Source organism: Cannabis sativa, chromosome 4 (genome assembly GCF_029168945.1).
Source record: "Cannabis sativa cultivar Pink pepper isolate KNU-18-1 chromosome 4, ASM2916894v1, whole genome shotgun sequence".
In the NCBI taxonomy this organism is placed as follows: Eukaryota; Viridiplantae; Streptophyta; class Magnoliopsida; order Rosales; family Cannabaceae; genus Cannabis; species Cannabis sativa.
The window spans coordinates 41,357,629-41,429,717 of NC_083604.1; the positions used below are offsets into that span (position 1 = coordinate 41,357,629).

The 72,089-nt window shown below is 34.2% G+C and overlaps 6 protein-coding genes and 1 non-coding gene across 8 annotated transcripts; 2 read left to right on the top strand and 5 right to left on the bottom strand.

The window, feature by feature from the left end:
* Positions 1-10,246: 10,246 nt before the first annotated feature.
* On the top strand, positions 10,247-16,671 carry LOC115713495 (developmentally-regulated G-protein 3). Its single transcript, XM_030641979.2, has 10 exons — positions 10,247-10,495; positions 11,065-11,118; positions 11,295-11,468; positions 12,473-12,544; positions 13,133-13,192; positions 13,736-13,845; positions 14,236-14,535; positions 15,202-15,393; positions 16,016-16,067; positions 16,199-16,671. Exons 1-10 carry the CDS (start codon positions 10,454-10,456, stop codon positions 16,247-16,249), a joined length of 1,107 nt encoding a protein of 368 aa, XP_030497839.1. The 5' UTR covers positions 10,247-10,453; the 3' UTR covers positions 16,250-16,671.
* A 13,486-nt stretch (positions 16,672-30,157) lies between these two features.
* Positions 30,158-30,625, bottom strand: LOC133036931 (uncharacterized). The gene has a single exon (XM_061113709.1). The coding sequence runs from the start codon at positions 30,623-30,625 to the stop codon at positions 30,158-30,160; it is 468 nt and encodes a 155-aa protein (XP_060969692.1).
* Positions 30,626-32,270: 1,645 nt separating this feature from the next.
* On the bottom strand, positions 32,271-33,374 carry LOC133036932 (uncharacterized). The gene has a single exon (XM_061113710.1). The coding sequence runs from the start codon at positions 33,372-33,374 to the stop codon at positions 32,271-32,273; it is 1,104 nt and encodes a 367-aa protein (XP_060969693.1).
* A 60-nt stretch (positions 33,375-33,434) lies between these two features.
* Positions 33,435-33,752, bottom strand: LOC115713461 (uncharacterized). Its single transcript, XM_030641944.1, has one exon. The coding sequence runs from the start codon at positions 33,750-33,752 to the stop codon at positions 33,435-33,437; it is 318 nt and encodes a 105-aa protein (XP_030497804.1).
* Positions 33,753-33,783: 31 nt separating this feature from the next.
* LOC115713460 (uncharacterized) lies at positions 33,784-35,532 on the bottom strand. The gene has a single exon (XM_030641943.2). It carries the CDS (start codon positions 35,530-35,532, stop codon positions 33,784-33,786), a length of 1,749 nt encoding a protein of 582 aa, XP_030497803.2.
* Positions 34,883-34,989, top strand: LOC115708460 (small nucleolar RNA R71). Its single transcript, XR_004009959.2, has one exon. It is a non-coding gene; the product is annotated as a small nucleolar RNA R71 (small nucleolar RNA).
* A 7,165-nt stretch (positions 35,533-42,697) lies between the features above and the next one.
* LOC115713041 (uncharacterized) lies at positions 42,698-46,432 on the bottom strand. Of its 2 annotated transcripts, XM_030641515.2 has the most exons (3): positions 46,094-46,432; positions 44,431-44,676; positions 42,698-43,072 (listed from the first exon to the last, which is right to left on the bottom strand). In XM_030641515.2, exons 1-3 carry the CDS (start codon positions 46,109-46,111, stop codon positions 43,025-43,027), a joined length of 312 nt encoding a protein of 103 aa, XP_030497375.1. In that variant the 5' UTR covers positions 46,112-46,432; the 3' UTR covers positions 42,698-43,024. The 2 variants fall into 2 exon arrangements, with proteins under 2 accessions (XP_030497375.1, XP_060970077.1); XM_061114094.1 differs by having other exon boundaries at positions 42,698-44,676; positions 46,094-46,288.
* Positions 46,433-72,089: the final 25,657 nt, after the last annotated feature.

Here is a 72,089-nt window from a genome sequence, read left to right on the forward strand (position 1 = left end):
CCGGCCACTTATAAGGCTTTTTCAAATTATTATTTTCATTATTTTAATGCCAAATAATTCTAAACTTAAACCTAGTAAGTTGCCTATAAATAGAAAGTGATGGCTCAGTCAAAAATAAGTTTTTAATAAGCCTTTCGGACAGAAATTTCTCTCTTCAGAAAACTGAGCCTTCCTCACTCTCTACCTTGGCCGAAATCTCTCTCTCTCTTTTCCCTTCATCTTTTTCGTGACCCTAGTGAAAGAGTAAGTGCCCACACACAGCAAGCAGTAACTCAATCATAGATTGGAAGACTGTGAAGGATCAAAGCTTGAAGAAGAAGGAGATTCAGGCTCAGATCTTGATTATACTCTGCTACAGAAAGGAATCAAGGGTTAGAGATCTGAGTGGAAGGAGACATTTATTCCGCTGCATCAATGTAAGGTTTTCTTAACTTTATATGTGTTTATTTTATCGTTTTAGAAAGTTCATATTTAGGATGTTAATAAACATACTTGTGAGTAGATCTAAGATCCTGGTAAAATAATTCCCAACAACTGGCCTCAGAGCCATGGTAATTGATTTACTTGCATGTAATTTGGACTTTAAAACGATTGTTTGTATGTTCTTTGGATGGTATCATGTTGTATTGAGTGTTATTTGATGATTGATTGATGATTATGAAATTTTCGTGAAAAATAATTGTTATTTCGGTTCTGGAATTATTTTTATTGGATAGTATGAAAAAAATTAAGCAAGTTAGCCTTTTACAGAACTCAATTTGGATTTTATTTGAATTAGTTATGATTTTTTGAAGATTTGACAAAATCGGGGCTGTGCTGATAGTTTCCTGCGATCGTAGAACTGTCCGTACAGTTTCGAATTTTTTCAATTTTCTTCAATTTTTCATACTTTTTCATAGAATTAACTTCCAATTTTTTGTATGGTTTTATATATATATATATACTATTACTATTCCTAATTCAATTCTAATTATCATTTTGAATTAATTTAATTTTTTTTTTAATTTAATTCAAGATATTAGTGTAATTTGAATTTGAATAGAAATAGTATTTATCTTTTTGCTTAAAAATCTATCTTATTTTTAAATTTGATTATATTTTTTTTAAATTTAAGGTCAGATTTTTTTTTAGATATTTAAAATATCTTTTAAAGATATTTATAATATCTTTTAAGATATTTAAAAATATCCTATCTTTTAAGATATTTTAAAAATATCTTATCTATTAAGATTTTTTAAATCTTTTTATATATTTTGACCTTATTTAAATTTAAAATAAGATATTTATAATCATGTAATTTTAAATAGATATAAGATATTTTGCTAATTTTTTAAATTTTGTTATTTTATTTATTTAAATTAAATTTAAAATCTGAAAAGATATTTTATTTATCTTTTCTAATTTTTATTTAATTTTTATTTTTAAAATAACATTTAATTTTTAAAAGTAGTTAGCAAATTTTGAAATGATATTTAGGTTGGTTGAAACCTAATTTTTCAAATAGTAGGTTTAATTTTAAATATTTATTTTTTAAAAAAAAAATAATTTCGAAATTTTAAATTTATTTTATTTTCGAGATTAATTAAATTTTTTTTATTTTTCGAAATTAATTAAAATATTTTTTTAATTATTTATTTTTTTCGAAATTATTTATTTAAAATTAAATAAATCCTACTTCCAACTATCCAGCTAACCTTGTTGCAGGAGTATGTGTTTTTAGCTTGTATGTAAGTTTTAAAAACCTATTATTACTTGATTGCAAATAGCCATGGTTACTTTTTGCCAGATCTAATGATCTGATGGCTCCCTTGGTCAAGTAAATAATTTGTAACAGGTAAATTTTACAATCTTCTTTCATCTGTGTATGACCTAGCAACATGATAGGATCCATCCAAAGTGTGCCTGTGTGAGCCTATATGTTTATTTTATTATATAGATGCATATAGGTTGTTGCTAAATAAAATGTCACACCATGATAGATTTTATTTAGGTCCATTTAGTTATTGGACCTATTCAATTAATAACAGTTATTCATTTTAAGGTTAAATTCCTCTCTTTTGGGCCTTGTGTGAGAGTTGGGTGCCATAGAAGTGGGTACGACATACTGAACCCAGCACCCCCTCACATGAACTACCCCAATTGTGAAGGCCCATTTGCCTGATTTGAATAACTGTACTAGGTTAATTATATTAGTTTGACCTAATAAAATTGAATTAGCAACATAATTAACTTTTAAAATATATGAAATTTTTTTCATTTTAATATTTTAAAGTTAATTTTAAGAAAAACACTTTTAGTTTTAGATATTATTTCTAGACAAACTATTTGTATTTTTCTTGTATTTAATTAAATATAGAATTTTAACTAACTAGATTCTTTCTGAGCTTATTTAATTAAATATTCCTATTTAAGTTATAAATTAGTTGTATCAACTGATTTTTCTTAACTAACTTAAATTTGAATATTTGATTTAAATTTTAAATCAAGTTGAGGAATCTTAGGCATTAGTTATTAAAGATTCTTAAGATATTTTTTAAGTTAATATCTTTTCAAATATTAACTTGAAATGGAATATCTTAGATATTTTTTTGTTAATATCTTTTCAAATATTAACTTTAAAAGATATCTTCAAATTAAGTGGTTACAACTTAATTTGTGATATTTAATTAAATCTAGATTTGAAATTATTTAAGTTTTAGATATTTTTCAAATTTTGAAAAGATACTTAGTCAAATAAGATATTTTCTAGATAGTAATTTCTAGACTACTTATTATTTCTAATACTTATAGGAAAATATTATACTTTTGTGAAATTAATTATTTAAATAATTAATTTTGGTACAATTTTATTAAGTATATTTTTCCTAGTATTAAATAGAAATTAATAATTCAGGCTTCTCTACACTTAATTATTTATTTCTTGAATTTAATACAATTAATTAACTTGAAAAATCTAAATATCTAAGTTGATTTTCACCATGATACTTAAATATTTATTGATTTTTCATGACACTTAATTAAATAGAAAATTATTTTTAGGTTGAAATTTAATTTTTCAACTTAAATTTAAATAATTTTCAATATATATATTTTTCTTTATTTTATTAATCAATTTCGAAATTTGCATTTTAATTATGCAATATTTTCAAATTTTTTGAAAAATAGATTGAGTTGTAAATTAATTATTTATTTTAATTAATTCTTGGACCAACTCAAGTCAATGATTTTTTCATTTAATTGATTAATTTAAAATAAGTGAATTTAAAATATATATATTATTAGAAATTGAATTAACTAGTCAAAAGAATATCTAGATAGGTGATATTTTTGCTTGAAGTATTTCTTTTCTATTTTTTATTATTTTCGAAAATTGTATTTTTATATACTTTAATTTTTCGAAACCCAATAAATATATTCTCAAAGGAAAATTTTTAAGTTGCTAATTATTTATTTAATTCATCTTAAATTAATTTCCTTAATATTTATATTTAAGATTATTACTAAGATGGAAATAATTAATTTTATTTCAATCACCATCTAGTATAATTTTATAAATATTATATTAAATTCTTATTTTTGAATTTTAATTCTTAAATAGAATTTAATGAGATTTATTTATTAGAATAATAAGAAAATACATTTTAAACAATGAGCTTTATTATTATTAAGATATTCGATCTCCATTGTGGGTTTTACACCGCGTTTGTTTTAGTGAGTAATCCTCCCTAATGGAGGAACGTTCATTAGCAATTTCGCACCGTTTAATCTCGCATGATAAGTGGTTTGTAAGTGTTTTATATGGTATAGATCACCCTAATGGTGGCGACCATATTTGACTTGCAAATTGCGAAACAATGGTAGAAGCTCATAAGATAGAATAGCCTTGACTCTCGCCTAAACGGGACAACGCTGGATTCTGATCTTGATCGAATAAAAGGTTGCTAGAATGTTTAACATTTTAGATGAGCTGACAACTCTATTCAATGGATGATAGCTTTGACTCTCGCCTAAACGGGACACTGATATCAGTTTGTTGAAAACCTTGGAAATTATTTAGGATTGATTTTTTTTTTAAGTATTTTCTCATATCATTCCTACTTGCTATGTGCTTATAATTTCTGAATTGATTTTGTGTGTTAAACCATTATTAATTTCTATTTGTTGATTTCTATTATTTTGTAGTATCCTGTTTTGTCAAAATGAATCCCATGTTATCACTGTTGACTGAAAATAAGCTGAATGGATCTAACTTTAATAAATGGAATGAGAACATTAATATTGCTCTCATAGGAGAAAGTGCCTTGTTTGTTTTAACCGAGCCGTCACCCGAAGTGCACAGGGATAATGCATCCAAAGCTGTGAAAGAAAAGTATGAGCGTTGGCAGAAGGCAAATGACAAAGCTCTATACTTTATGCTTTCTAGCATGGTTGACACCCTCAAAACTCGGTTTTCTAAAACTGAGAAGGCTGCTGAAGTTATGACGAAGTTAAATGAGCTATTCGGTAAGGCATCACTTCAGTCACACTTTGACGCGACTAAGAAGTACATTAACGCACGGATGGAACCTCATCAAAACGTGCGTGATCATGTTCTCCTCATGTCCAGTTATTTCCAAGAAGCCCAGGATCATGGTGCTGAAATGGACAGTGCTACTCAAGTAAGTCTTATCTTGAACAGCCTGACTCCAGCATTTCTACCATACACATCAAATTATGTCATGAATAAGAAGGAAATTGACTTTCATGAATTAGTCAATGACCTTCAAACTTATGAAAATTTGATTGGAGGACCCAAGAAGAAAGGGAGTAAACCTCATCCTGGTAATGGTAATGGGACGATAAAACCTGAAGCAAATGTCGCCTCTGCTTCAAAGCCCAAATCGAAGAAGAAGTGGAAGAACACCAAGAAGCGAACAAAAGCCAATAAAAAGGCTGCTCCTTCTGGTGATGCTACACTTAAAGGAAAGTGTTTCTACTGCAATGAGAAAGTCATTGGAAACTCCAGTGTCCTAAACTTCTTGCAATGAAACAAGGTATTTCCATTAATAAACTTTAAGAGTTTAGTGAATTATTATCCAATTGGATTTATGATTCTGGACTAAACTTTGTTTATTTGTTTTCTTCTTCTTAAAGGCCAAGCTACTTGAACTCAAATGAGTTCGATCAGAAAGCTGGACCAAAGGGTAAAATCGTCCAGATGAAGATGAAGCTCTTCAATTTGAATTAATTGTTTTAGTTTAAAGACAATTTGGATTTCAAATTTTAATTAGGGATATTTATCCCTGTTTTTCTCATATTGTTGCAATATTTTTTTTATTTTATTATTAATAAAGTTTTATTTTTTTTCGAAATTCCCTATTGCAATTTATGAGATTGAGCTTCATTTAATTTTATCTTCATCAATTATTACCACATTATATTTATATGTTTGTATGTGTAAGTGTTTTTATTATTGATGCAAATTCTATAATATTTACAACTCTTCATAGAGTTATATTATATAAACACTAGAAATTATTTATATGTTTATCAATAATTGTTAATTCTCATACAATTATTAAGAATTTGTTTAATAAAAGGATCTTATGATCTGATAGGGGTGGAGAAAAGTTAAGAAAACTATGCAGTTCAACGATCTTTTATATCTAATGAACTCTGGATAGTATTCAACTCCACATAAACTCTATCACACTTAGAGAATCATGATCTTTACAACCTTTAGGGGTGGATCATAATCTCTATATACTTAGGGGTGGAGGTTATCCATAGTACCCTATATGTATATTCTTAGGGGTGGAGTCTATTCCACAATTCCCTATGAAACACATATCTTGTTTAAACATAGAAGTAATATAATGAGTCAGCTATTGTCAATATAAATTCTTGATCTTGATTGTATGTTCCATTTCGATTTTACTGTTGTAAGTAAAAGTTTGATACCTCCGAAAGTTCTTTGTTAAAGTTTCACACTACCTTAATTGAGTGGGAGAATTTTAAAGTTCTATACCCATCTTCATTAGGTTGATAATTGTGATAGGTACTTAAGAACACTACTGAAAAGCAAATCTAACCATTCACATGGATAGATATAGCTTATCAGAATTATGAGAATAAGATAAAGAACTCTAGTTCAGTCCATTCGAATGACTTGAACCAAGAATTCTTAATCCTCATAAAATTTTATGGTATCTTAATTTTGATTACTTTTATCTCTGGCATGTATTTTTCACTTCAAATACTAGTCTGCTATGTTGATGACTTAGTCTTGACTTAAAGTTTCAGACTAATACAAAAGTCACAACTAGGTAACTCTCTAAACAATCAGAGGTTAAAAGTATTATTTAACCAGACATCTGCTATTGAGTGGGAGCTATCTGAGATGTAATCAAATAGGGAACATTAGAAGATATTCAAGAAGGATTTATGAAAGTGATCTATATGTCAGATATTAAGGAACTGTGTATCAGTTGTCTTTGTATCACACCATCTAATTTCGAAATTCTTAAGATGGTGCTTACTTTGGGGGTGGAGGAATTATTGTATAATAATTCAAGCTCTACTAGAGAAGAACTATAACTTGGTCTATTCGAAAATACCAGAAAGTTATATCACTGAAGAAAAGTCTACACTGTATTATCTCAATTACATATTTTAAAATATGAGAGATATGTCCTCTGTTAATTCAGATGTACTTTTAAAACAGTAAAGATTTCGGTATCCCTTGATGAGTAAAGCATATAGTAAAGGATGTTTCATAAGAGTATTTATGAACTAGTTTCCAGAAGTTTGGGTGGATTCAAATATACTACACTTGATCTGAAGATCAAGACATCAGATTGACCTATTTGCGCAGTTTGTTTTATATTAGTGCAAGTGGGAGTTTGTTAGGTTTTATGCCCTAAATAAAACTCTTTACAATCTGATTAGTTATCAATATAAGAAATTTGAAGTGATTGATGTTTGCATGAATTTTACATGCTAATGGTTTAATATGTTTAATATGTTTATTACATTCATACACACAAAATCTGTTAAATCCAAATCATATGTTTATTCACAATTACAGTATCGTCAACACAGTGGAATGTGATTGTGATCATATGAATCAAAAGTTTTGGTCCCTGTTTCATCAGTGTTATTGGATTTACACTAATGTGATAATCAGCGATGATGTGTACTTACACTTGGAGTAAGTGTTATGTTCTTTCCAGGACATTAGTAAAGTATACTAGTTTCGAATGTATGGAGTATACATTGGGCTGGACCGATATTGCAACTAAGTTAAGATATTACAAACTTACCGTTATACATATCTTTCCAAGTCAATATCAGTAGTTGATCTTAAGATTGAAAAGAATCTAAATCCCGATATGCTTGGGCTCAACTCGGAGTGCTATTCATGTTCTTTGATTTATTAGTTAAGCCTACTTTTGGGTCGTGGTGATACGTATATTTTGGGAACATGATAGTATGATTGAGTGGGAGTGCCGAACATAAATATGGAATCTATAGCTTCTTTGGTGTATAGAAGTTAAGCGATGATTCCCTTCGAGCTTAGCAAATAGAAGTAAATGGATGAGCTCTTGTTTAACTGACTAATTATTAGATCACTAAACACCATTTACAGGTAGCTAAGTGTTTTAAGGGGCAAAATACATTGAGGGGTGAGAACGGTAAAGAAATCCCATCTCGATGTAAATCATCTATATAGAGGATCTTTAAATCACAATAAGATTATAACAATGGTTAAATGAGATAGTATATTGGTATCGTGAAACATACAATATGCTCTATATAAGTACGAGAGTGCAATTCTAAGTTCTAAGAGTGGATTCAACGAAGAATTAATAAGTAGGAATTTACTTGGTAAATTTGGTTCACTTATTGGAAGCTCAGCATATAGATCCATGGTCCCCATTCTAGTTGAGAACATTCTGCTTGTAAGACTCATTAATTGATTCGTGATTGATCAATTATAATTCTAAAGTTAGACTATGTCTGATTTTATGAATTTTCACTAAGCAGGGGTGAAATTGTAAGGAAAAGAGTTTTCTAGGTTTATTTATTTATTAATAGACTTTATATGTCTAATTAATAATTAAATTAAATGACAATATTATTTAATAATGTATTTTAATTATTAAATAATTAGTTTTGGCATTTAAAAGGTTAGAATTGGAAAATTGGCATTTTTGAGAAAATAGAGATAAAATTTGATAAAATTGCAAAATTAAGTGGGGCCCATTACAACACCTATGGCCGGCCACTTATAAGGCTTTTTCAAATTATTATTTTCATTATTTTAATGCCAAATAATTCTAAACTTAAACCTAGTAAGTTGCCTATAAATAGAAAGTGATGGCTCAGTCAAAAATAAGTTTTTAATAAGCCTTTCGGACAGAAATTTCTCTCTTCAGAAAACTGAGCCTTCCTCACTCTCTACCTTGGCCGAAATCTCTCTCTCTCTTTTCCCTTCATCTTTTTCGTGACCCTAGTGAAAGAGTAAGTGCCCACACACAGCAAGCAGTAACTCAATCATAGATTGGAAGACTATGAAGGATCAAAGCTTGAAGAAGAAGGAGATTCGGGCTCAGATCTTGATTATACTCTGCTACAGAAAGGAATCAAGGGTTAGAGATCTGAGTGGAAGGAGACATTTATTCCGCTGCATCAATGTAAGGTTTTCTTAACTTTATATGTGTTTATTTTATCGTTTTAGAAAGTTCATATTTAGGATGTTAATAAACATACTTGTGAGTAGATCTAAGATCCTGGTAAAATAATTCCCAACAGTGAAATGACAGTCTTATCAGTTTGCTTCCTTAGCTTCAAAAGCTTCTTGAAATACCAGCTCATTTCTTGCTTGATAGGAATATCCCACAGACATCGATCCTTGATATAAATAGAATTGACCCATCTCACCCATAAAATATCTTGTTTGCTAGCGATAGCCAAAAGGTATTTGGCCATTAAAGTCATATTCCATTTTCTCCCTTCACAAAATCCAACACCACCAAGCTTTTTTGGAAGACAAATTTTCTCCCAAGAAGGGAGGTGAAGTTTACTCTTATTGGCAACTTTTCTCCATAAAAAGTCACGACAACTCTTATCAATAGCAGTAGTAACTTTGTGAGGTAAGATAAACAGGCTCATTCAAAAGTTTCTGATGCCTAAGAGGACTGAATGAATCAATTGAGCTCTACCAGCAAAAGACAGATTTCTACTATATAGCCCAACAGTTAAGTTTACTACTGAGCTTATCTAAAATCACACCACAGTCCGATAATTTCCATCTTGTCAGTCTCAAAAAAACACCAAGATATTTAAGAGGGAATTTACCTTCAGCCATATGGACCTTCTCGAGGATATTAGCTTTGCAATCATCATTGATTCCTCCAAAGTATATATGGGACTTCGAGTTGTTTGCAGACAGACCCGTGGTATCATAAAATCTTTGGAAAGCATCAAACATAAAATTCACAGATGTCATATTACCCTTGCAAAATATAAGAAGGTCATCTACAAAACATAAATTCATCAGTCTGAGATTCTTACACATCAAATGAAATCTGAACCCCTTATTATTAGAACTTTGAGCCAATTTCCTGGTGAGGTATTCCATGATCAGCACAAAGAGTATAAATAGGGGTTCACCCCGTTGTAATAAATAACTAAGAAATTCTCATTCACTTTCTCTTTCTCTCTTCTTCTTCTTCTTCTTTCTTCTCATTTATTTTATATTATTTTATAACACTATAAAAATATTAAAAATACTGTAAATTTGTATTTTATAAATTTATGAAATAATACCTTTTAGATTTAATGCCATATTTTTGTAAGACTAAGTTTTTTTTTTTTTTGAGATAATTTTGTAAGACTATGTTAAGAGAGCTAAAATTTTATAAAATGAATAATTATATAATGAACTATTTTTATAATTTTTATTAAAATATTTTACGGTATTTTATAAAAAGAAATACAAAAATAATAAGAAAATTATATAAATTAATAAGAAAATAACATCTAAACAACAACAAAAAATAAATACAAATAATAAAAAAATTAACAACAAATTAATAAGAGTGGAACATAAAAAATATATCAAAAGACATTATTTTCTATAAATAAAATTATAAAATCGCTGTATTTTTGTAATTTTTTGTGTTATTTTTGTATAATTGTGAAATCCCTCAAGAAAAATACCCGAACCCTTAATAAAGCCCAATTTATTCACTGGGCCAGTGGTCCGTTATATAAATAAAGCTCTCCCGATTATAACAAGGAACGCCTCCAATGCTGCTTCTGGTAGCTTCTTCTTCCTCCTTCTACTCCTAAATCGCATTGAGAACACTCTACTGTTCAGTTCCTTCCAGGTCCAATCATCGCAGCTATTGCACACTCAAACTGATCTGATACTTCCTCTGTTCCGAGCTCTCTACTTCAATCTTCAACAATGGCGACCGTGATGCAGAAGATCAAGGATATCGAAGATGAGGTGTGTTTTCTTATTCAATTGAAATTTTGAACCCAGAGTGATTAGATGAAATCAAAATCAAAATTTCAAAAATTTATCCATATTATGTTCTCACAGTAATGTGAACTTTTTATTTATTTATTTATTTTATCTATAGGTTTCTAAGTGGTGGTTTACCTTTAATTCTTTGTTTCTGTAAATTTGTTCATGGGGAAAAGACTACTCTTATTATTATTTTTTTCTAGTTTCTATTATTGTATGTATTGGCTTAAAGCTTCTATTAGTCTATGCTGTTTGTAGTTTGTAAGTCCATACGAAATTATTGGAAAGAAATAGCTTCACTTGTTTTTTCTCCAATTCTAAGATTGTATGATGGTTTGGGCTTTTCTAGAATGATGGGTTTTAGATAAATAATGGGCAAAAGTTTATGTCTGGTTCGTGTTGCCATTTAGTGCCTACTCTGTTTCATACTAAAAGAAATGTATCTATAAGTTTTCGGTGCTGAATTTTAGCTGGATGTATTTAACTGAGAGAGATTCTGATGATTTGAAATTTTGAGCTAATAATATATAATTCCCTTGTTTATGCAGATGGCAAGGACTCAAAAGAATAAAGCAACTGCTCATCACTTGGGTTTGCTCAAGGTAATTTTTGTTTTTGTTTTGAACTAAAGAGAACGTCAAAGTTTCTTCTTAATTTCATTTTATTTGATCAGTTGTATGTGTTATTCTTTCACTTGTGTTGATTTTTGTGAAAATTTGTTGTATTGCTTTGTCCAAATGAGTTACTGTCCTGTATATTGTTGTCCGTTATTTGATAGGCTAAACTTGCCAAGTTAAGGAGAGATCTCCTTACACCTACGACGAAAGGAGCTGGTGGTGCTGGTGAAGGATTTGATGTTACCAAAAGTGGAGATGCAAGAGTTGGCTTGGTGGGTTTTCCATCAGTTGGGAAATCTACTCTATTGAATAAATTAACAGGGACCTTTTCAGAGGTATGCAACTCTCTTCTCTTGTTTCTCTCTGAGTGCAACTGCAAATTAAATTAAGTCTCAAGTATATTATCATGTTCTTGCATGGAAATAGGTGCTATAGTTATATTTTCTAGTTTGAAATTTTGGTAATTGTTTAAAGATACACCATATTTGATCAAAAGTTTATTAATAAAAAATTAAGAAATGTTAGTTTTAGGGTGCATACACGAAAAACAAAAAGATTGAGAATTAGTTTGCAAAATAATTAAATAAAAGGAGGGAGATCAAGCTGTCAAACATTGTAAAAGTTGGGGATGAAGTAATTATTTTTGGTCTATTTTTACCACACTACTCTTTTAAATTTTGAATTTTGGTTAGGATAATTAATAACAAAAGCCTCCCTTCGCTAAACAAAACAATCATTTTCTCAAATCTTCACAAGTTTTATATATGAAAACTAGATTTGATTTTTGACTTAGGGTTTTTTCATTGTTTTCTGTTTTAATGTTGACTAGAATTGATGTTCTGTAAACATTAAGTTAGGGGAAGAATTTTTGCTATTTTCAAAATACAAGAATGGATCAACTAATTTTAGCCAGACTTAGAGAATATTTTGTTTTTAGCCCTATTGGTAATAATGTTTCCTGTTTTGTTTAGAAAAATAAGCATTTCAGGATTAAATTTATCAAGTTCCCAAAGTTTTATGCTGAGTTTCATGAACACATTTCCTCTCTGACATTAATAATAAATTTAAAAGAATCTCAACTTGAATTTTGTTGAAATTTTAAGCAGGTAGAACGTACACATAAAAAATAAATAAATAAATAAAAAAGGAAGAAAAATTAAAGATGTGACTGTTCTGTTAAGACTAAACTCCAAATTTGGTTATTGTTTACCGGACTTTCTAGGAATCTAATAAGTTATTTACTGTGAAATTAATTTATTATTTTCAGTATTCTTTGTATGTTCATGTGTGTTCAGTCTTTGATGTATCTTCAAAGTTTCATGATACTTTATGTTTACAGGTTGCTTCCTATGAATTCACTACCTTAACTTGCATCCCAGGTGTGATTGGGTACCGAGGTGCTAAAATTCAGGTAGTGGGCTTTTTGCATTTTTACTCATTTAGTTTAGAGCCACTTAGCTGTTCCGGTTTTCTTTTCGTATATTCCCTGGAACTTTTAGCTGCTATGAATGTGATTAAAGTATGTTCTAGAATATGAAATTAATTTACTTACATATTAAAAAGAGCATAGTAACTAAAATGGGCTAACTTATCTACAAACTGCCAGCTGTGTTGATGTAATTTTTGTAAGTGCCATTGTGATTTGTCTGGTAGAAATGCTAGGATCAATGCTTTAGTTTCGGACTCACTTCTTTTCTTTCTTTGTGTTTCTTTTCCTTTTATTCCCTGGAACTTTTAGCTGCTGGGATTAAAATTTGTTCTAGAATATGAAATTAATTTATTGTATGTATTAAAAAAGAGCATAGTAACTGAAATGGGCTAACTTACCAACAAACTGGTCGCTGTGTTTATGTATTTTTCTTTTAAGTGCCATTGTGGCTTGTCTGGTGGAATGCTAGGATCAATGCTTTAATTTTTTACTCGCTTATTTCTTTCTTTGTATAGTTCTTTGTTCTTTTTCCAACATTTTATCATTTAACTCTTGTGCTTTAATGGGCAGCTTTTGGATCTTCCGGGAATTATTGAGGGTGCAAAGGATGGAAAGGGTAGAGGAAGGCAGGTAAACATGATTTTTTTTTCTCCCTACAATTTGCTTATTGGCAAGAATTGTTTCACAGCTTATCATTGTTTCTGTTTTTGTTAATAGTAATTTGATGTCTAATGTTCAGTTTATTGGATATTAATTTGTTTTTATTCATATGGAACTGATGCTGAATGAATAAGGACATTATATCTAATTCACTTCACTTGTATAAAATGGTTGTTTGTGTCGTGAGACTGGTAATATTTTTGTAAATTGTGATAGAGGTTTAACTGGGAGGCACAATCAAGGATTTTTTTCTTCTTCTAAATGTATTACTTTATACATTAGAATCAATAAAAAGTATGTGCTGGTCGAGATTCATCTTCCTTCCTGTTTTGGTGCCTTTAATTTTTTCATTCCGCTACAGTGGAACTGGCAAAAAAAAAAAAAAGTATATGGTGTTGGTTGAGTGTCAAGAGTCTTGATTTGGTGCATATACATGTCTACTGAGTGGTCTACAAATGTTCATTCATCATTCATGAAGTCACTTATTAATTGATACACCTCTGTCTATTCCAGGTTATAAGCACTGCTAGGACTTGCAATTGCATTTTAATTGTTCTTGATGCAATAAAGCCAATAACTCATAAGCGCCTGATAGAGAAAGAGCTTGAGGGATTTGGCATAAGGTATGACTTATCTGGTTGATGCTCTTTCCCTTGTTGTGTTTACATGTCTGGTTATTCTTCTTACAAAGGAAATTTATTATGCAGAAGTACTGTATGTTAATCTTTTCTTATTGAAGATTTCATAAATAACTTTTCTTAAACAATGTATGTTTTGATTATTTTTGATGACCGGAAAGTTTTATTTTCAGTGTATGTCATTAAGGTTGAGAATTAAAGTGAAAACAAAAAGATAATGTTAGATGGATGTGGGTAGGAATGGCTACTTGAAGCAATAGGCATTCTCAGTACAAAAACCATGTTTTTCGGTTGCAACTTGGCTCCTTTTATCCATTTGTCCCTTTTCAATAATTTTTTTTCCTCAAACGATCCTTTTTTATTTTTTGAGAGCAGGTTGAACAAAGAACCACCTAATCTAACGTTCAGAAAGAAAGACAAAGGTGGAATTAATTTTACCTCAACAGTTACTAACACACATCTGGACCTTGATACAGTGAAGGCAATTTGTAGTGAATACAGGATTCACAATGCTGATATCACTCTTAGGTTTGACGCAACTGCTGATGATCTCATAGACGTAATTGAGGGAAGTAGGATATACATGCCTTGCATCTATGTTGTGAACAAGATCGATCAGATTACTCTTGAAGAGTTGGAAATTTTGGATAAACTTCCACATTATTGTCCAATTAGGTATGGTATTTCTTTTATCTCCAAAGTGTCATTTTCTCTGTGAATTTGTAGTAAATAATTGTTGCAGGGACTGAATTATACGATTGACTTATCTTAAATTCTTTAAACTTCTGTTAAAGATCTATTTTGATTTTAATTCAGTGATTAGCTTATTCTGTTGAATACTCCACTAACTTGAGTTGATCTTATAAGAAATCTGCTTATGCCATTCATAGTCTTCAGAAATGGGCAGAAGGTTTTCTGTTCTTGAGTTGTCTAAAATGTATCAATGATTGTCCCTCCTTTTGTGTTTTAACATAAACCTACTATGTAAAAATGAAATAACTGGAAATACTTGAAAAGAGGAATGATCGCTTGTATATTTCAACGCTATTACTGGGCATATTGACAGTGGTCGGTTCATTTATTATTTAGTTAAGGGTGGATTGAATAACACCATCTTTTATACTTGTTTTCTTGTAGTAATAGTATTCTGAATAACACCATCTTTTGTATTTGTTTTCTTCTAGTAGTAGTATTCTGTTTCCACTGCTTGTTTTAACAAACAAAGTAGGAAAATGTTTTTTTTTATGGTTTATATTGTTGGCTCACATATGGTAGATTTCTAACCAAAATTTTTATCAATGTTAATTGTCTAATATGTAATCCACTATGATTATTATGCAGTGCTCACTTGGAGTGGAACCTCGATGGTTTGCTTGATAAAGTATGGGAGTATCTTAATTTAACTCGAATTTACACAAAACCTAAAGGGATGAATCCTGATTACGAAGACCCTGTAATTCTATCATCCAAGAGGAGAACAGTTGAGGATTTCTGTGAGCGAATTCACAAGGACATGCTTAAACAGTTTAAATAGTAAGTAGCCTCACCTATAATCTTCATGGCCTGATTACATATAATTGGCAATTATTCTGTCAAACATGTGAATGCTGAAAAGGTTGTTTAGAAAGAATTTAACTGTGCCATGATACGGCTGCATCTAGGACAGTTAACATGACAACTATTGTGATAATACTTTATTATGGTTTTGGCTTATTTGCATTGGTTGTCTAATCCGGCTGTAGCTTGTTTACTTTGTCGAATAGCTGTTTATTTTCCCCTCTTTTTTCTTTGGCTTCAGAACAATCACTTGTAAAACTGGTCACTTCACACATGGTTTTGCTTTGTGTGTTTTAACTTATTACTTCTACCTTGGTAACTATGGATTTTCTCTTCGTAAGTGAGGCTCCCTAATTTATTTGGGAGAAGGTCAGGCTGAGACATTTTCCCCCTTTGCATCTTTTTCAAAATGTGGGTCACTACACACCTCTATAAGTTTCTAATGTATTTAGGTGTAGTAGATATTCTTCTCATCTGACAACTATTTTGAATTTCAGTTTCTCGTTCTGTTCCTCTTCATGTTGACTCTGTCTATTCTATTTCTTTAATTTAATGTTACATTGCAAGTGAAAGTTACCTCTGACCAATGTTGTTGCAGTGCTCTGGTTTGGGGGTCTAGTGCGAAACACAAGCCCCAGAGAGTTGGCAAGGTTTGTAATATATCCTCATTCTCTATGCTATTTTCTCTCTCCCTCTTCCCTATCTGTTCTGTTATCATGAATCATTACTTTTTATATTCTGTAAAGTAGTATCACATACTTGAAGCTTTTGAAAATGGCAGGAGCACGAGTTGGAAGATGAAGATGTTGTCCAGATCATAAAAAAGGTGTGAAATTGGCAAATCAGATGACCTGTTTGCCTTTTCACATTCATGATCAGAAACCGGTTGCAAGTGTTGTCCTAAGAATAGTTAAGATTTGAAATATCAGAGCAGGCCGCACTATTCCTACTCATTTTTGTTTTTTGTTTTCAATTATTCATTCTAGTTGAACTACCACAATATGGAGACTGCTTGATATGTAAATTTATTAGTTTTATGGTCAAGCAAATCTTCTAGAAAGTGTAACCATTTTGACTGACTGTATTTGATGATGTAATGAAGATTGAATGAACTACATGGATGATGATGATGAGCTTTCCAAACACAACTCGGTAGCTAGGGATTCAAATTCGGATGTTATTAGCCCTCTTATTAAATTTTCTGAATCCTTGCAAATCGTTTCAAGAGTAATGTATTATATATTGAACTGACTACCAGACAGTAATTTTTAGTTTTCATGTATTTCGTTTGCTTGATTTACGACCTTCAACAAATTCAGGTATATTCATCGTTCTATACAATCAGAAAAGAAATTTTCTTTTAATATCCCTATAATAACTTCCACATGTCAGTAGTTGCTATATGTTACCCTTCAGAAAGGGTAACTTATTACCTTACTGTTGTTTAAAAGCGTAGCTTTAAACCATTAAAATTTGAAAGGCTCTTCGAGTCTTTTCTCATGGAATCTGTTAAACTTAAGATTATGTTCCTAAATACTTGCCTTAGCATGAATCTTAGCAATAAAATCTGAATTGCTTTTAAAGAGAAAGAAGACTGTAGAGAAGGAAAGATTATAGTAGGTCTCCCTTTACTCTATTTCCTGATGTAGTTGTCATTCTCACCTGGAATGTTTGGTGTGTCATATTCATTTATAGCAAACTTAAAGCAAAATAAATGAAAACAGTAATTTTTTTCTCACATCTACACAGCTATTGTAACAATGTTACATAATACAGATTAGTTCAATGATATTATTTAACAAATATGATATGCCTACTTCGGCAAGAATTATAACTCTTTTCAACAACAATTAAATATAAAGGCCTTTTACAAAAATATTTAATTTTGGGTAAAATTTTTTAATTTTACTGCCACACGGTAGATATTATATTTATACTTTTTTTTTTTCTTTTATACTGTAAACACAAATAATAATAATAATAATAATAATAATAATAATAATAATAATAATAATAATAATAATAATAATAATAATAATAATAATAAAAACTCTCCATCTTCCACACCCATGGACACAACCCCTACAGCAAGACCAGGATAGACAGAAAACAACCATTAATTTTGGGAGATTGAGAAAAAAATAGTGAAATCAATGTCAAAAATTATTCATGGCAAAAGAATTGTAAAACAACACTAAAACAAATCAAACAAAAGAAAAGGAAAAAATAATTAAAAAAAACTAACAATCTTCTGTACAGCCTCAACACCAGACGCAATAGCAGCTATATTTGCAAGTCCAATCCTAGAAAATCAAAATAAAAACTTACTAAAACAAAACTAAAGTAACACAAAAATAAATGTAAAACAATAAGCAAATATAACCACTTAGAAAAACATAAAAGAACCACACACTTTAAAATCTTTTTTCTAGTCAGCTCGTCAAATGTATTTATAAAAGAACCAGAATAAAAAAAAAACCAAAAAACAACCATAGAGAAGGAAGAAGAAATGTATTTTATAGTCTTCATTTTCCACACCCACGGATAGAACCACCACAACAACACGAGAATGACAACTACATCATGTGTGATATCCTTAACCAAAGCAGCAAGGGTGATATCCTTAACCAAAGCAGCAAGGGTGTCGAATTCGGCCCTACACACACCATGTGTGGGGATGTGTGTATCAACTCGCCACTTCCTATTGATGTTGTTATGCAGGCTCTTTCGTATTCCAAGTCGATCAAAGGCATTGATTGACATATGCCTTGTAATTGTTTCTTGGTCGTGTGGCCTTGCTAGCAATTATGGAGATTTATCCCGTATGATGATAGATTCATCTCTCGAGCGTTTGCTTCATGAGCAGTTGCTCGCAGTACTATACTGACTATTTTTTTTTTCAAAATAGTCTTCTTTAGATTGACATGTATGGAGGGAGTTGAACTGATTGCTCAAGTTCAACACGTCTCCAAGCACCCATGGGAAGTATTCGTACTGTTGGTCGTCAGGACCTTGGGCAAAGTACCTACACCAAGAACCCCGTTCATCATGGAAGTAATTCTGATTGTGGAGTAGTTCATTGATCTTCACCCTATGAAACTCATACTCTTCACTTTCGTGGTAGAGCTTTTGAGTTTTTCCCCTATGTCTGACTGCAGGCCCCTTTCCCTTTGCAGGATCACGGGGTGGTATAAACTCATTATACTTGTGAAGAGAATCCCACGGAAGATATTAGTTCCCCACATTGTTCGAATTGCTTTGAGAAAATTGTGGTTGGTCCTATCAACTGCGTGTGGTGGACTTGTAGGACTGCGATCTTGAGTCTGAATACTTTTGGACGCTAGCTCATTGCTCATTTCCCTAACAGGCGACTGTTCCATATCGAGCAGAGATCCCATAGATCCACATTCCCGAGTTCAAGTCCTTTCAAACGCTCAGTTGCAGTTTGCTTCCTTATGGAGAATCTTAGTGCATGCTGCTTGCTGAGTAGTAGCCTGACTACCAAAAGTGGTAGTGTTACTTTGTGTGTTCATGGATGATCACTTGCTTGAACTTATGTATTCCTTTCAAAACAAAGCTCTGAGCAAAGAAATCAAAATGTAGTTGGGGAACTCGAGCTATGGATCTCAATGAAAGTACCAATATCTTAACGTTGAAAAGTGGCCAACACCAACTCGCTAGATTGACAACATGAAAATTGAATGTAAGTATATAATTTAGAGAGACACAAAATTTATAGTAGTTCACTCCCCATGTAGTGATGGTAATGGAGTTACGTCTACTTCGAGTTTTTATTTATCAAGAGAATTATAAGAAAATTAGCTTAGTGTGAAATTTCTAATTTCTAGAGGGAGATGCTCTGACTTTATGGGTACTTTTCTGAATGTGAAAAATGAGCTAGTGGAGCTCTCCTTTTATAAGTGAAGGAGGTCCTTGAAAGTAAGAATAAAAAAATGAAAAAAATTCAAGTTGGCTATTTTTGACTGTAGATGATGAACTAACAGTGAAAATTAACTTCTGAGATTGATTGTCAACTTTCAGAGTCCGGGTTACGACGGCGGACCCGCTCTAGGTAAGTTGTAGCTTAAATTTGTAGCTCTCTTAAGGTAAAATTTGGAGCCGATCTTTAGAATTGCAATTGAAATGTGAGACATGACTTGATAGAGCATTAAAATAGTTTCAAAATACAAGTTGAATCGTGTCAATTAGATCAAAATTGAGTGAGTTATGACCATTTTACTAAAGGTTGTTCTAGGGCCAACGCCCAGGTTGACATATGACGTCAACCTGGACGCTGGGTGAGTGGGAAATCATCCTGAGGATGTATTTTTTGATGCCTAAGTGATATTTTAGTATCACTTAGTCCATTTTATGTTCTGGCAAAGCTAGTCACCATTTCTTAAAGATGTTGTTGTTCTACGAAAATGGAAGACTCGAAACTCCCCATTTCCGAGTAGTTTACCATGTTAGAAATAAGAAATGCGAAGATATGAATTTGATTTTTTTTTGAATTCATGGCTTTCGATTGTGAAAACTAGACGAACGGTCGAGACAGAATCAGAATCGGATAAGAAAAACCCAACGCACCAGGACATTTGTCAACTTGGGCTTTGGGTGCTTATTTTGGAGCTTCCATGATGTCTTTTTGATACTTCCAAGGTTCTAGAGCTTGAGGACGAGGTCTCCTACCCTATTTATGACCATTCCAGAGAGAATGCCCAAAGCAGAATTGACATTTGAGTGATCAAAACTAGCGCACCAGGTTGATTGTTAACCTGGGCGCTGGGCCCAACACCAGGTCAACCGGGATGCTGGGCTAAGTTTCCAAGCCCTCTAATTTGTGGTTTTCTTCTCGAGTTTCTTGTATCTTCGTTATTTCTAGTGATGGAAAAAATATCCAAACAATTTTTTGAAAAATTGGTTGTTAAGGACTCAAGTTGACAATATGTCAACTTGGGCGCTAGGTCCAGTTTTAGGCCATCTGAAAGTTCTGTTTGGTCCCCAAAAATAGATGAACCTTAATCTTTGTTGAAACGAAGAATATGCCCAGAAAACTTCTCGAAAAAAATCCTCAGAATTGGCCCAAGTTGACAAAATGTCAACCTGTGCACTGGGCCTTGATTCTGGCACCCAGGATGTGTTGTATCTTACCCGAAAGCACTCATGTCCTCATTTTTGATGAAGAACAAGATGATGTTGGAATTATTTTACCAGGATCTTAGATCTACTCACAAGTATGTTGATTAACAACCTAAATATGAACTTCTAAAACGAATATAAATAAACACATATAAAGTATGAGAAACCTTACATTGAGTGCAGCGGAATAATATGTCTCCTTCCACTCAGATCTCTAACCCTTGATTCCTTTCTGTTGCAGAGTATTATCAAGATCTGAGCCCGAATGTCCTTCTTTGTTGAATCTGAATTCTTCACAGTCTTCCTCACTATGATTGAGGTACTACTTGCTGTGTGTGGGCACTACTCTATCACTTAGAGGTTTCGAAACAGAGAAGAAGAAAGAGAGAGAGAGAGAAAGTGGCGGCTCAGGAAAATTTCTGTGAAAGAATAAAAAAAGCAATTGTGATGTGTGTTTTCCTGAAGCCTTTACCTTCTATTTATAGAATACCACACAGGGTTAGGGTTGAATTACTTGGCATTAAAAAATGAAAAATTAAATGATAAAGGGCAACTCTAGTGGCCGGCCATAGCAATATGGAAACAAGCCTTCACTTTTGCAACTTTCCTATTTTATCATTTATGTTTCCCATTTTCTCAAAAAAGGCCAATTTTTACATTCAACCATATAAATGTCAATTCTAACTATTTAATAACTATAATTAATTATTAAATAATATTGTCATTTATTATATTTATTAATTAGACTAACCAAAGTCTCTTAACTAATAAATATACCCTATAAACTCTTTCTTTACAGTTTCGTCATCAATAAGTGATAAATTCTCAAATAGACATAATCTAACTTGAGAATTATAATTGATTAATTAAAACCAATTAAATGAGTCTTACAAGTAATATTGTCTCAACTAGTGTGGGGACCATGGGTCTATATATCTGAGCTTCTAATAAGTAGATCAAGAATTTACATCTTAAATTCACTGACTTATTAATTCTTCGTTGAATCCACGCATAGAACTTAGAATTGCACTCTCAGCTATACAGAACGCTCTATATGTTCCACCATATAGACACGTCATTAATTATCCATTGTTATAATCCTAATTTGATCAATGATCCTCTATATAGATGATCTACACTGTAAAGGGATTAAATTACCGCAACACCCTACAATGTATTTTATCCTTAAAACACTTAACCCCGTATAAATGATATTTCAGCTTAGTGAAATGAGTACTCCACCATTTATCTTCGTTTGGTTAAGCTCGAAGGAAATCATCCTTTACTTTCTATTCGCCAGATAGAAGCTATAGATTCCATATTTATATTAGCGCTCCCACTCAATATCGCACTACCGTGTTCCCAAAATGTACGTATCACCCTGACCCAAAAGTAGGCTTAACTAACAAATCAATGAACACGAATAACACTCTTGAGATTGAACCTAATCATATCAGGATTAAGATCATTTGATCTAGGATCAACTAAGTGATATTGAATTGAATAGACATTACGGTAAGTTTAATAAATCTATATCAAAGTTCAATATCGGTCCATTCCGATGCATACTCCATGCATCCAACACAAGCTTTACTTTAACCAATGCTCTAGAAAGAACATAGCATTTCTCCAAATGCAAGTAAACTCTGTTGTAGATTTTCATATCAATAAAACCCCAGTGTTCTGATAAATCTAGGAATCTTTAATCACATAGTCATGTTTACTTTCCACTGTGTTGACAACACAATAAACATGATCAAGTATGTGAAAAGGGTTTGGATGAATTTATAAATCAAATAGACAAATAATTGAAAAGGTGAACCAAAACATACACAAATGAATGAAAAATACTTCTGTTTCTTTATTGATATTGAATAATCTGGATTACATTGAAATGGAGTTTTATTTAGGGCATAAAACCCAACAGATGCACGGTTGGATTTTTCAGTATAATACTTGGAAGTGGCCCAGATTGACAAATTGTCAGCCTAGGCGTTGGGTGCCCGAGTATCGGGTGCTCCAAGTGCTCAAAAATGAACTTTCTCTGAATCTGATTCTAATGCCTCAAATATGTCTCTGGTATGTCTAGGTCATGTCCCAATAAAAAATTTTACTCATTTGAACTAAGACAGTTGTTGTGAAAATTATATACGCAAGTATACGCAGTCAAACAAGTAATAAAGTGATAAGTAAGATCGTCTCCACAGGGATTGCAAACAAAAATATCTTGTAAAACTAACTAATTACAACTTAAAGTAAAAGCAAATAATATGCAAATGGTTGAGTAATGATTCAAAATTAAAATTGACATGAATTAAACTTGCTAGAATTAAACTACTGCTGCTAAGAAAAATTGGCTGCAAGATAACAAGTGTAATATGGCAAAAAATGGCTTGAATAACTAATTCCTTCTAGTCAGGTTTTTTTTTCAGTCAGTACAGCATCGATTCAACATTACTCTAGCATTCTGCACAGAGATAACAAAAAAGTCCTCTAGGCTTGTGAGAATTTTCCAACACTCACAACTTTAATTCTACCATTTAGCTCAATATATTCCTACATCAAACCAGCAAGCAGAACACTATTCAAACATTAATTTGGTAAGTTATGCAAGGTAAATGAAATATTCCTATCCCACTTACAAAGAAAAGCCTAAATCTAGGTTTTCACTTGCTTCATTCAAGTTGAACTACTAGATCTAGCCCTTCCGGTACAAGATCTAGCTTAGCAAATTGTTATTCATGGCCAAGAAACAACAATCAATTAAAATGAAACTCACTTGAATGAACAAAGGCAAACAAATGCTAAAGTAAGCTTAAAATTTAATCATACCCAACTTAGAAGTTCATAGCAATTCAAGCCTCAAAAGTTTAGCTCATATTCAAGTAAGAAGATAAAATCCAAGCTAAAAACAATTCATCCATGGCTGCTGCCCAAATTTACAATCTTAAGAAGTTTTCGATACTAAGTACAAACGACAATAAAAGATGAAAATAAAGAAGACTATTAAGAAAACGTAAAAGAAAAGTCAAACACTAGGCTTGGTCCCCTCTTCTTTCTTCATTGTTGTACTTCCTGCTGCAATTAAAGCTCCTCCAGAAAAAATGCAGCTGCTCAAGTACGAGATGATGAGGATGATAATCGTGTACTTGGTTTTTTTCTCTTCTTTAGATGTTGGGTTTTTTAGGGTACCAACCTCCTACCCCAAAATAGAAGCCCAAACTTTTCCACTTTGGCCCACTAGGGTTAGACCCATTTCTTCCACGTCAGCTGGCTGGTGTAATTTGAGTGACTAGACCGAAGTTGCTGAGGTGGATAAGTGAAATTCATGTTTCCACGTCACTGCCAGGATGCTGAATTCACTTCAGCATTGCTTCAGCAATCAACCCAATTTCAGCTTGTCCTCCTTTTCTTCCTTGCTTCCTTTTCTTTTTCCTATCAATTTAATTCCTCCTTTTTCAACACAATAAGCACAGTTAATTGGAAAAACACACCCAACAATATCAATATTTACAAGACTTAAAGGTTAGATTACTAAATAGAAAATAACACTAAAACTAATTAAAATGAAGCAAATAAACACAATTTCACTACTCTCCTCACAATACTTTAGTTTAAAAGCATAAAAATTAACTCTATACCATAGAGTTATCACACCCCAAACTTAGAATATTGCTCGTCCTCGAGTAATGAAAAACAAAAAGAACTAAACAATAAAAACAGAGAATGACAGCGACACTAAGATGCTTGCAGCAGAGAAAATCTTGCTCTTTCACACTTGGTTTAGGGACAAAATTTGCTCTCAGAATTAGATGAAATGGAAGTGTAATTGGCAGTAGTGAATATGCCTTGAACTTGTGTGTGTCAACAGAATTTTGCATGCTATCTATGTCCTTAAAACTTACCAAGAGTAATTCGACCAAATAAGTGTGCAAATACTTCCCACCAACACTTTGAATTTCTATCACAACTACCCCTCGATCCTCAAGTTTAAAAAGTTTGCTTCCGTAAGTTGAACTAGTGTAATCCTCTCCACTAATGTAGCTTAGCTTTACAACTTAGATCAAAAGGACTTGACTAGGCTTGAAATGTTAGGCTTGGGTTAGGGTATGGTAAGGGATGTATTTAAGCTAGCTCAACACCTAACCACTTCGCTTGTCAAAAACCGAGCCTCTTCCTTAAGATTTTTTATTTTCTCTTGACCCTCTTCCCTAATTCAATACTCACAAGTACTTGATATTAAAATTGACTTCTCTTGCTATATTTATTCTTTTTTTTTTGAACTAAAATGGGTGGAACACCCCAAACTTAATTGCAAGCACATGTATTTTTTTTTTCTTTTCTTTCATTGCTGATTTTTTTTTTTTTCATATATTAGAAAGACATTTATTACTATATTATACTTATATAATAAATAGCAAGAGAATGTTAATTGAAAGTTCATACTCATATACTTTGTGAGCTAATTCCCCCACCCCAAACTTACAACCCAACATTGTCCCCAATGTGGCTAAAAGTATAACCTTGAATTAGCTCGTCACAAGTTACACTCACCGCACTCACCCCAAACTTAATGTGAAACTTGGCTCTTGACAAGTGAGAAATTAAGTTAGGATATATGTGAAAATGCAAATTAGGATTGGCGTTAGATGTATGATTGGGCTGCACAACAAGAATAGGCTAAACGGCTCAAACTTGGGTAACTAGGGAAAAATTGATTTTATAGGGAAGGTTAGAAAGGCTCAAACGTCCAAAGATGGCCTAAATCATTTCTAAGTCATAAAGCTCGCTAGGATTTCGCCTCAAGGATTACACTAACTAATTCTAGATGCTTAAACTCTCTCAAAGTGTTAGCTATTCTAAAACTCAAGGTATGGTGGGATAACACAAGCACACAATTGTTGAAAGCATTCCTCATAGGCTAGAATTTAGACAAAAATAACACTTAAAATTAGCATTTTCAACACACAAACCATGGCACTCCACAAATGGAGGAAAATGAATACTTTTCATCATCGAGCGCTACCCTAAACCAAGCTAAAAACGCAAGCAGTATTTTTTTCATTTGCAAGCTAAAACAGAACGTAACAAACACGACAAAGCAACCTAACTAACACATATAATGCTTACTACACACAATTCTAAAGTCAACAACAACAGTAAACACATAACAAACACAAACAGTAACAACACTTAAACTAGCACACTTATTTCAACAACACAACACAAAACAGTCAAACTAAGCTAATTAATTAAGGATAACATAAATACTCCCTCAACAATCCGACTCTCCACCACCGGAGTCCCTCTCTTCATTATCAACGAAGCCCCAAGGCGCAAGGATTTCCTCCGGGAAAGCGGGAAATGCAGCGGCTGTTTTAGACTGGTTGCGACGAAGATCTTGCATCATCCATGCATCTCGCTCCCTTTCATAGTTCCAGTGAGTCTGCAGCCGCTCACATATATGTTGTTGTAGAGCCTCATGCTTGGACAGCCGCTCGTCCATTGGATCCCTTAAAGTCGAAGCTGTGGCAGTGGATGGAGTGGTACGTTTTGGGGCACGATCAGGCCCGAAACTAACTACTCCTTTTCTTGGAACCGGATCTTCGTCATTCAACATCGGTACATTGGCGCATCTACAAATTTCAGTGATGAGGCATGGGAAAAATAATTTCCCTTTTACCCGGTGTGCACATTCGAAGATCTCTTTCGCTATCACCTTGCCAACATTAATCTTCTTGCCTTTCACGATGCAATAGAGCATCCACATTCTTTCTCGACTCACTGTGGAGTCATGTGACGTAGGCAGCAGAGTGGATTGCACGAAATTATATAGGCACTTGATATCATGCTTCAGATCAGTCCGTTTGAAACGGAACACACCACGCCTATCTATTTCCCACTCTGCTTTTGGAGTTGCCAATTCGGGCACAATCTTGTGCATTAGCTCATCAGTGAGCTTACCAACATCTTTAGAGAACTCACAAGTCACATTTTTGAGCAAGTAGTAATGATTGATGTCTCTGTCGGAAAATTTCACTTTAACCTCTCGCACCGTAATCTCAGCTGGCAATTCATGTGCCAGAAAATTTGCATAGAATTCCGTTACCACTTGACAAACTGCAGAAGCCGGATCTTCGCACAATTGTAACCAATTCCTCTTCTTTATGTTCTCTATTAGCCATGGCGGCATGCTGCCGAAGTCCTCATCCCCTACTTGTTCAAAGTTATTTTACCAGGAACTTAGATCTACTCACAAATATGTTGATTTAACAACCTAAATATGAACTTCTAAAACGATGGAAAATTAAACACATAAAAGTATCAGAAATCTTACATTGGGTGTAGCGGAATATATGTCTCCTCCCACTCAGATCTCTAACCCTTGATTCCTTTCTGTAGCAGAGTATAATCAAGATATGAGCCCGATAGTCCTTCTTTGTTGTTTCTGAATTCTACACAGCCTTCCTCACTATTGTTGAGGTATTACTTGATGTGTGTGGGCACTACTCTAACACTTATAGATTTCGAAACAGTGAAGGAATAGAGAGAGAGAGGGTGGCGGCTCAGAGAGAATTTTCAGAGAGAAAATTCTGTCAGAATAATGTTGTGAATGTGTTATGAAAACTGAAGCCTTTGCCTTCTATTTATAGAAGACCACCCAGGGCTATGATTGAATTAATTGACATTTAAAATTGAAAAAATCAAAGAGAAAAGGAAGCTTAAGTGGCCGGCCTAGGCATTGTGGAAACAAGGCTTGCCACTTTTCCAACTTTCCTTTTCCTACATTGATAGTTTCCTGTTTTGTCAAAAACTGCCAATTCCTTTATTCAACCACATAAATGTCAAATCTAATTATTTAATAATTAAAATTAATTATCAAATAATATATTGTCATTTATTTTTTTAATAATAAAACTAATTAAAGTTTCCTAATTAATAAATATGCCATTCAAAATCTCTATTTACTGTTTTGCCCTTAATAAGTGATAAATTCTCAAATAGACACAGTCTATCTTGAGAATTTAATTGATTAATTAAAATCAATTAAATGAGTCCTACAAGTAATATTATCTCAACTAGTGGGGGGACCATGGGTCTATATATCCGAGCTTCCAATAAGCAGATCTAGAATTTACCACTTAAATTCACTGACTTATTAATTCTTCGTTGAATCCACACATAGAACTCAGAATTGCACTCTCAGTATATAGAATGCTCTATATGTTCCACCATATAGACACATCATTAGTTATCCATTGTTATAATCCTAATGTGATCAATGATCCTCTATATGGATGATTTACACTGTAAAGGGACTAAATTACCGTAACACCCTACAATGTATTTTATCCTTAAAACACTTAACCCTGTATAAATGATATTTCAACTAAGTGAAATGAGTACTCAATCATTTATCTCGTTTGGTTAAGCTCGAGGGAAATCACCCTTTGCTTACTATTCGCCAGATAGAAGCTATAGATTCCATATTTATGTTAGCGCTCCCACTCAATCGCACTACCGTGTTCCCAAAATGTATGTATTGCCCTAACCAAAAATTAGGCTTAACTAACAAATCAAAGAACTCGAATAACACTCTTGAGATTGAGCCTAACCATATCAGGATTTCGATCATGTGATCTAGGATCAACTTATGATATTGAATTGAATAGATATTTACGGTAAGTTTCAAAAATCTATTTCAAAGTTCAATATCGGTCCATTCCAATGCATACTCCATGCATCCAACCTGAGCTTTACTTTAACCTATGTTCTGGAAAGAACATAACATTTCTCCAAATGCAAGTAAACTCTGTTGTAGATTGTCATATCAGTAAAATCCAGTGTTCTGATAAATCTAGGAATACTTTATTCACATAGTCATGTTTACTTTCCACTGTGTTGACAACACAATAAACTTGATCAAGTATGTGAAAAGGGGTTTGGATGAATTTATAAATCAAATAGACAAACAATTGATTAATTGAACCAAAACATACACAAATGAATGAAAAATACTTCTGTTACTTTATTGATATTGAATAATCTGGATTACATTGAAATAGAGTTTTATTTAGGGCATAAAACCCAACACTATTATCATTCCTCGCTCGACATAAAATTCTTTATGGCGAACTGAATCAAGGTATTTCTTTTCAGCAGCTTGTGAAACAAATTTTTTAGCCTCTCGAGCATCCTTTTCTGGAGGCTTGTGAGCACACCTCTTAATTTTCGGCATGTTGACCCCTGCTTAATGAAATTCAGCAACACCAATTCTTTTTCAACAATAGTCCAAACTCACACAATTGCACTTCACAGATTCAGAAAAAACTCAGAGCAATATACTAACACAAACCACAATGCTCTCCAATTGAACCTTCCAACCAAATAGCTTTTCAATTTAAATTCACAAACCCAGAATTACTTTTGCTTGGCTGAAATGTGCGGGCTTCAATTTCTTGCTGCTGAGATGATGCGTGTGAATAGCACTCGATGGTGAATACCTTGGTCGAATGCGCTTGCTGGAGCTTGTGACGGTGGCTGGTTCGTGGTTGTGCAGGAGCGAAATGGAGGCTCGGTGGTAATGATGAGTTGATGAAGGCGAGGTCGAGCTTGTTGATGGATGGACGAGTGATGGTGACTCACGGAATGGTGAAGGATGCAGAGTTGGTGGTTTGAGCTTGTTGGTGATTCGATTGGGAAATGGTGGCTTCGGGTTGTGGGTCGATGTGGCTGGGCAGAGGGTGTAGGTCGACTGGGCGAAGGGTGTGATTGGGTGGTTCAGCTGCTCGGTGGTGGTTCGACTGATGTGCAGATGGGAATGGTTTGTGCAGGGGTGAATGGTGCGGTTGGGTTCGAGCTTGGAGAGTGACTGGAGATGGGCAATGGTGGACGACTAGGGTTTTCAGGAGAGGAAGCTGAAGACGATGCTAATTTTTGGGAGTTTGATTTCTCTTTTTTTTTATATGTATATAAGTGTATTTATCAATGCTAAAATCAAAAGTAAAAAAAAAAAACATACTTATTAATATAACTAAAATCTATTATAAAGTTTTTTTTTTATATATATGTATATCAGATATTGTATCTGTATATATTTATATATATATTTAAAGAAGAAAAATCCCTCAATCAGTGAGCATGTAAGTTCACTTCTAGTATTTTTAGAACCCAGTACTCCCAGTACAACATCACTACAGCATTGCTTCAGCAATTTCATTTTGTAACTATCCCTGCTTCAGAATGCTGATGCGATGCTAATCCAATGTTGTACTGGGACCTACTGCTTCAACATGCAATTTTGCTCACACCAGATTGCAGCAGCTCTTTTTCTGTCATTCCATTTTTCTTTCACTTGAAATCAAGATCACCACCCATTGCAAATTCATTAGTAACTAGAAAATTATACATATATAATTATATAAGTATGTTTATATGTATAACTATATATATTTTTTCTCTTTTTTTTTTCTTTTGTCTTTTTTTTTTCATGGGGTGCCTTCATTGAATTTTTTTTCTCTCATTTCATTTTTTTTCTTTTCTCAATTCAATCTCTCTTTTTTTTTTTCTTTTTCTTTTTGGCACCCCCAACTTACCAGCCTCAAGCATCCTCCAAGGAGATAGAAGTCTTCTCTCGATTGACCTCTTCTCCCCAATAATATTTCAATCGTTGTCCATTGACCTTGAATTCTCTTCCGGACTTTTCATCTTTCACCACAACAGCCCCGAAAGGATACACTTCCATCACCGTAAATGGACCCGACCAACGGGACTTGAGCTTTCCCAGAAATAGCTTCAATCTTGAGTTAAACAACAACACTTGCTGATTTTTCAAAAAAACTCTCTCTTTGATCCTACTATCATGCCACTTTTTCATCTTTTCCTTGTACAACTTGGCCTTTTTGTAGGCAAACAAGCACATCTCATCTAGCTCATTTAGTTGTAATTTTTTAGCCCTTCCCGCAGCTGAAAGATCGAAATTCAGGTTCTTAAGTGCCCAAAATGCCTTGTGTTCCAACTCCACGGGAAGATGACATACCTTCCCATAAACTAGGCGATAAGGAGACATGCCTAAGGGAGTTTTAAATGCCGTACGATATGCCTAAAGTGAGTCATCTAACCGCTGGGACCAATCTTTTCTACTAGGATTCACCACTTTTTCAAGAATTCCCTTGATTTCTCTATTGGAAATTTCAGCTTGCCCGTTGGTCTGTGGGTGATAAGCGGTGGCTATTTTGTGCTTCACACTATACTTGGCTAAAAGGGCAGCCAAGACTTTGTTCACAAAGTTTGTCCCTTCATCACTAATCAACGCCCTCGGTGTCCCGAATCTTGTGAAGACATTCTTATGCAAAAATTTCATCACCACCTTGGCATCATTCGTTGGACTAGCTATTGCTTCCACCCATTTGGAAACATAATCTACGGCCACCAAGATGTAGAGATTCCCAAAAGATGGAGGGAATGACCCCATAAAGTTAATGCCCCAACCATCAAACAATTCAACCTCCAAAATGCAATTTAGTGGCATTTCATTCCTTGCTGAAATATTTCCCACTCTTTGGCAGCGATCACATCTTTGAACAAAATCATGGGCATCCTTGAATATTGAAGGCCAATAATACCCCGATTGAAAAACTTTGGCAGCCGTGCGTTGTCCACCAAAATGTCCACCATAAGGAGATGAATGACAGTGCTCTAGGATGCTTGCAACTTCCCCTTCCGGCACACACCGCCGCATGATGCAATCAGCACACTGTCTATACAAGTAAGGTTCATCCCAATAGTAGAATTTCACTTCATGAAAGAATTTTTTTTAGTTGCTGCCTATCAGTTCAGGAGGCTGCATCCCACTCACTAAGTAATTTACAAAATCAGCATACCAAGGAGTGATTGATTTGGTCACAACAAGCAGCTGCTCATCCGGGAAAGTTTCTTGAATTTGCATTTTGTCTTCCTTTTCAACATCTGTTTCCAGCCGAGATAAGTGGTCAGCCACTTGGTTCTCCGTCCCTTTTCTATCTCGGATTTCTAAATCAAACTCTTGAAGAAGTAACACCCAACGAATGAGTCTTGGCTTCGCATCTTTCTTGGCAATTAAATATTTGATGGCTGAATGGTCGGTGTAGACAATCACCTTTGTTCCCACAAGATAGGACCGGAACTTGTCAAAAGCAAATACCACAGCCAGCAACTCCTTTTCGGTGGTTGAGTAATGAATTTGAGCATCAATGAGAGTCTTGCTTGCATAGTAAATAGAATGGAAAACCTTTTCTCTTCGCTGCCCAAGTACTACACCAAGAGCAAAGTCGCTAGCGTCACACATCAACTCGAATGGCAAAGTCCAATCCGGGACCACAATAACCGGGGCTGTCACCAATGTCTTTTTCAAAGTCACAAAAGCCTCGTGACACTCCTTAGTGAACTCAAAAGGTCGATTTTGTTCCAACAATGAACAAAGAGGCTTTAAAATCTTCGAAAAATCCTTGATGAACCTTCTATAGAAACCCGCATGTCCAAGGAAACTTCTAATACCCTTGACCGTGGTAGGAGGCGGTAGCTTTTCAATGACTTCCAACTTAGCCTTATCCACCTCAATACCCTTGTGAGAAACCTTGTGACCCAAAACAATGCCTTCTTTTACCATAAAGTGACATTTTTCCCAATTGAGTACCAAATTTGTTTCTTCACACCTTTTTAACACTTTCTCCAAGTTAGCCAAACACGTGCCAAAAGATTCCCCAAAAACTAAAAAAATCATCCATGAAGATCTCAAGAACACTCTCCGCCATATCTGAAAAAATTGCCATCATACACCGTTGGAAGGTGGCGGGAGCGTTGCATAGCCCAAATGGCATCCTCCTAAAGGCAAAGGTGCCATATGGACAAGTGAAGGTTGTTTTCTCTTGGTCCTCCGGCGCTATAGAAATTTGATTGTAGCCCGAATAGCCGTCAAGAAAGCAATAGAACTCTTTACCCGCCAAACGATCCAACATTTGATCAATAAATGGCAGCGGGAAATGATCCTTCCTAGTGGCATTATTCAGCTTCCGATAGTCCATACACACCCTCCAACCAGTCACGGTTCTAGTAGGAATCAATTCATTGTTCTTGTTAGCCACCACCGTGATTCCTCCTTTCTTTGGCACACATTGAACAGGGCTCACCCATGAACTATCTGAAATCGGGTACACAATACCATAATCCAGCCACTTTATCACTTCTTTTCGCACTACTTCCTTCATAACAGGATTCAACCTTCGTTGATGCTCAATGGAGTTACTACAGTCAGCTTCTAAGAGTATCTTGTGCGTGCAAATCGTTGGACTAATTCCTTTTATGTCTGCCATAGTCCACCCAATTGCTCTTTTATGTTTCTTCAACACTTCTAGCAACAAACCTTCAGTTTCAGCTTCCAACCATGCTGAAATAATTACTGGCAGCGTTTCATTCTCCCCCAAATAGGAATATTTTAGGTGACTTGGCAAGGGCTTTAGCTCTAGTTTAGGTGGTTCTTGGATAGAAGGTTTTGGAGGCTTGAAATTGCTTTCCTTCAGCTCTGAAGACTCAAAGGCTCTCTTGAATTTAGGGAAAGGTTGCATTGGTTCAACCCAAGCAACTTGGGTTTCTTCATCTTCACTCAAGGCTTCAAGATCTTCAAGAGAACTTATCACCCTTTCATCCTTCCACACTTCCTTGTGAAAACTTTCAGCCACAATAGAATCAATTACACTCACACGTGAACATTCTTCAATTTTATCCGGGAATCTCATAGCATTGAACACATTGAAAGTGACTTTTTGATCATTTACCCTCATAGTGAGTTCCCCATTTTGTACATCAATCAATGTTCTTCCGGTTGTGAGGAATGGCCTTCCCTAAATAATAGGGACTTCTCTATCGGCCTCATAGTCAAGGATAATGAAATCCGCCGGAAAAATAAACTTATCCACTTGCACCAACACATCTTCAATCTTCCCTTCCGGATGCGCCATGGAACGATCCGCTAATTGCAAAGTGACAGTGGTTGGCCTTGCTTCTCCGATTCCCAACTTCCTAAAAATTGATATAGGCATGAGATTAATGCTAGCTCCCAAGTCACAAAGAGCTCTTCCAACCTCTCGACCCCCAATGGAAATTGCAATTCTAAAGCTGCCCGGATCTTTCAATTTGGGTGAGATTTTACTTTTCAACATAGCACTACAGCCCTCTGTCAAAGCGACAGTTTCAAACTCCCCAATCCTTATCCTTCAAAAACTTCACATAGGTTGGCATTTGCTCCAAAGCTTCCACTAATGGTATATTGATGTGGAGCTGCTTTAGAACATCAAGGAATCTCTGGAATTGACCATCGTCTTGTTGCTTCTTGAACCGTTGAGGAAATGGTGGCGGTGGCTTTTGCAAAGACTTTTCTGCAGCAGAATGCTGACTGGATGCTGTAACTACTGGGGGAATTTCAACAGCTGAAGTTGCTGGTTTTTTCTTCATTTCCCCCTCTTTTTGGATTGAAGAGGGCTCTTTACTGCGTGTTGCAGCCACATTTGACTCAATTATTTTTCCACTTCTCAAGGTTACCGCTTTGCAATGTTCTTTTCCATCTCTTCTTGGGTTTTCGGTGTCACTAGGCAAAGTGCCTTGTGGTCTATTCTTCAAATCATTGGCCAATTGCCCCAATTGAACTTCAAGATTCCGAAGAGATGCTGCCTGGCTTTGAATTACAGTGTCATTCTTGGCCATATAATCTCTCATTAAGCTCTCCAAAGAACTAGTTTGAGAGCCTTGAGGTTGGTGAGTTTGTTGAGGTCTTGGTTGTTGAGAAAAACCCGGTGGGAATGATTGCTTTCCTTGACCTCCCCATGAAAAGTTTGGATGATGCTTCCATGCCGGATTGTAGGAGTTTGAGTATGGATTGTTGTTGCGGTTGAAGTTTTGATTACCCACATAGCAGACTGAAGCTAGATTTGAGGGACAATTTTCAAAAGTATGCCCATCACCACAATACACACAAGAATTTTTTGCCCTTTGAATGGCAGCGGCTGGTTGTACACTGCCTCCCATATTCATATTCTTCAAAATGTTGGTCATTGAGGCCATTTGAGCGGTTAGAGCGGTCAAAGCATCTACTTCAAGAACACCCGCTACTTTTCGACTTGTATGAGCTCTATTAGTTGACCATTGATAGTTGTTGCTAGCTATCCTTTCCAAAATCTCAAAAGCTTCATTGTAAGACTTGGAAAGAATGGCTCCATTAGCGGAAGCATCCAACACCATCCTAGATGCCGCATTGAGACCATTGTAAAATGTCTCAAGTTGGATACAATGAGGAATACCATGGTGGGGGCACTTCCTTAACAACTCCTTGAATCTTTCCCATGCATCACTAGTAGTCTCATCTTCTGATTGTTGAAAGGACATGATCTCGCTTCGAAACTTTGCATTTCTTGTTGGAGGAAAGTATTTTCTCAAGAATTTTTCAGCCAAGTCATTCCAATTAGTCACCGAATCGGGAGGAAGAGTGTTAAGCCATGCTCTAGCCCGATCCCTCAAGGAAAATGGGAACAACTTCAATCTTAAAGCCTCTTCACTTACTCCTTGTAGCTTGAAAGAGTCACTCACTTCCAAAAATGAGCGAATATGGAGGTGAGGATCTTCCGTTGGCGACCCACCAAATTGACCAACTGTTTGGAGCATTTGAAACATGACGGGCTTGAGCTCAAAGTGAGGTGCTTGGATTTCGGGTCTCACAATACCCGGATTTAACTCATTGAACATAGGGGCTGCATACTCTCTTATTGCTCGGGTTCTATCGTCGGCCAAAGCAATAGGATTGGCTTCATTATGAGCACCCCCAATTTCAAACCCATCGGCCATATTGCAGCGTTTTTTAGCCTTTTGTTCCTTCCTCCTTTGTCTGAAAGTGCGTTCAATTTCGGGGTCAATAGGAGTAAGTTCAAGGTCTTCTTCTTGCTCGTTCATGCACTAGATTACACCTGAAAAAGAAAAATTCAGCGCACCAAATAGGATTAAAACTTTAAACCAGAAAATAAATTGCAAAATAGTTGATAATACACAATTTTTAGTTTCAATCCCCGGAAACGGCACTAAAAACTTCTTGTCAAAATTATATACGCAAGTATACGCAGTCAAACAAGTAATAAAGTGATAAGTAAGATCATCTCCACAGGGATTGCAAACAAAAATATCTTGTAAAACCAACTAATTACAACTTAAAGTAAAAGCAAATAATATGCAAATGGTTGAGTAATGATTCAAAATTAAAATTGACATGAATTAAACTTGCTAGAATTAAACTACTGCTGCTAAGAAAAATTGGCTGCAAGATAACAAGTGTAATATGGCAAAAAATGGCTTGAATAACTAATTCCTTCTAGTCAGGTTTTTTTTTCAGTCAGTACAGCATCGGTTCAGCATTACTCTAGCATTCTGCACAGAGATAACAAAAAAGTCCTCTAGGCTTGTGAGAATTTTCCAACACTCACAACTTTAATTCTACCATTTAGCTCAATATATTCCTATATCAAACCAGCAAGCAGAACACTATTCAAACATTAATTTAGTAAGTTATGCAAGGTAAATGAAATATTCCTATCCCACTTACAAAGAAAAGCCTAAATCTAGGTTTTCACTTGCTTCATTCAAGTTGAACTATTAGATCTAGCTCTTCCGGTACAAGATCTAGCTTAGCAAATTGTTATTCATGGCTAAGAAACAACAATCAATTAAAATGAAACTCAATTGAATGAACAAAGGCAAACAAATGCTAAAGTAAGCTTAAAATTTAATCATACCCAACTTAGAAGTTCATAGCCATTCAAGCCTCAAAAGTTTAGCTCATATTCAAGTAAGAAGATAAAATCCAAGCTAAAAACAATTCATCCATGGCTGCTGCCCAAATTTACAATCTCAAGAAGTTTTCGATACTAAGTACAAACAACAATAAAAGATGAAAATAAAGAAGACTATTAAGAAAAGGTAAAAGAAAAGTCAAACACTAGGCTTGGTCCCCTCTTCTTTCTTCTTTGTTGTACTTCCTGCTGCAATTAAAGCTCCTCCAGAAAAAATGCAGCTGCTCAAGTACGAGATGATGATGATGATAATCGTGTACTTGGTTTTTTTCTCTTCTTTTAGATGTTGGGTTTTTTAGGGTACCAACCTCCTACCCGAAAATAGAAGCCCAAACTTTTCCACTTTGGCCCACTAGGGTTAGACCCATTTCTTCCACGTCAGCTGGCTGGTGTAATTTGAGTGACTGGACCGAAGTTGCTGAGATGGGTAAGTGAAATTTGTGTTTCCACGTCACTGTCAGGATGCTGAATTCACTTCAGCATTGCTTCAGCAATCAGCCCAATTTCAGCTTGTGTTCCTTTTCTTCCTTGCTTCTTTTTCTTTTTCCTATCAATTTAATTCCTCCTTTTTCAACACAATAAGCACAGTTAATTGGAAAAACACACCCAATAATATCAATATTTACAAGACTTAAAGGTTAGATTACTAAATAGAAAATAACACTAAAACTAATTAAAATTAAGCAAATAAACACAATTTCACTACTCTCCTAAAATACTTTAGTTTAAAAGCATAAAAATTAACTCTATACCATAGAGATCAACAGTCCTGGAATCTAAAATCCTAGTTGAGGATGTCAACTTGAGCGCAGGGTGAAACCCTAGGTTCCAGGTTAACTTCAGAGGTGTTGGTTCGTGTATTTTCAGTTCCTAGGGCCTCGATTTAGTTGCTCCATGTGTTCATGGTACAAAATACTAAAAGATAGTGGGTTGAAAATAAGTTATCGAAGTTTGAACTTTCATTCTGAAGTTCCCAAAGTCAACTTGGGCACAAGGCTAGGGACCCCTCCTAAGTCGACTTGCTATGATTCGAGACTACTCAACTCTGAGATGTTTTCTTTCTTGCCACATGTCAAACATTGATGTCCATGACATCAGGACTACTTTTGGTGTAAACAATGTAATAAATTTGTTATAAAATATGATTAATGAATTGAATTAACGTCTAATTCAAATTTAAATATAAAAAATAATTAAAGTTAAATTTAATAAATTAAATTAAATTTAAATATTTAAAAATAATTTTTTTCTTAAAAAATTATTAATTGATTAATTTAACGGTGTTAGTTTAACCCGTTAACTTTAATGGATAAATAAATATGTTAAACCAACAATTTTCGTTAAATAGTTACATTTAATATAAGAGAAAATTATGATTAATTAATTGAATTAATGTCTAATTCAAATTTAAATTAAGATTTATATATAAAAAATAATTATTTAAGTTATATTTTAATAAATAAATTAAATTTAGATATTTAAAAGTAATTTTTTTCTTAAAAAAAGATAATTAATTAATTGATTTAATGGTATCAGTTTTAACCGGTAACTTTTACGAAAAAAAAAAATTTAAACCAATATTTTTGTTAGATAGTTACATTTAATATAAGAGAGAAATATGATAAATTAAATGAATTAACGTTTAATTCAAATTTAAATTAAGATTTATATATATATATAAAAAAACAGTTAACTTTAACTTAAAAAAATTGTTAAACTAATAATTTCGTTAAATAATCACATTTAATATGAGAGATATATTAAGTTAATTAATTGTATTAACTAATATTAAATATTTTTTATAATTTTTTATTGATATATACATATTATAAGACTGCTGACTAATAAATATTAATTTGATTGTAGGATTATCATTTATAGAATATATTATTACTGAAATAATAAGATTGTAGAACATTTAGAGACTAGAGTTGATTTAGGGCAGTTTGTTATAGTTTTTAGAAAAGCTAAAAGCTGCTTCTCAAAAAATTATGACAAAAAGATATTTGGTAAGGAGTTAAAAAATAACTTATTGAAGAATTTTTGAAAAAGTTAGTACAACCCAACTTTTAGAAAAAACTATTTTGATTAAAAGATTATAATAAATTATTTTTTATTAAAAATTTATTTAATTATTTAATATATATTTAAAAAAAATTGAAAGAAAAAATATTTAAAATAAATAATTTTTAAATTTGTAATTTTTTATTTTATATTAAAAAATCTTTAACAAACGATATCAACCTAACTTTCTTCTAGGGGTGGCAATTCATGTTCGCGGGTCGTGTTCGTGTCGTGTCGAGACCAATGTATAACAGGTACATGATCGACCCGAACACGACCCGTTTAATAATCGTGTCAAAAAAATGAAACCCGAACACGACCCGTTTGTAAACGGGTTGACACGACACGACCCGCGTAACTCGTTTATATGTATATTTTGTTTAAACATGTCAATCAATAACACGTTCATCAAGTATTCAACACGTTTGTAACCCATTTATGACACGTTAAAGTACTAAAATAACTTTAAATAGGTCATTAATGTGTCAATTTCGTATTAGCCGTGTCAACCCGAACACGACCCGTTTATTAAACGGGTTAGACGAGTCAACCCAAACACGACTCGAACCCATTTAAAGCAAACCCGAACCCGCTAACTCTCATGCGGGTTTCGAATCGTGTCATCGTGTCTGACCCATTTTGCCGGCCCTACTTTCTTCTAAACTAAAAATTTATTTACAATTGATAAAAATATAATTTAATAATATTAAAAATTATTTTTATCAAATGCATATAAATTTATACTATAAAAAAATAATTAAAAATTTATAGAAAATAAAAAATTTTATACAACATATTTTTTATATATATATTTGTGATTTTAATGAAGTAAATTAAAATATTATTATTATTATTATTATTATTATTATTATTATTATTATTATTATTATTATTATTATTATTAATATAATAATAGAATCTTAACAATTCGAGCACTTTGAAATTTATAATTTACCAAATACTCATCTCAACTTTTTTTTACAGTTCTGTTACAGCTGTTTTTCTCTACAGCACAACTACAACTACTTTTCAGTAGGGCTGAACATTTTGAGCGGGTTTGACCCGAACCCGAGCAATCCGCCTGAACCCGAACTGGTGAATGTTAGGTTTTATGCCCTAAATAAAACTCTTTACAATCTGATTAGTTATCAATATAAGAAATTTGAAGTGATTGATGTTTGCATGAATTTTACATGCTAATGGTTTAATATGTTTAATATGTTTATTACATTCATACACACAAAATCAGTTAAATCCAGATCATATGTTTATTCACAATTACAGTATCGTCAACACAGTGGAATGTGATTGTGATCATATGAATCAAAAGTTTTGGTCCCTGTTTCATCAGTGTTATTGGATTTACACTAATGTGATAATCAGCGATGATGTGTACTTACACTTGGAGTAAGTGTTATGTTCTTTCCAGGACATTAGCAAAGTATACTAGTTTCGAATGTATGGAGTATACATTGGACTGGACCGATATTGCAACTAAGTTGAGATATTACAAACTTACCGTTATACATATCTTTCCAAGTCAATATCAGTAGTTGATCTTAAGATTAAAAAGAATCTAAATCCTGATATGCTTGGGCTCAACTCAGGAGTGCTATTCATGTTCTTTGATTTATTAGTTAAGCCTACTTTTGGGTCAGGGTGATACGTATATTTTGGGAACATGATAGTATGATTGAGTGGGAGTGCTGAACATAAATATGGAATCTATAGCTTCTACTGGTGTATAGAAGTTAAGTGATGATTCCCTTCGAGCTTAGCAAATAGAAGTAAATGGATGAGCTCTTGTTTAACTGACTAATTATTAGATCATTAAACACCATTTACAGGTAGCTAAGTGTTTTAAGGGGCAAAATACATTGAGGGGTGAGAACGGTAAAGAAATCCCATCTCGATGTAAATCATCTATATAGAGGATCTTTAAATCACAATAAGATTATAACAATGGTTAAATGAGATAGTATATTGGTATCGTGAAACATACAATATGCTCTATATAAGTCTGAGAGTGCAATTCTAAGTTCTAAGAGTGGATTCAACGAAGAATTAATAAGTAGGAATTTACTTGGTAAATTTGGTTCACTTATTGGAAGCTCAGCATATAGATCCATGGTCCCCATTCTAGTTGAGAACATTCTGCTTATAAGACTCATTAATTGATTCGTGATTGATCAATTATAATTCTAAAGTTAGACTATGTCTGATTTTATGAATTTTCACTAAGCAGGGGTGAAATTGTAAGGAAAAGAGTTTTCTGGGTTTATTTATTTATTAATGGACTTTATATGTCTAATTAATAATTAAATTAAATGACAATATTATTTAATAATGTATTTTAATTATTAAATAATTAGTTTTGGCATTTAAAAGGTTAGAATTGGAAAATTGGCATTTTTGAGAAAATAGAGATAAAATTTGATAAAATTGCAAAATTAAGTGGGGCCCATTACAACACCTATGGCCGGCCACTTATAAGGCTTTTTCAAATTATTATTTTATTATTTTAATGCCAAATAATTCTAAACTTAAACCTAGTAAGTTGCCTATAAATAGAAAGTGATGGCTCAGTCAAATCATAAGTTTTCATAAGCCTTTCTGACAGAAATTTCTCTCTTCAGAAAAACTGAGCCTTCCCTCACTCTCTACCTTGGCCGAAACCTCTCTCCCTCTTTTCCTTCATCTTTTTCGTGACCCTAGTGAAAGAGTAAGTGCCCACACACAGTAAGCAGTAACTCAATCATAGATTGGAAGACTGTGAAGGATCAAAGCTTGAAGAAGAAGGAGATTCGGGCTCAGATCTTGATTATACTCTGCTACAGAAAGGAATCAAGGGTTAGAGATCTGAGTGGAAGGAGACATTTATTCCGCTGCATCAATGTAAGGTTTTCTTAACTTTATATGTGTTTATTTTATCGTTTTAGAAAGTTCATATTTAGGATGTTAATAAACATACTTGTGAGTAGATCTAAGATCCTGGTAAAATAATTCCCAACAGTGAACCCGCAAAAAATTTTTTTAAAAAAAGTTTCGAGCGGGTTAGGTTCAACCCGGTACCCTTCGGGTGGGTTGGCGGGTTGAGATTTTAGGGGTACCGAGTTTCGGGTTGAACCCGCGAACCCGCCCACCAACCCGGTTTATAAATATGTATATATATATATTTTTTTATTACTGCTTTTATATATATAATATGGACTTTAGATTTTTATAGACTATGGATATTGGATATGAATGTATTTTAAAATATTTTAGTTTTCACTTTTATCATGATTCATGAACATGAATATGAAGTTTGATTTTAATCTTTGATAAATAGGTTGTTTGTTTGTTGGTTGGATTGATTAATGCATTTTTTCTTCAATAGTAGATACTATGAACAAATTGTTATATTATATATGCTTAATTTAATAAATAAAAAAAATAATTATTTGAATAAAAAATTATTTTTTAAAGAGTTGACCGAGTTGACTGAGTTGACCGGGTCAACTCGCCAACCCGCTAAACCCGACCAACCGAAACCCGCCAACCCGTGACCCGCCAACCCGTGACCCGCCAACCCGTGCCCTAATCGGGTCCGAGTTCGATTTCAATTTTTTGAACCCGAAACCCGCCAACCCGAAACCCGGTAAACCCGCCCGATATTCAGCCCTACTTTTCAGCACAGCTATGCCAAAATAACCCTTAGTATTAGATTATATTGTATAGTATAATATTAAATTGTGTAATATATATTATATTTTTATTTAATATTAAATTAAATTGATTTATATTAAAATATTAAATATTTATATACATATACAAATTAATAACATTCATAATACACTATATAAAAATATCACGTATAATACAATTAAATATAATACTTTCTAATACAATACAATGTGAAACGGTAAACCAATCGGATCCTTAAATACAATTTTTCAACTAATTTCTAATAGTATCAATTACTTAAAAGTGTTATTATTAATTGAGGAGAAACAGTATTAATATTAATGGAGAAAGATAATCTCTGTTATATAATTTGACAGTAAAATTAGGACAGCAGTTTCTTTTTTCCCCGAATCAGATAGATATCTTTGTTACACTTCATTTTGTATTTATTCCTAATAGTATTAGTACTAGTATAATACAATTACACCACCCACAATATTCCTTCAGCTGGGTTCGACATTACATTTCTGATTTCTTGCTTAGCATTAGCACCAAATATTCGGAAAACATCTTATTTTCTGCTCAAAAGTCTTAATAATTTACATGCCTAATATTATATATATGCTATAACGCTATATAGCGCCAGCAAACACATCAATACATTACCAAATCTATCTTCAACTGATTAAAGGACATAGATATTGTGGGAAAATATTACTGATAGGTAAAACAAGGTTTTTTTTTTTGGAATTTAATCGTTTTTGTTCTTTTTTTTCTTTTTTCCAAAATAAATTAAAATGAAAAGGAGAAAAACATACAACAGGAAATGAAAAAGTAATCTTTCACAGCTTCACATTTTCATGTGGTTGGTTTTAAGCTTTCACACAACAATTGAAGTAGCTGAAAAAACTGCGTCTTGGCTGTTTAAGGAAAAATGAAATAAGACCATTTATTATGAGGACCACATCAATTCAAACTTTTGATACGTAATAAATTCAAAGAGTACCAACTGCGATTTGATAGCAACACCAAATATTTTATCAGAATACAAATATTATCTCACCCATTGTAAATAAAAGCAATCAAACATTTATTATTATTTTGCATATTTCCGGTCAATATTCATTAATAGTTATGTCCTATAAGGTATACACAACTGAAAATAATAAAGTACCTCTTCAAAGCATTAATATTTAAAATTAATTACAAGACTAATTTTTGTGAGCTAAAAGATTGTTAGAACTCTACTTCCTGTATCCTTTTCAGTTGTACTTATCTTTATTATATTTAGAGAATGGTTGGCTCATATAATTATATTTAACTAGCTAGGGACCAAATTATAAAGGTCTAAAACAGCTGGTGCATGTGCACCACATAGAATTGGGCGCAACCTATAGGTGTATCTAATATTATTCCTAAGTATTATTTAATTAGGACATTTTTGTTTTCAAAATATTTTATTGCATTTCTGTTGCACATACAGAATATCCTTTCTCTGTTTTCTTGATTTGGCTTCATAGCATTATTGAGACACATATGATCATGTGGCCCAAAACATCTACACTAAACTACCACTTGAACTAACGTGTGGCTCAGGTAATAAACATCTACAACTACCAACCATCCAACATCTTTTCTTGTTTCTAACCACATAATTAACGCACTTGGATCTGAAACACATGTCCTAAAACTAGAAGGATGTTGATACTTTCCTTAAGACTATTATCTATAATAACAGAATCGGCAAACCCCAACCCCATTACAGTATTATCCTAAAAAATGCATGGCTTGACCTGACCTTTTCTCAAAAGACTTTCCACAAGACATCTTACTATTAATAAAAGAAAATTGTTAATTTCAAACTTTGACATGGTAAATAACTGAAGAGGTACGTGCTCAGCAGTCAGCACCCTAAAATCTTGTATTACATATTTGCCATAGAATTTTCCTGGGAAGGTATAATATTATTTGACCAGGGTATATTATAGTACTAATGCAACCAGCCAAGTTGATTAGAGTTGTACTAAAAAGGTAAGTAATAATAATCAGTAAGAATATGACCCACCCACTTTAAGATTGTCTTTTTTTTAAAGATATAGTTTAGTCATCACCACCCTACAACCACATGCATGCCACCATCATTAATACGGGTTCATAAGACAACTTCCTTTAATTAATAACAAAAAGCAACTACCACAGTATATATATTATTATATATATAGAAAGAAATACCGAAAGCAAAACAAGAAACAAAGCATGGAAAGACAAGGAATCTTACAGATGGAGAGTGAGGGTTCTCGTGGTAATGAGGGTGGTGGTGATCACTGTGAGAAGTGTTTGTACTGGTGGTGGTAGTTGGGGCAATGAGCTCTTCCTCATTTCCAATACTTGCTCGGGACACATCCCTCTTGTTTTGCTTCCTCATTTCCCTGATTTTCGAGAAATCCAGCGAGTAATCAGGCATTTGACCACCCTTCTGGTCCCAGTCCCCAAACTGGGGCACTGATAGCCATGGTGCGTTCTTCTGTATTGGACATTGAAATTTTTTAAGGTAACAACATTCAGTAAATAACAAGCAATCAACATTCCTCTACACAAGAAGTTCTTGGGGAAATTCATAAACAAATATAATTAAAAGTACAAAATTATTGCTTCATCTTTTAATGAAGCGTTAACAGAGTGAATGCATTGGTCCCAAAATATCATATCGAGAAACCAACCACAAAAATAGGATGATGAGGTTTTCAAGATAAAAGTCGGTCTTTGATTATCTGATCAGAATGCATTATGCACCCCTGTGTTGACTTTTTTAACAAGTGCTATTAAATTCTAAATTCAAATAGTTGACAAGTAGACAATATCATTTATTTTATTAAAAAAGTAGCAAACCGCATTTTTCTTCTCGGATATTAAAATTATGAAATGATATAGGGCACCACACTATCATGAGTGATATTCTATAATAATTATTAAATTAAATTTTGTAAAACTCGATAATTTTTCACTAATAAAGATATGACAGCAGCTCATGGTAGTGCTAAACATGCTTTTAAAGCATTTCTCTAAAATTATTATAGTTCTATTAAGCTAGCAAGGCAGAAAAAATCTCCCCCAATAAATAACATCCCTTAATATACCACCCTAAATTGAAATGACCCTTTTTGGCAAACTGAATAAGAAAAAGTAGCAACGGTCCAGTTCATGTAGCAAATGGAACAGTTGGGTCTAAATTATCACCCTTTTTATAATATATAATTTTCTTTCCAACTTTCATCAAAGACTGCTCTTCACAATTCCGTTTTATAACTTTGAAAAATGAAAAGTGTCCTCATTATATATTGAATGGTCCACAAATGAATTATTACCCACCTTGAATAAAGATGAAAAAAAGAGAAACAGAAAAAAGAAAAAAAAAAAACAGTCTGTTTCCCATGACAGAAACAGTTGAACAAGTACTTATTTTCTGACTAAAGGTAAAAGAAAAGCCGAGGAATCCAATTTTTCCCAGACCAGTGATAAAGAAATAAAAAACAAAAGTGATTAATAACATGTATGAAGTGGTAAACAGATCTTTGAAAATTTTCCATTTTGGCCAACCCATTGATCAAATACACATTTGAAGGAAAAACATATTGAAAACCCATGCACTAAAATCTCTAAAAAAAATTTGTAAGAGACAAGCTATATATATTTTCTTCCTCTATATAGTCTATGAACAAAGAAAAGAACTAAAAACTGAAACTTTACACAGTATCTGAGTAATGCAAGAGAATATTAACTAGCTCAACCAATACTCAATCGCAGTCTCCACTACTTCACCATTAAACCATTTCAAATCTCTACTATCCACTACAATTACTTCGAAAACCTAAAAAGATAGTCCAAGAATCGCTACTCATTTATCTATAAAGTTCGATGAAAAAAGAGAAAGAAAGACGAACCTCCTTACGATCCTCCATTAGAGTTAAGTGAATAGAGCTTTGATCTTTCAAGAAAAAAAAATGCAAATCAAGAGAATAAATTTGTGAAGAACAAATTAGATTATGAGAGAGAGTAAGAGAGATATTATGTTTATATTGTTATGTGGGTGGAACAGTTACAGCATATGACAGCAGCAATCAGATTGAGATTGGGATTGTCGTCTAATATATATCACTAATAAAAATTGTGTTGAATTTGTGTTTTTACCAAATTGGACATGTTTTATGAAGGATTTACAGAAAATGCCACTACTACTATTATATAATAAATTTCAATTGAGAAGAAGAAGTGGATTGAAGTGACGCGCTTTCGCTTTCAATGATTCGGACTTTTCTTTTATTTTTTTGCGCCATTTCGGTGCCGTGTGTGTTGGGTGTTCCCCCTCCCCCTGCTTTTACCTCTTTCATGAGCTGTCTTCTTTATTTGGGAAACTGCCAAACGATGCCTTAACCTGAAACCTCAAAGAAAAAGATATGAGATAGGATAGTATTTTACAATTTCAGCTAGTGCTTTAAAATTTTAAATACATGCTCGCCTTTTTTACACGACGTGAAAAGTTTAGGAGACAAGAGTATCATCTAACACGAAAAATGTATAAATTTTAACACGACACGATATTATAAATTGGCACAACATTACACGAACAATATAAGCTTTAGTACAATAATATCAACTTAAGCAAAACACGGCACAACAAATCCAAAAGACATAAAAAGTATGCACGAATAATTTATTATAAAAGCGCGACATGTTAAAGACTTTATATAGTAGAACCTGTTAAAATTCTTTATCACTCATTAAATATGTAATATCATAATTTAATTTTATAGATAAATATATTACATATTATTATAAGTATGAAAAACATAGATCTAAAAAATACATTTATTGATTCAAAGAGAAGAAGCCAAATAGCGGAAGCGTACCTAAATTCATAGATAGTGATGATCTTAATCCATCTTGTAGAGATAATCTTTATGGTGATTTTGGGATATTCCAAGAAAACAAGACTTAGAATTTTCTAATTTTCTCTCTTGATAGGAAAAGATGAGAATAGAATTGGATCTTATTTCTTGGGGACCACTACCAATTTATAATCGCATAGCTAGGTTATTAATTTTAAGTATTTCTAATTTAGCCCCTCAATAAATTAGAAATATTGCTTAGGGTATCTACACATTTAGTCCATGACACTTTAATACCCAATGACCCACAATTATTAAAATGATCAATTTATTTTAGGCCAAACTGATCATTTAGCAATACACTAATATACATATGAGCCCATATTAAGGATTTTAATCCAACAATCTCCCACTGGGCTACATATATTTTCTGATAGTGTGTAACCTTACAAGCGCTTAAACTTTTGATATCATAATAATAAGTATTTCAAAACAATCTCGTCCATTGATTATATTAACATAGGATTAAAGTGGCTTTCGCAACATTTAACGTAATTAAACTCATCAACGGTCACGTATATCAATATAACCAAATGACATAGATCAGTCATGGATGCATAGTATGGAAATTACATGCAAATGTGATCTTATCATGCCTATCTCCAATTGGTTCTCCTTAATTGAGATCAATCCTTTATTAATTCTTTCTAACCTTATACTTAAACCTCAATAGAAAGAATACATTCAGAGTACTCAAAACTTAAACCCATACTTTATCTGCAAAATCAAACCATAAATATGTGTCAGCTTGATAGAACATTTCAAATACAAACTCCCACTAAACTAACACAATCTTAAATAATACCACATCCATATATGAGCAATAAACTCCTGAAAAGCCTTAAGTGGTATATCCTTAATGATTCGGACTACACAAAATATGGAGTTTGTCCTTATTATGTTCTATAGACACTTTATTACTCTAAACATTATTTTAATAACAATTAGCTCAGAGTCAATGTGCCTTTGACCTTATAGAGTTCATTTTTTTACTAAAATACAACATGATTGATTTATTGTCACAACATATATCTTTAATAGCTTTCAACACCATTCTTAATTTTGCAGCCATATGTGACAAAAAATCTCACAACTAAAAACTTTATAAGATGAGAATCAGAAATCTTAATGATCTCCAAATTTTTTTGTTTTCTGATTTCTGATAAGTGAGCATATAGTATTTTTTTCTCCTTTAATTCCTTATAGCCCATTTGACTGCATATCGAAAGTTCCTTATATGGTTACTTAAATATCTATCCAATATTCTTAATATGTATATTAAGTACAAATACATACATGGTTGAGTATATATTAGATTCCAATATAAATTAAGAATCTGTTATAAATATTAATAATTATGTGGATGTCCAAATTTTTTATTTATTACCATTAATTGTAATCAACATTCATCTTTTTCTTAGTTTCCCTTTTTCTTAGTTTCTTAATATCTCACTCTTGTATTTGTATAAATAGGGGTTCACCCCATTGGAATAAACAACTCAGAAATTCTCATTCACTTTTTCTTTCTCTCTTCATCTTCTTCTTCTTTCCTCTCATCTACTATATATTATTTTATAATACGTTATCAGCACGAGTCTCTGCCCAAGCTTCAAGCATGAGTCTATGCTATGTCCCAATGTAAGTATTTTGTTAAAGTTCTTGAATTGTTTCAAAGTCAAAATACACTAAATATATATTTATATATATACTCCTCTGACTGAAACAATTTCAAGAATCATTTGGTTTCTTTTTCTTTTTATCTATATATCTATATATTATATATGTATGTATATATTTTTATATATTTATTATTGATTTCATATATATATATATAATGGTCTTATCATTCATAATATTTACAATATATGTGTGCCTATGATATGATAGAGAAAATCTATATAAATTATACATATATCCAGAAGATTATGTATCATCGATAAAATATTGCATATATCCTAAAGATTATGCATCATCGATAAAATATTGCATATATCCTAAAGATTATGCATTATCGATAAAATATTGCATATATCCTGAAGATTATGCATCATCGAGAAAATATTGCATATATCCTGAAGATTATGCATCCTCGATAAAATATTGCATATATCCTGATGATTATGCGTCCTCAATAAAATCTTGCATATATCCTGAAGATTATGCAAACGTAATATTCATTATATAGTTGATGAATATATAATGAAAGAGATGAATACATATTTATATATATGTTCTTGTATTCTTTGAGGACAATGAAAAATAATCTAATATCGATATAGATTTTGACAAACATTTTCTGAAGTAAATGTTTTATATTTATCGAAGAAAAAAAATGATTGTATTTATGTGAATACAACTAAAGAATCATTAAAAATGATTATTATTAATGCAATTTTATAGTGGGTTTTGAATACCCAAAAAGAATGTTAAAAAAAAATTGCATTGAAACATCAAAGTATAAGAATAACAATGAGCATGACTAATGTTATTTAAATACATGAGGCATGTATTTATTGTTCATCATTCCCTGCAGAGAATGATACGAATTGAAGTCAATTACTTTTAAAGATTGCTCGTATTAGTCATGTTATTATACATTGTTATTATTTGCAATGTTAGAAATTATTGAATCTGACATATATTAAAGATTAAATTCTGCATACATCTTGGAGACTATGCAAAAATTGCATTCATATACTCTTTGAAATATCGTAAAAGAAATTGCTGAATAATTTCTTATATTTTTATGGATGAACAAGTAATAAATTTTTAAGAAATTTATAATAATGTTCTACTTGTTCAATGTCATTCCCTGAAGTGAATACAATAATGTTTACTACTCATATATTTCCAGAAGAAAGTGGAAACAACCAAAAGATGAGATACCACACAAAGTGCATGAAATCTATATATCACATGTGGAATTGAATAATAGTAGTCGCGTACCTGTAGTACGGACACACTTATAATCAAAATAAAAGTATATTTGATTACTGAATAGAATGTGAATTGTACAAATTTATTGTACATTTAAAATATTTAAATATCATTCCCTAAAGAGAATGAATGGACATGAAATTCTATTTCAAAGAATATAGATTTCACATATATTGGCAATGCCAGAAGCAAATTAATATATAATATTTTATTATTTCTTGAAATAAATAGTTTCAAACTATTGTTGGTACATGATATGTAAATATATAGTTACCATATAATTCAGTTTGCATATTCCCAAAAGTGGATATATAATTTACTAATATTTGTTAGTGATCCAATATAATCAAAGTGATAAAGAATCACAAAATGATTAGTTGAAAAGCTTCCTGAAGAAGTCTTACATACAATTGCTACTTTGAGTAGTAAAATGTCTTTGTATGTACCTAGATGTGTAACTTTTATCTAGTTATGAAAGTGATAATAAATAACTTATTATATGTACTTGTTGTACATTTAAATATATAAAATATCAAGTCATGATAATTAGACTGATGAATAGTCTATTAATAAATTAGACGACTTGTTAAAAAGATATCAGGAAAAATGAATGATATGTTATGGTTATATCTATTTGACCATTACAATAACATGATGAAGTTGTCATGTTTCTTTTAAATTATACACATCATTGAATTGATGATAGTGATTCCTGAAGAGTGTATATGTTTTGGAGAATAATATAATTATATTATTCGTGTATATAAAAAATGAAACTTGTAATGATTATGTTGTAATGAATTTACATTACATTTTGAAAGTTTCATTGAAATACAAATTATAGTGAACCTGAAGTTCATGAATTGAATTATTCTGACATGATCAATCATATGCAATAAATTGTCAAAGAATTTGACTAAATTTTGTTGAAGAACCAGAAGATTCTTCTCATTGTTATTTATAAGGCTCAAAAGAAGAATGTGCATATATTTGCACATAAAAAATATTTAAATTATATTTTCTTAACAATCTTGAGCCATTGTTAGATTTTTATTGCATAGTTTCTTATCGATGTGATAAGATTATATAATCATGCATTTACAAAATGTGTAAATTTATGTATTTCTAATTATACACGTATGACTCATTCTTAGAAATGAATTAAGTTCATAAGGATTGAACTTGAAACTGAAGTTTATTGAACCTGAAGTTCAATGTCATATAGTATATATGAGTTTAAACAAATATTGATTCATTGTGATATACTGAAATCCCTACAGGTATATTAATATTATTAGATATCACAATTTTTAAAAATTCTCTCGATCAGGGGGAGAGAAGCAGTTGGGATCGATGATAATTTTTGAAAAATGATCCTTGCACAAAGTATATAAGAACAATATAGTTCAAAATGATATATACCAACTGCAAATCAATATTATTTAAAGTTGAGATAGAATGAGTTGAAAACGCCTGAAGCGTAAATGAACAATGTAGAAATTATTAATAAATGTTCATTTGATTTGCCCTGAAGTTGTTAAATCTAGAGGTACTCATGGAGATACCTTAATGTTATAAAGTATTAAAATGATAACCGTGATGAAAACGGTACTCGAAAAGACTCCCAAGAGAAGTTAGACATAACACATTTGATCATAATTGAATCCCTGAAGAGATTCTATATAGGTACCTATAAATGATAAACATATTTGAAAAATATGTAATTTAAAGAGATTTCTATAAGTTATGTCAATATGGGAGGAAATTATCATTTATTGAAATTTTTGTCGACAATAAATATTGAATGTTTGCATATGCAATAAACTAACATGAGATAGCAAGGATCATGGTATTAGATTTGTCGAGAATCATCGACTTACATTTTGATTTTTGGCCAAAATATTATGACGCAATCCAGGCAAATTTACTCACATAAAGTGAAGTAAGACCTGTAGGGTGTGCAAATAAATATTTCTAATGAGAAATTTGCATATATGTATTTGTACATAATAAATTGTTGTACAAAGCTTGCATAGACATGAGATTGATTGAAGTAAGGCTTAAATATTGAGAAAATATAATCATGATTTGATTATAGCCTGGAATATATTTTACAAGGATTTATAAGCGTCACATAAATGTTGCAACAAAAGGTTATTTATTTGGAGCTCCTAATATAGTGAGAATTTGAAATAAGCCTTATCTAAAAATTCTAGAAGAATTTATTACATGTCTTAAGTGATATAAATTCAAAGTCGCGCGCACTATATGACAAAGATCTTTGTATGAAATAAAGATATGTAAGTAAATTATTATTTGAAAAATACGTATGGTTGTCTATGCAATATAAATACGTAAATTATACGTTGTGATAGACTCTTTAAGAGTTTTTGATTAATTGAAGAACAAACTTTTATTTCTTTTGTATTTCGAGAAATATTAATGTATAAAGTTTGTTCATTAGTATTGAAGTCCTGAAGTACTTCATATGTATCAAGAATTATAGATATATGATCATTTGATATGGAAATTAAGATCATAAAACAAGATGGAATAAATATATGGTCTTGGAGTATCATTAATGTGTTATGTTCATATCTACTTGAAATTTTAAATTTTCGTATGAACAAAGTTGTGTACACACATGAATGATACAATTAGTTGGATAAAGACTAATGTTCCACGAACCCTTCATCTATAATTTAGATGTCCATACATACTCTGGAAGAGTTATAGAAAATATATGATCAAAGATTATATATGGTGATGTTTTAAAAGTGATAACAATAATCTTATGAGATATATTATCACCAAAAGAATTATGGATCATATGTGCATAAGGGAGAGACATATTCATGTTGCACTCTTTTTCCCTTAGTTCAGGTTTTGTCCCAATGGGTTTTCCTGGCAAGGTTTTTAACGAGGCAACTTGCAAATAATTATGAATATGAAATATATATTGTACTCTTTTTCCCTAGCTCAGATTTTGTCCTACTGGGTTTTTCTGGCAAGGTTTTTAACGAGGCAACTATAAATCATGTTAACATACTTGCATTTTATGAAGCAAGTAGAGAATGTGTGTGAGTGAGAACATTGACATAGCATATTCGGGAAACATATGGATTGCACTCAATAAAGAAGTATCAACCCAAGCAATTCTCTATGGATAATACTGCTTGCATCGTTCAACTAAAAGGAGGTACATTGAAGGAGATAGAGTTAGAACACACTCTACGAAATTCTTCTTTATACGCTTCAAGAAAATACATATTGGTGTTCAACATATTTAATCAAGTGTCAATCTTGTAAACTTATTCACAAAGTTATTACCAACATCAACATTTAAGAAGACGACAGATAAGATCGAAATTCGTCGTTTAGAAGATCTCCACAAATGCCTAAATGAGGGGGAGTTTGTTTACACTATACTCTTTTCCCTTTGATCAAGTTTTCAGCAAGATTTTTAATAAGGCAGTTATTATGGACATCCAAGGGGAGTGTTATAAATATTAATAATTATGTGGATGTCCAAATCTTTTATTTATTACCATTAATTGTAATCAACATTCATCTTTTTCTTAGTTTCCCTTTTTCTTAGTTTCTTAATATCTCACTCTTGTATTTGTATAAATAGGGGTTCACCCCATTGGAATAAACAACTCAGAAATTATCATTCACTTTTTCTTTCTCTCTTCATCTTCTTCTTCTTTCCTCTCATCTACTATATATTATTTTATAATAGAATCTTTTATATTTCATGAATTCTAAGGTTTCTTTTAGGACAATAACTTAGACAATTTATCTTCTTTAGCTACAAGCCTTTCACCTGGTATAGTATCTTTTATGCCAAAAGTTTTGAATACTTTATTGATATACCTCTTTTGTTATAATTCAAGAATATCTCAAGAACAATCTCAACATATCTTGAATTCTTAATACAAAATTGGTATATCATCAATGGCAAGTAATTTGTCACCAATATATAATACCAAGATCATATTCTTACTCCCACTGAACTTGTGATGTATACACAGTCATCAAAAACTTCTATCTCAAAACCAAATGAGAATACTTAATAAAAATTGTGTTATTATTGACGAGAAGCTTACTTGAGTCTATACATGAATTTTCCTAATTTGTAAACCATATTCTTTGAATCTTTGAATACAAAGTATCTGGTTGCACCATATAACTTTTGTCATCAATATTACCATTGATAAATGATACTTTAATAATCCATTTGATAAAACTCAAGACCATAAGGAGCAGTCAGTGTCATGCTTGTCCTGACAATTTTATTTAGCAATCTAGTCTATTTTAATTACAAAAATTAAATGGGCTCCCTATATGCATCTAAGCCCAAAGCAAACATATAGGCTCACACAGGCATACTGATTTGGATGGATCATATCATATTTCTAGGTTCATACACAGATGAAAGAAGTTTGTAAAATTTACCTGTTACAAATTATTTATTTGACCTATTGACAATTGAACCATTTGTTAAAATCAGATCATTGGATCTGTTAACAAGTTAACCATGACAATTTAGATCAAACAATAATAGGTTTTATTAAAAAAAAAAAAAAACTTGTTTTAATAATAAATAATATAAAATACACACATGGAACAAATTGGATAGTTGGATAAATAATTAATTAATTTTCAAAAATTCTAAATGATAAAATATTATTTTCGAAAATATTCAAATGAAATTAAATAATTAATTTCAAAATTATACCTATAAATTTGAAAAATTAGGTTTTTAACAAACCTAAATATCTATTCAAAAGATGTTGTCAAAACTTTTCAAATTTAATGTTATTTTAAAATAAAATTAAATATCCAATAAAATAAAATGATAAATAAATATCATTTATCTAATTTTATAATTTAATTTAAATAAAATAAAATAAAATTTGAAAGTTAGCAAAATATCTTGTTACAATTTGAAATTTCTTGATTAAAATAATTTTATTTTAAATTTCAAATAAGGTCATTTGATAAAATTAATTATATAATTTAAAATATAAAATATCTGAACTTAAAATTAAAAATAAGATAAAATAATCAAATTTTAAAAATAAGATAACCAACTAAGCAAAAAGATAGATTTTTACCTATTTTCAAGGTTCAAAAACTACTAATATCTTAAATTAATTAAAAAAATTAATTAATTTAAATCTGATAATTAGATTTGAAATATGAAAAATAAAAATATAAATACAAAACTACACAAAAAATTCAAAATTAATTCCATGAAAAAATGAAATTTTTTTGGATTTGGTACAGATGGTATGCATTGCATACCATCCTCGCGCGTCCTGGGGAAGGGCTGGCCGATAAACCTCGGCCAAGGAGGCTGCCAGAAGGGTGTCCCGAGCGCATATCCCCAAATTTAGACAGCTCTGCCCTTCTGACCGAGGAAACTCGGACATGAGTCTTGTCTGAAGCCGCACGCACCCGAGAAAAGAGGGATCCGCGCGCATGGGAGGTGTCACACCTCCTGATTTTTTTCTAATTTTCAAAAATTCATAATTAATTCAAATAAAATTGAAATTGAGTTTTGTAAAAAAGTGAATTGCTTAATTTTTTCCATACTATCCAATAAAATAATTCCAAAATGAAAATCCAATTATTTTACGTAAAAATTTTGCAAACATCAATCAATCACCAATAAACATATAGATCAACATGAATCACATCCAAATCACACATACATCGTTCTAAATCCATATTACTTGAAAGTAAATCAATTACCATGGCTCTGAGGCCAGTTGTTGGAATATATTTTACCAGGATCTAGATTTACTAACAAGTATGTTTTTAACATCCTAAATATGAATTTCTAAAACAATGAAAATAAACACATAAAAGGTATGAGAAACCTTACATTGGCTGCAGCGGAATTAAATGACTCCTTCCGCTCCGATCTCTAACCCTTGTATTCTTTCTATAGCAGAGTATCACCAAGATCTGAGCCCGATTCTCCTTCTTGTTGTTTGGATTCTTCACAGTCTTACATACTATGATTGAGGACTCACTTGTTATGTGTGGGCATGTACTCAATCACTAATGGCTGAATATTGGTTTTGTGAAGAAAACTATAGAATTCGAAATATAGAGAAGAAAAGAAGAAGAAAAAGTCTCAAAAACCTAGAGAGAAAGAAAGCTAGGTTTTCTTGCCTTAGAAGCATTAATTGGATAATGAGACTTTCTTTTCTTTTTATATTATTTCTCTTAGGGTTAGGGTTGAATTATTTGGAATAAAAAAATGATAAAAATGGACCAAAATAACCCTTAAGTGGCCAGCCATGATATGGGCCCAACACTAGTTAGATTTTTGCCATTTTCTCAACTATTTATCTATTTTTCACAAATACCACTTTTTGCAATTTTAACTAGATAAATGCCAAACCTATTTATTTAATAATTAAAATAATTATCAAATAAAATTATCATTTATAATATTTATTAATTAGACTCCACAAAGTCTCTTAATTAATAAATTAATCCTAAAATCCTATTTCTTCACAATCAAGTCATAAACATAGTGAAAATTCACAAACTAGACATAGTCTAATTTTAAAATTAAAATTGATTAACTAAAATCAATTAACTGAGTCTTACAAGCAGTTTGTCTCAGCTAGTATGGGGATCATGGGCCTATATAACCGAGCTCCCAATAAGCAGATCTAGAATTTACCAAGTAAATTCTCTAACTTATTAATTCCTCGTTGAACCACTATAGAACTTCGAATTGCACTCTCAGTTACATAGAACGCTCTATATGTTCCACAATATAGATAGGCTATTGATTATCCATTGTTATAATCCCAATAATCAATGATCCTCTATAGATAATTTACATTGCATAGGGACAAAATTACCGTTACACCCTTTCAATGTATTTTATCCTTAAACACTTAGCCACCTATAAATGATATTTTAGTGAAGTAATATAATCACTAAAATGAGCGCTCTATCATTTATCTCTATTTAGCCAAGCTCAAACGAAATCATCGTTTCACTTCTATGTCTAGATTAGGGGTGAGCATCGGTCGGTTTGGTCAGTTTTTTCTATATAAAATTCCAAAATTTGGTTTTCGGTTTGGATTGGTGCAATCCGAAAACCAACTGACCAATCCAGAACTTATCTTAAAACCGACCGTTTTGAACCTCGGTTTGGTCGGTTTAAACCGCCCAAACCGGGCTTTTTTTTTTAAGAAAAAAATAATCCAATTTATTCTATAAATATATTATTCTACATTTTACAACTACAAACATACAAATTAATTGTTCAAAAACTAATTATTTTATTCTTTTAACTTTAATATTAATAAAAAAATAATATAGTATTCTTTTATATTATTAGTAACTATAATACATGCAAAAAAAACTTAATAAATTAATATATATGTATAACGGTCGGTTTCGGTTAATTAACAAAAAAAAAATCGACCGTTTGATGGCAGTTTTAACCGTTAGCAATTTTTTCGGTTTTTGATTTCGTCGGTTTCGGTTCTAACGGTGTTCGGTAGGTCGGTTTAAACGGTTTTTTCTATTTTCTGGATTTTATGCTCACTCCTAGTCCAGATAGAAGCTATAGATTCCATATCTATGATTAGCGCTCCCACTCAATTGTACTATCATGTTCCCAAAATGTACGTATCACCTGGACCAAAAGGTAGGATTAACTAAAAAATCAAAGAACACAAATAACACTCTTGAGATCGAACCTAACCATGTGAGGATTAAGATTATTTGATCTAAGATCAACTAGGTGATATTGAATTGAATAGATATTATGGTAAGATTATCATACCTAGTTCAAGTTCAATATCGGTCCCTTCCGATGCATACTCCATACATCCAATCAAGCTTACTTTGACCAATGCCCTGGAAAGGACATAGCACTTATCCAAGGTACAAGTAAACTACGTTGTAAATTATCATATCAGTTAAACCATGTGTACTGATAAATTTAGGAATACATTTAATCACACAATCTTGATTACTTTTCACTGTGTTGACAACACAATAAACAAGAATATCAATGTGATAAGGATTTGGATGAATTTATTAATCAAATAAGTAAATAAATGATCACATGAACCAAATAACACATTAAACAAGTAATGAAATTAAATCTATTTCTTTATTGATAATTGAATAGAAAAGATTACATTGAAATAGAGTTTTATTTAGGGCACAAAGCCCAACAAATACTGCCATTGCTTATGGCACAGGTCTCCAAAGCTGGAGAGCACTGCCATTTCCTATGGCACAGTTCTCCAAAGCTGGAGAGCACTTCCATTTCCTATGGCACAGGTCTCCAAAGCTGGAGAGCACTGCCAATTCCTATGGCACAGGTCTCCAAAGCTGGAGAGCACTCCCATTTCCTTGACACATGTCTCCAAGACCGGAGAGCACCGCCATTGCCTATGGCACAGGTCTCCAAGACCGGAGAGCACTGCCATTGCCTATGGCACAGGTCTCCAAGGCTGGAGAGCACTGCCATTTCATATGGCAGTGGTCACTTGTTGCTCTTCTCTTGTGGTTTTAGTGCTATTTTGACTTTATACATAAACCCAAGTCATTTTTATGCCTAAACAAGTCAAGTCCTTATTGGTTTCCTTGGCGGATTGATGTCTCTAGGGTGAAAATGCTCGCCCGGGCCCATAAACCCTCGTTTGGGCACACTTCGGTGTGTGAGTCCTGACACCAAATGGTTGGTTGATATTTTTGAGCTCTTTAGAAGTGCCATGGGGTCATAAAAAAGGATGTCTTAATTTATTTGACATTTATGAGTCTTGGTCAAAGTTGCAAGGTTGAATTTTTTTAATTTTTCAAAAATCGGGTGTAACAAAAATAAAATTCAAACAATTAATTATGCATAGGATCCGTTATAAACTTTAATTTCAATAACATAAATTATTTAAAATATTATAAAAATATAAATATAAAATAACATCTATTATACCTATAATACATACAGTTATTGACTTCGCTTTTAGCCAACGACAATGAGTCTTTTTGATAAGCGATAAACGATATGTCGTAATGAGAATATATATCAGAAAGTAATAATAAGACACAGGAATTTTATAGAGGTTCAGCCCCAAGCAGTTCGGTAATAGCCTAATCCTCGTTATTTATATTGACTTAAGAACAAGGAAGAAGTTTCATTTTCTTATAGCTCTTACAACAGTATCTCTGAATATATAATTCTTAGATAATAATATGGCCTTAGCTTAACTGCGTATCGACTTATAATTTTTTGGTCCTTTGCCCAGTGAACATTCCTCACTATTTACAGGGCTGGGAAACTTGAGGAGGAAGAGTTTCCTCTCTCGTTACAATGCGCATAAATAGAAAGATCGTGCAATCAATGCTGAATGCAAGGATCGTGGGATTGGGGCTGAATACACTGATAGTGGGATCGTGTGTATGCCACATCCACGTAAGTTGATCCCTGAGTTATAGCGATTGAGCTGATGACTCATGATGCGTCAAGCTGAATTCGCTAAGTGTTGATCACTTTGCACGGCTCGTTGAATATTTCATTCCAGATGTACCAGCGAGGCATCCTGCTTGGCCTATCGTTCCGAGCAGATGCTCCAAGCGGAGCCCACGTGTCACCATTCTCGTGATGCCACGTCAAAGTGCCAAATTTGGGATAACATTTTCCCCCCAAGTCTGTACGGGACCTCCGAGGTTGCGTGTAGACTTATTCCGAGCTGGCTCTGCCTTTGGATGGGGACACGTGTCGAGCATGACCGTTCGAGACTCGATGTGAAGCTGACTGGGTGTAATACCCGGAATTAAGAAATGGATTAGCAAAACCTTAACTAGATAATTATGTATAATGGAGGAATTATATTATTATATAGTTCAATATATGTGATTTTATATGAATTTTAATATATTAAAGACCCCGTTGGTGAGCCAGGGGCATTTTGGTAATTATGATCCGAGAAGGGTAAAATGATGAAATTAATTTAATTACGTGCTTAATAGAACTATATTATTATATAGTATGCCTGTGTTGTCTTTTCAAGTGTGTTCTGACAGGTTAGCGCGGTATAGTCACAATCGGGAATTTCGGGCCGAACTGGGTTCGGGCCCGAAATGTAAATTGGATTGATTATTTGGCATTTTATTTGATGAATGATAATCTGAAATTTATTTGAAATTAATTGAGTATGAAATGACTTATTTACCCTTGTGAGGGTGTAGGTGTGAATATTAAGCCATGGGGGCATTTCGGTCATTTGACCCCTAATTACTATGTTTGATTAAAATTGATTTTCGATGAGATGAAATGCAATTTTCTGGTTTTGCATTCCTCTTGGCCGACCCTTCCCCTCTCTCAAACCCTCTCTTAATTTTCAATCTAAGTTGTGAGAAATAGCTTGATTTTGTGGTGGATTGTGAGGAAAATTTGTTGGAAGCTTGGAGCTTGTTTGAGCAAGAGATTAAGGTAGCTTTCCATGATCTTATTTTTGCTTGCTGAATTTTAGTGTTGAAAATGCATGACTATGATGGTAATGAAGATGATAATTACATGTTGCATGAGATGATGTTCTTTTGTTAATTTAAGTGAGTTTTGCTTGAATTCTTTGTGTGTTGGTTGTTTGAGCTCTAGATGGAGTTCTAGGGTTTCTTCTTTATTTTGAATTCAAAGTATTTGATGATGATTGTTACTGGAAAAATAGTTGGGATGCATGGTTTTAAAGCTTTAGTTCAAGAGCTTGGATTTTATGAGTTAAAGTCATGATTTGTGTTTAATTGTGGGATTTTGGATGCATGAGATATATGTTTTTAATCCTATAATATTTGCTAGCTGCTGTAAGTGGATTAATTGTGAATTTGGTTGTGAAAAGCAAGCTTGAGTTCATGGAACTCAAGCTTGGTGCTTTAATGACACTTTTTGATTTTTAGTGCAATTGTTGTGTTTAAGTTGTGGAATATGTTTATTAAGACATATATTGATGCTCTGGAAAGTTTGGGAATGTTTGGGGATGATTTGAGTGAGTTTTGGGGGTTTAAAGATTGAGAAATTTCGTGTTCTCTGCCCAGACAACCGGAATTCCGGTTGGTTCAAGGCTGCTCCATCCGGAATTCCAGTTGGAGTTCATTGGGAAATGCTGAATTTTGTTTTGGCCATAACTTTTGACTCGGGACTTCGTTTGGGACGTTCTTTATACCGTTGGAAAGCTCTTCTCGAGCTCTATGTGATTATCTGTATTTGAAATGCCATGAATTTATTTTATGAATGTGAAATCAGGGGTTAACCCTATTTGTGAAAATCCCGGATTGTGTGACTAGGATTACCGGGACCTGGTCAGGAGCACCCGGGGATTCGAAATCTCTGCCTTTGCGGGACAACAGGTAAGATAGTAGTTGCACGTAGAGATATGCATGGTGGTGCTTATATTGAATATTATATTGGTGATAATTAGAAATCGATATTAGAGTTATTACCCTAAAGTGAGCGGTTTAATGCGGTCTAGGGTTATTACCCTAGTAATTATTAATGTGTAAATGCTATGCCATGCTAAATATATTGTAATAAAGAATTATGCGCACAAGGCATAATTAAGTTAGACTCGGTAAATTAGTACCTTGAGTTTGATAGTAATGCGGTCTAGGGTTATTACCCTAGAAGTTATGTGAAGGTAAGAAAGTCATGATGTACAATAATATTGCTAATCAAGTGAAAGCATGAATTAGAGTTATTAATCTCTATAAGTGTTATTTTGAGCATGCAATGATATGTTATATGAGAGACTATTTGGTATGTAATTTAGGGTTATTACCCTAAGATTCTATATGTTTTGTTATCTATTGAATACATACATATATTTCAAGAGTTATGTGCATAAGACATAACTTGGTTAGACCTAGTATATTACTAGGATAAACCACTGAAAGAACGTAATGTATGGATTACGTAAATATATATGAATAGGGTTATGCGAGCAAGGCATAACCAGGTTAAACTCGGTAATTATAATCGAGATAAACCTTACTAAGGCCTTATTGTAAATAGACGTGTGAGCGTAACACGTAGGTCTATGCTACATAGACATATATAGACGTGTGGGAGCAATACGTAGGTCTATGCTACATAGACATATATAGGCGTGTGAGCGTAACACGCAGGTCTATAGCAAATAGACAAATAGTGCAGTGGCACCAATAATTATGTGATAAATATATATGTTGAGACTAAGGGTTATGCGCTCAAGGCATAACCAGGTTTGACTCGATAACAAGAACCGAGATGAACTGATCTAAGGCCTTATTGTAAATAGACGTGTGAGAGCAACACGTGGGTCTACGCCACGTAGACATAAATAGACGTGTGAGCGCAACACGTAGGTCTATGCCACGTAGACATAAATAGGCATGTGAGTGTAACATGGAGGTCTGTGTCATACAGACAAATTTGAATAGCATTGTTGTTTATATTGTATGATGAGCATATTGTGCAGGAAAGGGTATGTCAGTGGCTGATCAACCATGAGTTTGAGGAGCAAGATGAAGAATGTACATGTTCTAGTCATATCAGACCAAGCGGGTTAAGGGTCTATCAGTGATGAACTTTTGAATTCTATTTTGCCGTTTAGGTCGGCTAGAAAGAAATGACTTGTAATAGCGTTTGTAAATATTTTTGGGATCCCAACTATTTTAAAAGTTTTAAATATATTACAAGTTTATTTTCATTCTGTTTAATATAAGAGTTTAAATTCAGCGCTATTTTGATTAGTAATCTCGTTTAAGGGATTAGGGTTTCATAAGTATTTTTGGGTAGCGTGCCTAATTATTTAGGGCGTTACACTGGGCATCCCTTCGGTTTTCGGCTAATTAATGCTCTGACAATTAATATTTTAAAAATATGAATTTCTCTTTCCACGGCTGACGATTGCACTTGATTACTTTTGATTTCCCATATTCGCTTTTGAGGCGGGAAGTCGAGGCATCTAAGGTTCCTCATAGGAGGCAGGGTGCCTTGGGCGCCAGGTGGGTAAGTCCTCCGTCCAAGATTTCGGAGGCACGCCTCCAAATTCTCGACCAGGACGGGTACCTGGGCGAGCTGGACTGCTACATTCTCGCCCACGACAATGGCGCCACAAATCTTGATAAGGGAATGTGCGCGTGGTCGGGGGCTCACGGCTAGCAAGGGGCGCTGATGCCCTTGCACAAGTACTTCTGGGATGTGGCAGACTTCTTTGGCCTCTGCCCAGCCCAAATTACTCCAAAGGGCATTAAGTATTTGTCCACTCTCTTCATCCTCTACGCTTCCCAAGGGTGGGATGCTCCTTCCCCCCATGAGGTCGCCTGGTTCTTCGACCTGAAGTCTACCCCAAGGCAGGTCGGGGTACTTCTACTTCTCTCAGCTAGGCTTCAAGTGGTTGAGCGGCACGGATGACAAGGCCATCAGTAAAATAGGGCGTTTTGTTGATGAGTACTTCATGGTGAAGGATCTGAGTATCACTCGAACTTGGTTTCTACAGATTTCGACATATCACCGTCCTCCCCTCACCCTTGCTCTTAGGGATAGAGCTCAAAAACTTGCCCGGTTGCCGGAGGAAGACAGGAATATCATCCAGTTCACCTCCGATGATAATCTGGTGAGGTATGGGCTTTACCCTGAGGAATTTTTTCCTAAGTCTGTGGTGGGGAAGAAGAGGAAGTCTGATGCTGGCCGGCCTGAACGAGCTCATAAGGAGAATGAGCTGATTCAACTGAAGCGAGAGGCTAAGTTGAAAGGAGATGCCAGGGCCAAGCACTATGCTCAGGAGCCTTTGAATCCTGAAGATGATGCCGAGGACGAGTAGGTGACCCCATTGAAGAGGAAAAAGAAACTCCAGGCCACGCCCAGGCCTGTTGAACATGCAATTCGCATAAGGGAGCCCACTTCACCTGTTCGGCCATCTCACCCCTTTGCCGGAAAAGGGAAGGCTGTCATGTCTGAGCTAAAATCGATGTCAGGTGATGATGGACTTCTGAATCTCTGTGCGGGTGGCCACCTTGCATTTTTCTTTACTTTTGAGCTTCTTGACTTTCATGCCTTGTGTTTTCTTATGGCTTTTTTCTAACCACATTGTTTTTGTTTTGTGCAGACATGTCTCGGCAGATGCTTGACACTCTGAGGAAGAGAATGGGCGGAAGCTCTAGCGCCTCTCCTCCGGCCAAGAAGTCTAAGGGCGGTGAGGGGTCCTTGGAGAAGAGACCTTCTGGAGAGGTCATTGACCTTTTCAAGGAGCTGACTGTTGTAAACCCTTCTACTCCCAAATCTGCCAAGTCCAAGGAGTCTAGACCACCAACGACAGGGTCTAAACTGGTCAGGAGTGTTCCTGAGCGGGTGCAGGCACCAACTCCACCTTTGCCCGTGCTGCCAGAGGCCAAAAAGGGCAAGGAGATGCTAGCCCACTATATGAACTGGCTGGTTCCTGAGGTCAGTGAGCAACTGGCTGGTACTGATAGTGACTCATCTCTGGATGTGTTGGTGGGCGGAGTCCTGAAGGAGTTCACCAGGGTAAGTCTTTTTTGATACTCCCTTTTAACTTTCCACACTTAGCTCCATATGCTGACTTTTTCCTTTGTGCAGGCCGGTTTGAAGTTGGCTCACACTTACTCCCGGGCTAAATCTATTACTTCCAAGAGTGTGGCTCTGTCCGACACCTTGAGGGCGGAGGCGGACTTGGCCAAAAAGGAAGCTGAGGAGGCCAGGGCAGAAACTGGAGCTGTTCGGCTGGAGCTGGGCGAAGCCAATAAGAAGTTGTTTGCTGCTGAGAAGAAGATCTCCGTGCTGACAAAGGATCTCGAAGCTACTGATCGCTTTAAGGAGACCATCGAGATCTTATCTGCTGAAGTTAACAGTCTTCAGGATGAGAGGGCTTCTTTGCGGCAAGTTCTTCTTCGGATGAAGGAGGAGAAGGACGCCAAGGTGGCCGAGGCAAACAAGTTGAAGGAGAAGGTCAATGCCTTGGAGACAGCCGACCTCGAGCTCTTCTTCGATTTCTGGAAAGCTAATCCCCAGGCCAATTTTGACTACTTGGGCGAGGCTAAGGACATGTACCTTGAGTACTGCGCGGCCCAAGTTTCTTATGGTGGGAACGAGGCGGCTGCTTCAACCTCCGGCCAAGCCTCTGGCCAGGCTGCTGATGCTTCTCCTGTTCGAACAACAGATCCTCCTGCTCCAGTTGGCTCAAAAGAACCGAACCAAGAGCCTGGGACTCCAACTGTTTAAACACTTCTCTTTTTATATCCTTTATATAGATATATTATATGCGGCCTCAAGGGCTTTAAGACATCATGACTGACAAAGCGGTCTTTAAACTTGGAATTATTTTTCATTTTTTGGACAACGGGCTGACCGGGCAGCTTTTAATCCCGGTACTACGTGCTTTTGTCATCCTTAATGAATTTCATTCTCTGTTTATAATTGTTGCGCAATTGTGATTGTTTTATTTTTACCAAATGCTTTATACAGGTATAGGTGCCCCCCAAGTGACCGAGCAGACGTATGACTCTTGGTCACTTGTCTTTCGCAAATATATTGCTTATCTGTTCGGTGTTTTGGGTTCGACTAAACCTTTTGTACGCACTTTAGGTAAATTATAATCATGCTGATTTTTTCGACTCAATAGAATTGGAAATACTATCTTTATTCATTTATTGATCGAAAATGTATTTGTTACCGTAGTAACTTACATCAGAGCTAGTGATCTAATCTGATCTTTTAGCTTAACATGACATAAAACAAATAAGAAACTGCACTTTAAAGTTGTCTTGCCAACTTGAGTACTTTGTTTCTGAAACCTTTGCGCGTAGTCCGCCCACAAGGCCATTCACTTAGAAGCGAATGTTCATTTAGTACTTTAAACTGGTTTAGCCAACCTGAGTACTTTGAAGTGGTCTAGCTGACCTGAGTACTTTGAAGTGTTCTAGCCGACCTGAGTACTTTATTGGTAGTATTTCCTTAATTGTTCTCCGTTCCAGTACTGTGGTACTAGAATGAGTTGCATTTTTTCGTCATACTTACCCAATTTGTATGCTCCGGAGTCGAGAACTTCGACCACCTGGTATGGTCCTTCCCAGTTAGGTCCTAGTACACCTGACATGCTGTCTTTGGTGTTTAGGAATACCCTTCTCAGGACCATATCTCCCACGAAGAATTTCTGAGCTTTCACTTGTTTGTTGAAAGTTATGGTTGGCTCTCCTGCGCGTGGAACTTTGGGCTTCCTCTCTTCCACGGCCAGGATGACTTCTTCTTGCTCGTACTGAGTTGTTCGGGCATATCTCTCTCGAGGTTTGACCATGTCTCCAGCGATGTGTGGGCCTCCAAATATTACTTGCAAGTGTCCATCTATCGGTGGAGGCAACAGATCCTGGTTGTTCAGACCTTGGTTGCCCTTGACATACTTCTGTAAGTGCGGGTTGTTTTTCTTGATCAGATGTTCTATTTCCCACTTCAAGTTGTAGCATTCGTTGGTGTAGTGGCCGTAGTCTCCGTGGAACCAACAAAATTTGGTCATGTCCCTTTTGTTGGTATCTTTCTTCATGGGCTCGGGTTCTTGTACGGAATTAACGACTAAGTTGCCATATACACACTCTCTATATCTTCAGTTAGGATAGTGAATGCAGTGTGTTTGGCATGATCACGGGGAGTCTGTCCAGACTTTTCGGTGAACTTTCCTCTCTTCCCGTTTCCTTGCTTGTAGTTGTTGCCTAAATGCTTGCCACTTGAATTGCTAGAATAATGGGGAAGTTGGGCGGATGTTCCAGTGGAAGGAGCCTTCGTTTTGCCCGGATTTTGCTCACCTTCTGCTCATTGAATGGCTTCTTCGAGCTTGATGAAGCCTTCGACTCGGTCAAGGAAATCACTCATTGAGTCGACCGGTCCGTTTTTCCTTATATCCTTCCATAGTTCACCAAGGACTTCAATGCCCCCCAGTATCGCAGATAACTTTCCTTCCTCGGTTACCCGCGATACCTTAGTCGCTTCTGTCATGAATCTGCTGATGTATGCCCGGAGTGGCTCGCCTGGTCGCTATTTTACTTCGACCAAATCTCCCAGATGCAATGGGAGCTAACGCGAGGAAGAGAATTGTGCGTGGAATTCCGAAGAGAAGGTTTTCCATGAACTAAACTTTCTAGGAGCCAACTTGAAATACCATTGCTGTGCGGCTTCTGACAGAGTGGCGGGGAAGATTCTGCAGCATACGTCCCCCCGCACTCCCTGTAAATCCATTTGCATCTCAAAATGCTTGAGATGGCAGAGAGGATCTTCTCTCCAAGTGTACATCTTCCATGTTGGCATTTTGAACTTGTGAGGCAGTGGCAGGAGATTGATCTCTGGTGAGAAGGGAGTTTTGTGAGCACGGTCTAACTCAAGATCATTGTTACGCTGTCCGACCATGCCATGAAACATATTCTTTAATTCGTCGAGCTGGGCCTGTACGGCTGGGCTGACTTGATTGGCGTTTTGGTCGGGTTGGATTACGTCAGCGTCTTTCTGAGCGGGGATTTAAGTATGGGCTCCAGGCTGCACGATCTTTGTAGTATTCTGCTCGTCTGTCCCCCTTCTTCTGTTTAGATCGTCCCTTAGGTCATGGGTCGTTCCCAGCCTATCGAACACAGAAGAGCCTGGCTGCCTTAGCAGTTGGTTTACTTGGTTATAACATGTGGAGTGGTTCCATTATTCTGAGTGGATCCGTCGGGTATGGCTCCTCCTGATGAATTCCCGGACAAGGTCTGCCCGCCTACCTCTTGGCCCATGAGTGGAACTCGTGACCGGGGATTGGATGCCTGACCATTGGTTGTCTGCGAGGCATTCATAGTCGGGTCATCCTCCGTTTCTCCCAGGGGAATGACGCTCGGCGTTTGCTGGCCTACAGTCTGGTAGGCTCTTCGTATCAGCACAGTAGCTTGCCGATTACGATCTTCGATCTTTGCATGGTGAGCCCTTAATACCTCCATCTCTTTATCTCTCAGTTCAGCGAACATACGCCTCTGTTCATCAAACGCGAGATTTACTGCAGCACGCAGTTCCTCTTGATCATGATGCAGAGTATTGCTATGACCCTGCATGAGTCCGAGCGCAGCACAGAGATTTTGCAATTCGGTTGCGTCTCCGATGGTTGTTTGGGCATTGATGCCTAGTGGGATAGTCGTGTTATGAACGCCCTGGCTGTGTGCGGAACTGTTATTCCCAATCTCTTGCACACCATGCGCAGTTTCAGTAACAGGAGTTGTCCCACCATTCACCGTGATTCCCGTCTGTCCAGGATTGACAGCGGGTGGAACCCTTGAACTCCCTGGGTCCTGCAATGTCGGATCCAGCGTCTGTGAGTTTGCTGGGTCAGTCAAGCCTCTACGAGTTTGCACCATCGTGTTGAATATCGAAAAGAGCGATCTGCGATTCTCCTCTCAATGAAAGCACCAAAATGTTGACTTCGCTTTTAGCCAACGACAATGAGTCTTTTTGATAAGCGATAAACGATATGTCGTAATGAGAATATATATCAGAAAGCAATAATAAGACACAGGAATTCTATAGAGGTTCAGCCCCGAGCAGTTCGGTAATAGCCTAATCCTCGTTATTTTTATTGACTTAAGAACAAAGAAGAAGTTTCCTTTTCTTATAGCTCTTACAACAGTATCTCTGAATATATAATTCTTAGATAATAATATGGCCTTAGCTTAACTGCGTATCGGCTTCTAATTTTTCGGTCCTTTGCCTAGTGGACATTCCTCACTATTTATAGGGATGGGAAACTTGAGGAGGAAGAGTTTCCTCTCTCGTTACAATGCGCATAAACAGAAAGATCATGCGATCAATGCTGAATGCAAGGATCGTGGGATTGAGGGTGAATACACTGATAGTGGGATCGTGTGTATGCCACATCCACGTAACTTGATCCCTGAGTTGTAGGGATTGAGCTGATGACTCATGATGCGTCAAGCTGAATTCGCTAAGTGTTGATCACTTTGCACGGCTCGTTGAATATTTCATTCCGGATGTGCCAGGGAGGCGTCCTGCTTGGTGTCACGGGCTCACCTTTTCAGGCAGCGGAACACCCGTGCGGCACCTTGACTTCTCTAAGCCAAGGTTAGCCTTCCAACCATCCGAGTAACAATGGGCTCATTTTTCGCGCGACCGTGTACCTCGTGCACACTTCCATCTCTCAAACAACTCCCGCCGAGTCATGCTCGCAAACATCCATGAGTGCATCCATGCATCGAGACTCTCCAGCCAAGATACTTGCACTGTCCATAGGTTCCCACCATGGTAAGGGAAATCCCAACACCGACGCTCACCTTGTCACTCGAGACCAAGGTAGCATGTGTGGCAAGATGCCAACACCAAGCTAACGTGTCAACGCCTCTATCATGCCCCATTCGATACTGTTTGAATAGTCTCCCTCGTCGCCCAAGGACTCCCATACGTCCATGGACCAATCCTCAAGGCGCCATGCCTTCACGCATGTTGGCAAGCCCTCAAGACAAGCCACCAAACTAGTTGCATACATTAGACCTCTGTCCCTTTCCAACATGGTGCATCTGTCCCATGCGCGTATGCAAACTAGCCCACGAATGACTACCCGTGTCATCTCGTGTTGAGACTCGTGGCCTAGGCGCGCCACGACGTCTCTTGGAGGATCTAGGCCACGTCCCGTGCAAGTGGCATACCGGCAAGCCAAAGGAAACGTACCATTGAACCTCTGGCAGCTTTCTTCGACGCACTACCGAGTCGGCCCGATAATGTCCATGAGTACTCCAACTCACGGAGACATATGAGTCCCCTCGTGGTCCTCATATGCCCGCCCTACTAGCCCCACTGACTAGTAGTAGCTCACTTAGCACCAAGGTGCAAGGGGTAGTGGAGAGCTAACACCAGGGTACCCCCTTAAAGAGCATTTTGAGCTTTTAGCCTTCTACCAGGAACATAGATGATTTTTGCTCTGTAGACATATGGGAAGCACCATATACCAAAACACCTAGTTTCGCCAAACCGATTGCACCATTCTATTTGTAGACCCAAATAAATGATGAATACCAAGTCCCGTCCCGATCCAGACAATATTGAAGATATTTACGAAAATTCCACTACATACAAACTAAGCATCAACATGCCACCTGCATGTACCACAACATGCGCCACCACTTGACCATCACTTGGCCAACTTGTGGGCATCACTTAGCTTGTAACGTGCCATCTTAGACTGCACGTAACACTTGGCCTATCGTTCCGAGCAGATGCTCCAAGCAGAGCCCACGTGTCACCATTCTCGTGATGCCACGTCATAGTGCCAAATTTGGGATAACAACAGTTATATAAAAAAAAAATAGTTTTCTATATACTTTTTTTTTGCTTATAGTAAATTTTTATTCAAGACAGAAATAAATTTAGAAGTTGTTAGCAACAAAAGGTGCTAACTGGAAAAATTGAAGAACCAGAAAGTCTAGCCCAAATTGCCAAATCATTAGTATTGCCATTGAGATGTCTAGGGTACCAATTGAAAAAAAAATAGTTTGTGAAAAAAAGTAATATAAATAGTGTTGGGTTTTACGCCCTGAATAAAACTCTATTTCAATGTAATCTTTATTCTTTAAATATCAATAAAGAAACAGAAGTATTTTCATCACTTATTGTGTCATCTGGTTCATGTTATCATTTATTTGTTTATTTGATTTATAAATTCATCCAAATCCTTATCACATTTATATTCTTGTTTATTGTGTCGTCAGCACAGTGGAAAGTAATCAAGATTATGTGATTAAATATATATTCCTAGATTTATCAGTACACAGGGTTTAACTGATATGATAATCTACAACATAGTTTACTTGCACCTTGGATAAGTGCTATGTCCTTTCCAGGGCATTGGTTAAAGTAAAGCTTGGATTGGATGCATGGAGTATGCATCGAAAGGGACCGATATTGAACTTTGAATCAGATATGTTAAACTTACCGTAATATCTATTCAATTCAATATCACCTAGTTGATCCTAGATCAAATGATCTTAATCCTGATATGGTTAGGTTCGATCTCAAGAGTATTATACATGTTCTTTGATTTGTTAGTTAAGCCTACTTTTTGGTCAGGGTGATACGTACATTTTGGGAACATGGTAGTGCAATTGAGTGGGAGCGCTAAACATAGATATGGAATCTATAGCTTCTATCTAGCACATAGAAGTGAAATGATGATTTCCTTCGAGCTTGGCTAAATAGAGATAAATGGTTGAGTACTCATTTCAGTGATTATGTTTAGTTCACTGAAATATCATTTATAGGTGGCTAAGTGTTTTAAGGATAAAATGCATTGAAGGGTGTAACGGTAATTTAATTTTTATACAATGTAAATCATCTATAGAGGATCATTGATTATTGGGATTATAACAATAGATAACTGATAGCGTATCTATATCGTGGAGCATATAGAGCGTTCTATATAACTGAGAGTGCAATTCCAAGTTCTATGGTGGATGCAATAAGGAATTAATAAGTCAGTGAATTTACTTAGTAAATTCTAGAGCTACTTATTGGAAGCTCATATACATAGGCCCATGGTCCCCATACTAGTTGAGACAATACTACTTGTAAGACTCAGTTAATTGATTTTGATTAATAAATTATAATTCTAAAATTAGACTATGTCTAGTTTATGAATTTTCACTAAACAAGGGCTTAATTGTGAAGAAAGAGTTTCTAGGGTTCATTTGTTAATTAAGAGACTTTGATTAGTCTAATTAATAAATATATTAAATGACAATATTATTTAATAATTAATTTCTAGTTATTAAATAATTAGAATTTGTATTTAAGTGGTTAGATTAGAAAATTTGCGTTTTTGAGAAAATAAGATGGGAAAATGACAAAATGGCAAAATTGCAAAGTGGAGCCCATTATCCATTCCTTGGCCGGCCACTATGTATGGATTTTACCATTTATTTTTCTAATATTTTAATGCTAATTAAATCTAACCTAACCCTAGGTGGTTTCCTATAAATAGGTAGTGATGACTTTAGGGAA

Coding starts and splice junctions, on each gene's coding strand:
- LOC115713495 (XM_030641979.2), top strand. CDS start 10,454: ATGGCGACCGTGATGCAGAAGATCAAGGATATCGAAGATGAG. Junction 13,193..13,735: donor GAAAGGGTAGAGGAAGGCAG/GTAAACATGATT, acceptor TGTCTATTCCAG/GTTATAAGCACTGCTAGGAC. Junction 14,536..15,201: donor CCACATTATTGTCCAATTAG/GTATGGTATTTC, acceptor ATTATTATGCAG/TGCTCACTTGGAGTGGAACC.
- LOC133036931 (XM_061113709.1), bottom strand. CDS start 30,625: ATGTCTCCTTATCGCCTAGTTTATGGGAAGGTATGTCATCTTCCCGTG.
- LOC133036932 (XM_061113710.1), bottom strand. CDS start 33,374: ATGAGGGTAAATGATCAAAAAGTCACTTTCAATGTGTTCAATGCTATG.
- LOC115713461 (XM_030641944.1), bottom strand. CDS start 33,752: ATGTTGAAAAGTAAAATCTCACCCAAATTGAAAGATCCGGGCAGCTTT.
- LOC115713460 (XM_030641943.2), bottom strand. CDS start 35,532: ATGAACGAGCAAGAAGAAGACCTTGAACTTACTCCTATTGACCCCGAA.